The following is a 54,624-nucleotide window of genomic DNA, read 5'->3' as shown; positions in this document are numbered from 1 at the left end:
TATTGTCCTGAAGTAACCTGGCTTGGGATGTCCCCTCTTTTAACTTGCTATTACAAAAATTTCCAGGGCAGCCTGGGTGGCTCAGCGGTTTAGAACCTGCCTTTGGCCCAGGTGATGATCCTGGAGACCCGGGATCGAGTCCCACATCCGGCTCCCTGCATGGAGCCTGCTTCCCCTTCTGCCTGTGTCTCTGCCTCTCTCTCTGTTTCTCATGAGTAAATAAATAAAATCTTTTTAAAAAAATTCCAAATATACACAAAGCTAGAGAATGCAACAAATTTTTATCTTTTTCTTCATGTTTTTTGTTCATCTTCAATAACTATTAACATTTTGCCATACTTGTTTCATCTATTGCCCCAATTTTTTTTCTTGGAGCATCTTAAAGCAATTATAAGGTACATCATTTCACTCTTACATACTTCATTGTGCATACAAAATTATGAATGTTTTCTTCCATAGTGATGCTATAATCATCCTTAACAAATTTTGTAATTCTTGAATAATAACTAATATCCAGTCCATATTCAAATGCCTTTTTACAGTTGGTTAATTTGAATCAGGATCCAAACATGATTTGTTGATTGTATTTGAATGCTATGGTTTCATAACTCTGTCTCTCTTTAATTTTTCATTGTAAAATAAAACTTAGATACAGAAAACCACCTAAAACAAATGTATGGCTTAATAAATTATTATAAGATAAATACCTTGCAGCCACCACTACATCAAGAAATAAAACTCCAGAAATCTCTCATGTGCCCCATTTTAATCACAACTGTCTCTTCTTCTTCCCAAAATAACCACTATCCTGACATTTAGAGTAATATTTTCTTTGCATTTCTATGGTTTTATTACCCAAGCATACTTCCTTAATGATTGTGGTTTAGTCTTGCCTGTTAAAAGAATTGACATGTTCCTTAAATTTTCTCTTTTTAAATTTTTTTATTTTGGAAAGTTTTAGATTTATGGAAGAGTTGCAAAGATAGTATGGAGAGTCCCCTATACTCTCCACACAGCTTCCTCTTATGTTAACATATTATGTAACCATGGTATAGATACCACAGCTTAAGAAACCAATACTGGTACATCACTGTTAATGCCAGAGTTTATTCAAATTGCACCAAATTTTTCTACTAATGTCCATTTTCTGTCCCAGGAGTCCATCAAGGTCTCGCATTGCATTTAGTAATCATGTCTCCTTAGTCTCCTTCAATCTGTGATAGTTTCTTGATCTTTCCTTTTATGGCCTTGGCGTTTTAGAAGAGCTTAAGTTTGTTTTCATTTATATGTTCCCCCTCCATCCCTTTCTTTTCCTGACATTATTTATTTATCTCCACATTTGACCTGGAGAATTTTCCACAGCCTGGACTTTGTTTACTGCATGCTCATGGTATGCTTCAGTAGGTTCCTCTGTATTTCATGAAATGAGACATCTGGATTCAAGGAATGGATCAGACTCAGGTTTGAGCCCTTTGGCAAGATCTAAATTTGCTTTTAATACAGAACAATCCTCCTTCCTTCCCTTTTATTTCCCATGTCATTGGCCTGTTGAAGACTGTTCACCCTTAGAGTAAGCTAGCCTTCCAGGCCTCAGTACCAGCTCCACTAAACAGGAATGATGGTATGGAGCCTTGTTCCTAGTTGAGTTCCAAATACAGGCAAAATGGGAAGGAGGGGAAGCGAAGTCCTCATTCCTCTCTCTGACACCTGTTCTTGCCCTGTTGTAACTTCATGCCCAATGAAGCAAATTGAGTTGTAGGTTTGTTTTTATTTTTGTTCATTTTTTTGCTTTTTTTAATTTATGATAGTCACAGAGAGAGAGAGAGAGAGAGGCAGAGACACAGGCAGAGGGAGAAGCAGGCTCCATGCACCAGGAGCCCAACGTGGGATTTGATCCCGGGTCTCCAGGATCGTGCCCTGGGCCAAAGGCAGGCGCTAAACCGCTGCGCCACCTTTTGCTTTTCACACCTAAGGATTGTATGCTTCTAAAGGGGTAGGGGCTACATCTAAGTTGTCAGTGCCTCAGCCCCTAAGGCCCTTAGTATTGAATGAATAATGATCAGTGAGTGAATATCTTAGTTTGAGATCTTGATAATGATGGTTTCTTATGGGTAATGAAATCACTGGAGTCCTATAGAATAGTGTAACCTTGGAGATTTAAGAGGGGGCCAAGAAGGTGTGCAGAAAAAGAAGACAAGAGACACATTACAAAAGAGGAGAAGAAGAATGAGAGAAAGGAAAGGCAGTTGCTGACCTTTGAATTGGTTTGGCAAAAGATGTGGAGGGCACCACTCCAGGTCTTCTTGCTGATTGGATACCAGCCTGGCCCTTGAGCAAATGCTAGCACTCGGGTATTGCAGCATCTCAACCTACATAGATGTTGACATCCTTGTGGTTGAGGGTGAGAATTAGCCTCTGGCAATATAAGGGAGTTTTAGCATTCTGTCTTTCCATAATAGAATTTTCTGAGCCAACATCAACTCCCTCTCCACATTCTCTCAGCCTTCTAAATTACCTTCTTCTGGGACTTCTCCTGGATTAACTTTTAATAATTTGTACATTTTCATTTTTCCCCTCTAGTTCCTCCCATGGCTTCTGAGAAAAAGGTGGTAAGTTGTTGAGAAGACATTCATGCTACAGAACTGACCTATACATATATTCTTCCTTGTTGCAGCAGATCCTGTCCCTTGTTTTAGTATTTAAAATTTATGGACTTCAACATGATAATAGTTGTATTTTTTATATTCATTGATAGAGAAATATAGAATAAACTCAAACACTAAGAGTATACACAATGATGCAATAGGTCATTTGAAAAAAATCTGTGGAAACATGTTATTTATTCATTCTAGACAATGCTTGGGTCATGTGGGAATTTCTAGAACCCTTATAATAGTTAAGTTACTCCCCTCACTCCCCAGCAGTTTGGAAACTGGCTGTTCTCTTTTTCAAAATGAGAATTAATTTATCATTTTTCCTGATTATAGAAATAATCCATGTAAATCACAAATATTTCAGACTACTCGGGAAAGCATAAAGGGAACAAAAGTCACTCATAATCTCATCACATAGAAATAACTAGTCAATGTTAACATCCTGGTATTTCTCTGTCTTGACTTTTTTTCTGTACAAATATAGACATAGATATAGTGTCACTGTGAAGAGTTTAGGCTCCTGAGTCCAACATATCTAGGTCTATTTCTCAGCTCTGACACTCAAGTGAACTATGAATAATTACTTACCCTTTTCCTAACTAGTTTATCTGTAAAAATACAAGTATAATGCTTACTACCTACACCATAGTGTTGTTGTGAGGAAAAAATAATGTAAAGCACTTTGCTCAGTGCCTTGCTCATATATATGCTTATATTTAAAGCTCAGTAAATGTTAGTTATTATGCATAATTTATTAACCAAAAAGTAATCGTATTTTATGCACTGTTTTGTAAACTGCTTCTTCACCCAGCAGTATATTGTGGACATTATTCATGTCAACTTTCTTCTCTAACAACATACATAACATTTCATTGTATGGATATGCCATGATTCATTCAACTAACCTCCTATTATAGAGGAAGCACAAATTTTTAGGCATGCCTTTTCCATTATCTGGTCAGACTTCTAGATCTTCTACTGGTAGGCAATCAGAAACCTTCATGTACCCACAGATTTTCCAGTAACACTGATCAGTTTCCTTTCTCCCAATAGTTTTTAGGATTTACTGGTACAGAAAGTGTGATGCTTTCTCAAGCCTCTGTTAACCTGGGAGATGTTCAGGGACGAGGGAACCTGGTGAGCAGAATCAACCTCTCTCTCCAAGGAGATGACTGAACCTCAAGAGGGGATTTGATCCTTTTCTCCAAACAACTCAGGAAACAGGGTTTCAGACCCAGCGGTTGCTGCTTAGATTCACCTCAGCTCCACCTCAGGAAATGTTTGAATGGAAACCAAGTCCAGGGCTGTGATGGCATATGGAAAAATGGGACTTGTAAGCTATGGACCACTGAAATCAGCCTGTATCCAGGAAAAATGGATAAGAAATCTGTTTTATCGATATTTGGTTTCTATGCTTTCATATTGTTTTCTTTTATTTTTGAAAAAAAATTAATCCAGTCTCACCTGAACTAAGGGTGGAGTGATTGCAATTTCCTAGACCAGAGACTTTCTTGGTATGTGGGTGATCCTGGCCACCCTGAATTATATACAAGAAAATGGAATGATGACCAAAAGAAATTAGGAAACCTGGAAATGTGAGAACTGGTTGTTAGTAAACATACTGATCCTTTCCTTTCTTTTTCTCTCTCTTTTTTAAACATGACCCCACAGAATTAACATAAATACTTGGATAATGATACACTCTTATCATTGTTTTATGATGTCCCTCTTCTCTATCTGCCTATATTTATTGATTCATGTTTTTCCAGTAGGGATTTCCCTCTTGAGCACTGCATGCAAGAAGTACTGTCTTGTCCCTGGGTTACAACTCAGCAGCTAATTGTCTAATCTTGGCCTTCACTTCCTTTTCAGAAGCCTGAAGATATATTCTTAATGCCCAAGCTTTGGTAATAAAGTTCTTCTTTCTTTTATCTTACCAGTCCTGGCCTGGTAAAGATTTATCAGAGCAACATCAAATCCTCAAGTGAGTTCTGTCACTATAGGATATTAATAGCAAATAGCCAAAGCAGGTCATGGAGAAGGATAAACATGCATCAATATTCCCCCAAGCCAATGCCTGGTTATATGAAGATCTAGATATCAGAAACAAGTTGGAGTTTTAAGATCTGGGACATCAACAAGATATGGAGATCAAATCAAGAATAAACCAAAAAGCAAAAGTCATTCCAAAAAGTGACATGGCCAGTGGAAACCATTCAGTTCTGGTCCTAAGTCAAAGGTGAGTGGGGATCAGAGGAACAAGTGACATTGAGCTCTCTGTCCAGGTGATTAGAACAATCATAGAAGGGTCTTGCCATTTCCCCACCTTCTGTGGCAAGCCAGTCCACCTTGTCATACAGTGTCACTGGCCAACCTCAGCTTATCCACCAAGTGACACTGCCTGCCTCTGGCTATCTGCCTATTCCTTCTAATCCGGTTTTGCATCCTAAACAATTGGATGAATTCATGCTGTATGGTATGTGCAGAAATAGCCAAGTTGGGGGTGGCAAGGATCAAGGATTTGTTTAGTGCAGTATGATAGCTGCAGGAGTGAAAACCAGAGTTTGCAAAGAAAGAAACTGTCATATCACAGAATATGGCAAGACAAATGCTAACTGGGAAGCTGCTTCATGTTCTCTAATGTCATCGGACTCTGAGCAACTAAATCCGTCAATCTGAAGAGGAATGGTTCATTGACTACAAACTTTCTGGTGCCTACGCACCGTCAAGGGATTTTTTTCTAACTCACAAGTCCTGGCATAGGTAACAAAAGAGTACTTTATCTCAGACATTATACACCTGATATAGTAACTACCCCCACTGGTCCCTTGATGTCACTGGAAGATCTTACTTTCCCACCTTTTTCACCTTTGGTGCCAGAGAAACTACAGGAGTCACAAAGAATCATAAAATTCTTCATCTTGGGGGATCCCTGGGTGGCTCAGCGGTTTGGCGCCTGCCTTCGGGCCAGGGCGTGATCATGGAGACCGGGATCAAGGCCCACGTCAGGCTCCCTGCATGGAGCCTGCTTCTCCCTTTGCCTGTGTCTCTACCTCTGTGTGTGTGTGTGTCTCTCTCTCATGAATAAATAAATAAAATCTAAAATTTTTTTAAAAAATAAAATAAAATAAAATTCTTCATCTTATCTTCTGGGAGAAGCTCGCTGGTATGGCTTGACTTTTTCAAGGCCCTACCTATATCTTACAAGGTATAGTACAATTGCCAGTTACTGTAGTTGCTGGAGGGCTTCCCTCTCCACTGCAGGGTAGTGGTGAATTACATCAGCTTGTATTGTCCTTAACCTGTTATAAAAAACCAAAACCTCATGTATGGTTTATTCAGCTTATGAGAATGAGAGAAACACCTGTCCCAACACCTTGACCTATTTACATTTAGGAGGCAGGGAGATCTAGGAGGGACCAAGATCTACAAGCTGAACCACATGTTGCAAACTCAAATATCTCTAGGGAACAGAGATACTAGAAATGACAGGACAGGCTGAAAATTACAATAGGGAATGGTGGGGATTGTGGTGAACTAGAAAGGGCATGCTCCTTCTAAAGAACTTCAAGGTTGGGGCACCTGGGTGGCTCAGTTGGTTGGGTATCTACCTTTGGCTCAGGTCATGATCCTGGAGTCTCCAGATTGAGCCCAGCATTGAGGCCCACATTGAACTCACACTGAACCCCACATTGGGCTCCCCACTGAGTGGAGAGTTTGCTTCTCCCTCTGCCCCTGCCCTGCTCCTGCTCTCTCTCTCTCAAATAAATAAATAAAATCTTAAAAAGAAAAACTTCAAGGCTGGCTTTTCCAACTTTTTTGGTCAAAAATTTCAAACATACAAGAAAGTTGAAAGAATAGAATAGTACACGCTTGTATATTATCTATATCTTCAACAATTGCCAATACTTTGCATGTTTATGTTATCTCTATATATTTGAATGTATGTATATATGTATCAGTGCGTGTGTGTGTGTTTTCTATTTCTGAACCATTTCAAATTTTAAAAACAAAATATCTGTACTGTCTAAACAAAACACAACCGTGAACAGATTTGACACAAGGGCTGCTAACTTGTGACCACTGGGGAAGAACTTGTATGAAGGGCACACATCAATAAATCTGACATGAAACAAAGGGTGGACTGGCAGAAATAAGCATGGGCTTCCAGCTCTTCCTCAGCCTTCTTGTTCTAAAAAGAGTATATAATGCTTTTCAGATTGGCTAGGATTTCTTTTGTATTATTATGAATTATATCATATGTATAAAAGAGTTGAAAGAATGATCACGAGAACAAAGGTTTATTTATTTAATAGTATGCTCTCAGTAGCTTCGAAGGCCCTTACATGCCTTTCCATAATATTCCCCTCATCTCCTCCTCCACCATGAAAAACCACAATACTGATGAGTTTGTCTATTATTCACTTGCCTTTATTGGTAGTTTTATCACATATGTATGTTTGTGCCCATAAACAATAAAACATTGTTCAGCTTTGCCTATTTTTATATATATGCACATATATGTATACCTACACATATATAAGATGGTATTCTGCTGTGGCTTGATTGTTTTCACTCAACGGTAAGATTTTGAGATTCATCTTTGTTGATATACGTAGCTCTGCTTTCTGTATCCCATTGTATGAATGTGGATGGATGTAACATGATTTATTCATCCATGCTCTTATTGATGGATATTCGGGTTGTTTCCAGCTTGTTTTTGTTACTATTAACCATGCTTCATGGATATTCTTATTTATGTCTTCTGGTGCTTGTGTGTAAAAGTTTCTCTGAGATATATGCCTAGGAGTAGAACTGTTGAGTCATAGGTTCTGTGCATATTCAATTTTACTTTAACTCACTTTTTAATTTTTGCCAATCAGTTTAGAGTTGAATACTACCTTGTGGTTTTACCTTGTATTTCCCTAATTAGTAAAGAAATTGAGCATCAGTTCATGTATTTATGGCCCACATTTCTTCTGGAAAATGCTTGCTTATGTCTTCTAATCATTTTTCTGATGGTTGTTTTTCTTTACTACTTTGTAGAAGCTCTTTGATATAGTCCATATTCTAATTCTTTGTCATTTAGCTGCTGTAAATGTTAATATACCAATTTATAGTAAGGTATAGAGGACATAGTCTCTGGAGCCAGACTGCTTGGTTTCAAATCCCAGCTCCACCCTTCGCTAACTGTAATCTCAGGCAATTAACTTCTCTGTGCCTCAGTCTTCTTAACCTCTTTGAGCTTCATTTTTCTTATCTGTGGAGTACCTAATTCATGGAGTTATTGTGCCAATTAAATGAATTAATATATATAAAATACTTAGAATGGCACCTGGCCTGTAGCAAATAATATATATTTCAGTGGAATGCTCTTCAAGGACAGGGATTTTTTTTATGTTGCTTTGATTTGTTCATTGATTTATCCTCAGAACCATTATCAGTGCCTGGCACATAGTAGGTGCTCAGTAATAGTTGTTGAATGAATAGTCTTTCTCTTAGTTTGTAGATTGTCCTTTCACTTGCTTTAGAGATGTTTCAAAGTTATTAATTTTAATGTGGTTGAATTTGTCAATCCTTTCCTTTAAGGTTTGTTCTTTATGTGTGTTATTTAATAAAAATTATTCCCCACTTTGTTGGGTAGAAGCAAAGCCTGAAGTGGATTCCTATTATGGTCTCCTGGTCTCTGGTTTATCTTCCGTTCTCTATTACTACCCAGTTCACCTTTTGAAAATTCCTTTTGTACTGTCACTTTCAGGTGCTCTCTGTTGCTTGTAAGATAAAGGCCAAATTACGCAGTCTCTGAAACATCACCCATGCCCTTCCCTCCACCTGGAACATCTTCCTACCTCTTTTCTGTTCAAGATCACATGACCAATACAGTCAAGACAAGAAGTCAGTTCTCTTGACTCCCAGAGGTAATAATCAGAGCTTGTTAAAACTAGAATGATCTGTATTAGTTAGGATGTAGGTTTAGTGCATGTGACAGGGATCCAAAATAAAATGTAGCCTAAATAATGTAAAGATGCATTTGTCTCTCTTTCAAACACAATGAGGTTTCTGAGCTGTTTTATGAGTCTACTCAGTGAAGCTCTCAGGGGCTCAGGCCCTTCCAACCCTCAATTGAGTTCTATTTCTTGCAAGGCAGCTAGAGGAAGGCTTCTAAACTTCAAACCAGATTTTGCAAGATTTCCTCTGTCCAAAACCAATGATGGAGAAGATATTCCTCTAATGATGGAGATCTGGAGACATAGATATGGAGTGATTTCCAGGATATATCTAAGCAGAAAAAAGAAAGATACAGAATAGCATATACAATAATGCAACCTTCTGTCAAGAAGGAAGGGATAAAAATATATTCATACAACATACAAATATATACATACAAATGTTTCTAATTGTAAGAACTCTAGAAAAAACCTTCAAAATAACAAAAATACTTCCTGATAGAGAGACAGAAGGAACAGATCAGAGGGGGTGGAGTTGGAAGTGAGATTTATCAATATACTGCATTATGTGAGCTAGTAAGTGTGGATGGAATGATAATAGAAAAATGGAAATAGAAAAACACGATTGTACAACCTCTGATGAAATAACTGTGTCATGCAATGATCATCACTGACTGCTAAAATCACGGCATGAAAGGTTGATATGGAATGTTACAATGAAAAGATTAGTTTATTGGCACATATATCTTGGATCAATCTTAGAAGCACTATAAGGAAGATAACCCCAATGTGCAGTGTCTACCTATACCTAATTTTAAAGTATTCTCCCTGGGCTCCTGGGTGGCTTAGTAGGTTAAGTATCTGCCTTTAGCTGGGGTCATGATCTCGGGGTCCTGGGATGGAGCCCCAGGTCGGGCTCCCTGCTCATCATGGAGTCTGTTTCTCCCTTTCCCTCTATTCTCCCCCCTGGCTCATGCTCTCTCTCTCTCTCTCTCTCTCTCTCTCTCTCTCATAAAGAAATAAAATTTAAAGACCCATATTCTCCGCTCCAAAGGAGAACCTGAATCTAAAAAAGCCTCTGGCTAGCTTCCAGTTCCTAGGAAATAGGAGAAATAGAGAAACAAGTTAAAAAACATTATGAGGAAGCTAACAGACAAATCCACAATTTAGGACTTTATATAGAGCAGTGATCTAGTTTCTTCAAGAAGTCAATGGTATAAAAAATGGGGGAGGGGTGAGGGAATGCTGCTCTAAATTAAAAGGATTTATTTAAAATAATTTAAAACATTTATATCATAAACCAACTATAAAAAACATTTTGAAGGCAATGAGGGAAATTTGACTATGGATTATGTATTAGATGGTACTAGGGAATGGTTGATTTTTTAGGTATGATAATAACTTTATTGATATGTAAAAAAATGGTAATGTTTTTAGATGTGACATATGTTAAGGTGAGATTTACTTTAAGACACTTCAGCTAAAACAAAAAGAAGTTGGATACTGCAGCAGTATCTTTTTAAAATTAACTAATTTATTTTAAGTAATCTTTCCACCCAACGTGTGGTGGGGCTTAAACTCACGACCCTGAGATCGTGACCCCAGCTGAAGGGAGTCAGCCAGGAAGCAGCAGTATCTTGATAATTGGTGAATCCAAGTGATAGTTTATAAAGATTCATTATACTATTCAGATATATTTAAAATTTTTCATAACAAAAATAATTGTAACTCTTCCAGCAACATCTCATCTCACTTAGTAGAATATCCAAAACCATCACACTGGCCTATGGGCTCCTACTTGATCTAGCTCTTGTTGCCCTCCCTCATCTTATCTTCCATTCTCTTTCCCTATTCATTCCACTCCTTCCAGTTACTAGGAAAACTTGTTGTACCCTGAATATGCCAAGCAGATTTCCTCTCAGGCTTTTGTCTTTGTCAGTCTCTCTGCTAGGACTGTTCTTCCTCCAACATTAACATGACTGGCTGCCTCACTTTAGTCAGATCTCTATTCAAATATCACCTTTCCGGAAGGCCTCCCTCACCAGCTTCACTGAAATAGAACTCCCCATCACACGCTGATCCCTTATTGTCCTTATTTTTCTTCACAGCACTTATCACTATCTGATGGGGTTCCTTGCTTGCTTGTTTATCTGTCTCTCCCAGCTAGGATGTAAGCTCTGAGAGGGCAGGGTCTTTGTTTTATTCAGTGCTACAATCCCAGCATCTAGAACAGTGCCTGTCACATAGTAGGAACTCCATAAGCATTTGTTAAAATATTGAAAGAATGGTTATGATAGCTTGAAAGCACTAGCGATGTGGGATAAATAACAATTTAAGCTGACACATTTGCTGAATTGCTAATCCTCTATGAACAATGTGTGCTATAATGATCTATATATGTCATATGGTATGAGAGATCCTCGGGATGAAAAGTGAGGCAACTCCCAGACTCTGCTTGTCTTCAGGGAGGACTTGTTTGCACAGATGCTTTTGGACTGTGTCACCTGGCTTACCTCCAGGCAGTTGAGTTTGTCAAAGGGGTGGAGTCCCGCTCCAGCTATTTGTGTAACTGCTGTTTTCTGACTCACTCTTTCCTTGTCCTAGGCCATTCCTAAGCTGAGTTTTCTTCCAGTTACTGAGGAAGAGAGGAAAACTAGTTATTGAGAACCATCAGGTCCTGAGAGCCAGAGCCAGAGCCAGAGCCTCAGAGCCACCTTTAGAGCCTGGCTCTAAAAAGGTCTTAGTTTTCTCTCAGACATTATGCCTTCAGACTGTGGTGGTTTCTGCAGAGGAGGCCCAAGAAAGGTGGGTTCCCTGTGAAGTCTTGGACCTGGGGGGGCAACAGTGAGTCTGAAGGTCCTTTCCCTCCCCCTAACAGGGAACATTCTCCTTCACCTATTTCCTTCCAACCTCTCTCCACTGTCCTTCTTGATGTTCTCTTGTTAAGCAACCACTGAACAGTAAGTAGTGAGCTTGAATCTGTGGCACTTCAGGGAAGCCTGTTAAGGGATGCCTGTGCAGACATCCCATTCAATTCTTCAGCTCAACAAATTCTGAGGGACCTTGACTTTGCTGCACATTCAAACAGTAGTGTTGTGCCATTCGGTTGGGGTCTTGCTTTGTCCTAGAATCCACCAGGGCCAAGGAAAAATCTTTCAGCCCTCATACTTGAGTAACTTACTATTGCACCCTAGTACTATTCTATTTTACACCAGTACTATTCTATTTTAATGCTTGAATATTTATAACATGTTTAACATCTAGTTGTGCTAATTCCTCCATATTACTTTAGTTTTCAAAAATTGGTTATTTTTTTTAATTGACTCCACACTGGGCATGGAGCCCAACATGGAGCTTGAACTCTTGAACTTGAGATCAAGGCCTAAGCTGAGATCAAGAGTTGGATGCTTAACTGACTGAACCACTCACATGCCTCTGCCTGGTTATTTTCTGACTGTTTATTCTTTTGGATGATTTTTAGAATAGCTTTCTTAAGTGCCAAACAAAACTATTAGGATTTTAATCGGAAGTGCATTAAACATTCAACTTAATTTCTTTCTTTTTTAAAAATTTTTATTTATTTATTCATGAGAGAGACAGAGAGAGAGAGAGAGGCAGAGACACAGGCAGAGGGAGAAGCAGGCTCCATGCAGCGAGCCTGATGTAGGACTCGATCCTGGGACTGAAGGATCATACCTTGAGCCAAAGGCAGACACTCAACTGCTGAGCCACCCAGGCGTCTCAATTCTCTTGACTTTTTAAAATAAGCAATCATATTGTTTGCAAATAACTCATAGACTATGACCTTGACCAAAACTATGACTATGACCTTGATCAAGACTATGACCTTGACCACGTTCAGACATTAAGTTGTCATAAGGTAAACCCATATCCTATTGGTGCAATATAATACACTGTAATTGGTTCCCGAAAATTCATCTTACACTGTAAAAATATCAAAATTGGTAATGAAAATAATAAAAATAAAATTCAAGTATATTTTTTTTCTAATTTCTCAAATTTTAATTATGATTTATATTATTTCATTATTTAACTTGATTTTTTATATATTTTTTATTGGAGTTCGATTTGCCAACATATAGTATAACACCCAGTGCTCATCCTGTCAAATGCCCCCCTCAGTGCCCATCATCCAGTCACCCCCACCTCCCACCCACCTCCCCTTCTACTACCCTTTGTTCTTTTCCCAGAGTTAGGAGTCTCTCATGTTCTGTCACCCTGTCTGATTTTTCCCACTCATTTTCTCTCCTTTCCCCTATAATTCCTTTCACTATTTTTTATATTCCCCATATGAGTGAAACCATATAATGTTTGTCCTTCTCCGATTGACTTACTTCAGTCAGCATAATACCCTCCAGTTCCATCCACGTCAAAGCAAATGGTGGGTATTTGTCGTTTCTGATGGCTGAGTAATATTCCATTGTATACATAGACTACATCTTTATCCATTCATCTTTGGATGGACACTGAGGCTCCTTCCACAGTTTGGCTATTGTGGACATTGCTGCAATATCAAGTAGATGTTTTTATAAAACTCTCATTAACTGTATAAAACAAAACACTAAATAGAAACGTTACATCATAAATGTTTCTTTTGGGGTTATTTTTCCTCATGGGCTAGCCTAAGATGTACATTGTGAATATATGAAAAATCATTGAATTGTATATTTTAAATTTTTTTTTTTAATTTTTATTTATTTATGATAGTCACAGAGAGAGAGAGAGAGAGAGGCAGAGACATAGGCAGAGGGAGAAGCAGGCTCCATGCACCGGGAGCCCGATGTGGGATTCGATCCCGGGTCTCCAGGATCGCGCCCTGGGCCAAAGGCAAGCGCCAAACCACTGCGCCACCCAGGGATCCCTGAATTGTATATTTTAAAAGGTGAATTATATGGTATGTGAATTTTTGAAAAAAAACAAAAATACAAGTCCTCGAATTTCAGAATGAAGGTATCATATTTTTCTGCTAAATATTCCTTAAGTAAATAAACATAGGCATTCTTTATTATTCTTAAGACCTTTGAGTGCATTTTAAAATAGAGTCATCTTTCTGGAAAGTTTTTGTTATCAATAAGATATGTATTGACACATGACAAATATTTGGAGTAGGATAATTTCTCGAGCATCTCTAACAATGACCCTTTGCTCTCCTATTTAAGTGAAATCTTTATGGCTGAGTTCCTCTAAGAATCTAACAATTCAATACCTCTGATTTATAGCCAAGGCTTGATTTGTATGTCTTGACATTATAGATTTGTGACAGTGTAAGATTACAAAAAGGCCTGTTTCATTGATATTAGACACCTGTTTGGAAATAGTAGCCTTCCTCCTCAATGATTTCATTTAACTTTGCCAGGAATTCCATTAATGCTTCTACAGATAACCCCTTCCCCAGTTCTGATAGTATAACAAATGGGTTCTCTTTCTGTAGCTATTAAACCAGAAATATACTCTACTCAGGAAAAATATTTTCCTTTGATATCTCACTCTATCTTTATGTTATTAAGAGTTAATATTTTTGTCAAAATTGTTGCTTGGATTATTTTGTGTTATGGAGTCAAAAGTCAAAATACCATATTTTAGTCTTAAGTTATGGCTTTTCTTAATTTTAAAAATTGATTTGGCATTTTTCCTCATATATTATAGAGTGAGAAAGCCGCTATAATGTAATTTGTTCCAGTTACAATACTAAACTGATAGAGTTCATTAAAAAAATTTGATAAACTCAACTTCGTCAAAAGTAAAAATATTTTCTCTGTAAAAGACCCTGTTAAAAGGATAAAAAGACAAACTACAGACTAGGAGAAAGCATCTGCAAACCATATATCCAACAAAGGACTAGTATCTAGAATATATAAAGAACTTTCAACAGTCAAGATCTAAAATGGGCAAAAGTTGTGAAGAGATGTTTCACTAAAGAGGATATATGGCCAGCAAATAAGCAAATGAAAAAATGTTTAACATCTTCAGCCATTAGGGCAATTGTAGTGTAAGTGCCTGACAATTAGCTTTTGGATTGTAACATAAATGCCTGGCATTAAGTTTTTTATTGCCAAAACATCCATATCAAAGACATTCATCTCAAATAAATACATTACCAGCCACACAGTGAGATAAAGAGCCAGGTGACACTCAATCTTAAGGTTCCCCTTTTAGAAAGCCCTGGTGACCTGGATAACTGATTGCGTGACCTTCCTTTTCCCTTCCCAAGTTTTAATTCCCACTCTGATATATTAAATTCACCAATTAAGAATGAACCTGTGAAGCCCTAGGCTCCCCACTCTTGATCCCAGTAATGGCAGAACCCCAAGTCTGCATACTTTTTCTATTTTTACCTATGACCTCACTGTGTGGCACCTGGTGTGCTGTGTATTCTCCGGAACCTGAGTAATAAATCTTGTTTTTTCAAAGTTCTCTGATGGTTGTTGCTGAGGTGTGTCTTGCAATCATAATAAAAACCACAAAAACTGGGCCAGCCACGACATTGAATCCAGTGGGGAAATGTCTATGGGCTAGCCACAAGTAGTCAGGGTCCAGGTGAGTGCCCCCAGGCATTTCTAGCCGACAGAGATTGATCTAAATCAAAAATGCAAATTAAAACTACAAGGAGATATCACTACATCTGTATCAGAATGGCTAAAATTAAAAAAGAGAGTGACAATATGAAATACTGGCTAAGATGCAGAGAAGCTTAATCCTTCATATATTGCTGATGGGAATGTAAAGTGGTACAGCCACTCTAGAAAATAGTGTGACAGTTTCCTATAAAACTAAATATGCAATTTCCATATACCCCAGCAATTGCACTCCTAGGCATTTGTCCCAGAGAAGTCAAAACTTTCATTTATACAAAAACTTGTACATGGGTGTTAATAGCAGCTTTACTTGTAAAAGCCAAAAACTGGAAACAATACAGATGTCCTTCAATGCGTAAATGGTTAAACTACCTGGTGCATCCAGACCATGGAATCCTATTCTGCAACAAAAAGGAATGAACTATTGATACATGATGACTTGAATGGATCTTAAGGGTATTATGTTTAAGGAAAAAAACTAATCTCAAAGGACAGCATGCTGTATGATTTCACTTATATAATATCCTTGAAATGATAAAGCTATAGAGATGGAAGATGGATCAGTGATTGCCAGGGCACAGGGATGAAGGCAGAGGTGTGTGATTATACAGGTGAGGTTCTAGATAGTTACTCTATGGTGATGAAACAGTTCTATGTCATGATGGTCATGGGGATCATACAAATGTGTACATGACATCAAATTGTCAGTTTACACACACATACACAAATGAACGTGCATAAAAATGGTAAAAACTGAGTAAGGCCTCTAGTCTAATTAATAGTATTGTACCAGTGTCAATTTCCTGTTTTTATATTGTACTCAATTATGTAAGATGTCACCATCATGGGAAGCTGGGTAAAGGGTCCAATGGACCACATTCGCACCTTGCTGTGAATCTGCAATTATTTCAAAATAAAAAGTATTTTTTAAAAAAGTATTTTAAAAATATTGTGTATTTTTAAACTTTTATACAACTTTTAATACAACTCACATGTTTTTCCTTAAATTAAAAGGCTGATTTTTGGGGTACCTGGGTGGCTCAGTTGGTTAAGCGCCTGCCTTTGGCTCAGGTTATGATCCCAGGGTCCTGAGATGGAGCCCCATATCAGGCTTCCTGCTCAACAGGGAGCCTGCTTCCCCCTCTCCCTCTGCCACTCCCCCTGCTTGTGGTCTCTTGCTCTCTCTCTCTCTCTCTCTCAAATAAATAAACAAATAAAACCATTTTTTAAAGGCTGATTTTTCTTAAACATTACTTTTTCAAGATATAGTTGCATACTATAAAATTTTCCTATTTAAAGTGTACAATATGGTGGGTTTTAATTATTCACAAGGTTGCACAACCACCATCACTATCTAATTCCACAACATTTTCATCATCCCCTAAAGAAGCTTCATACCCATTAGCAGTCACTCCCATTTCCCCTCTCCCCCAGTCCCTGATAATCACTAATCTACTTTATGTCTCTCTATCTCTATATTTGCATATTCTGGACATTTAATAGAAATGGAATTATGTAATATACAGCCTGTGTTTCTGGCTTCTTTCAATTAGCATAATATTTGCAAGGTTTGCCCATGTTGTGGCATGTATCAGAAGGAATGAAATTCCTTCTATGGTTGAATAATATTCCATTGTATAGATATACCATATTTTGTTTATTCATTCATCAACTGATGGACTTTTGGGTTGTTTTCATTTTTTTGGTATTATAAATAGTTGTGCTATGATCATCCATGTACAAATCTTTGTGTGATCATGTATTTTCAATTTTGGGGGTCTATATGTAGGAGTGGGACTGCTAGGTCTTACATTAACTCCATATTTAACTTTTTGAGGAGCTACCAACTTGTATTACAAAGGGGCTGCACCATTTTACATTCCTAACAGCAATGCCTTAGGGTTCTAATTTCTCCATATCCCTTATTAATACTAATACTTGTAATTGCTTGCCTTTATTATAGTCATCCTAGGGAGTGTGAAATGGTATCTCATTATGGTTTTGATTGGCATTTCCCTAATGATTAAAAATTTTGAGAACTCTTTCATTTGTATATCTTATTTGGAAGGATTTCCATTCAAATTCTTCACTCATTTTTTAAGATTTACCTATTTATTTTTAGAGAGAGAAAGAGAGAGTGCGCATGCACCTGCATGCAAGTTAGGGGCGAGTGGCAGAGGAAGATAATCTCCAAGAAGACTCCCCACTGATTATGGTACTTGCCCTGAGCACCCTAGAGATCACAACCTCAGCAGAAACCTAGAGTCCAGTTGTGTACTTAACCAACATTGGGTGCCTGAGCCACCCAAGCACCCCCCTTTGCTCACTCTTAATTGTGCTTTTTGTCATTGTAAGAGTTCTTTATATATTCTGCATACTATGTTCTTATCAGACATGTGATTTGCAAATTTCTCCTGTGGGTTGTCTTTTCATTTTTATGATAGTGTTCTTTGAAGCACAAGTGTTTAATTTTAATGAAGTCCAACTTAGCTATTTTTTCATTTGTTGTTTGTGCTTTTGGTGTCTTATCTAAGAGTCCATTGCCAAATCCAAGGCCAGCAAACTTTACTCTTATGTTTTCTTCTAATAGTTTTATAGCTGCAGCTCTCATTTTAGGTCTTTGATCCATTTCAAGTTAAATTTTGTATGTGGTATGAGGTAGAGTTCCAACTTCATTCTTTTCCATGTGAATATCCAGTTGCCCTGAATCATAAATTGAAAAGACTATTCTTTCTTTCCATTGAATTGTCTTGGCACTCTTGGCAAAACTCAATTTGATCACACATGTATGAGTTTGTTTCTGGATTCCCAATTCCAATCTATTGATATAAAAGTTTTTTAATGAATAAATTACTTTCCCTGAGGTGTAACATGGGTCCACTCTGAATAAAATCCATATGACTTTGCCCACACTTATGAACTAATTTAAGTGGGGTATCATGGGTCCTTATTTAGGAAAATTAAGCTGATTAATAAATAGGTCTCTAGGAAATGAGGAATGGGAGGTGTGGTGGTTGATATTAGAAAGACCTTTGGATTAGAATTAGCAAGACTTGGGTTTGAATGCTAATTCTATACAAAGCAATGTAACTTTGGGCAAGTTACTTAACTGCTTTGAGTTTTAGCTACTGAGAAATGGAGATGACCTCAATCTCACAAGGCTGGTGTTGGCATTAAGAGACAAAGATTGTGAAAATGATGGCATAATCCATATTACACAGTAGGTACTTGACATAAAGTAGACTCACAGTGTGTGCCTGGTCTCATGGCTCCCTTCTTTTCTTTTCTTTTCTTTAAAGATTTTATTTATTTATTCATGAGAGACACAGAGAGAGATAAAGAGGCAGAGACACAGGCAGAAGGAGAAGCAGTCTCCATGCAGGGAGCCCGTTGTGGGACTCGATCCTGGGATTCCAGGATCATGTCCTGGGCCAAAGGAAGCACTAAACTGCTGAGCCACTCAGGCTGCCCTCATGGCTCCCTTCTTTCTGACCCAGAATTGTTACATGAGTCTAAGAGTACGTGAGTCTAGGAGAGATGGACTACTCAGTGCATATCTATGTCAATTTTCACAGTTTTGCTGTCTCCTACACTGTATTACAGTCCTTCTTCCTCACCTTTTTTGTCAGAGGAAGTATAAAGGATGGATGAAGAAGAGGAAAATGGCTCTCCACAGACCAGCTTCCTGGCAGGGTTTGAGGGAAGACCAGTAGTGAACTACAGTAATTAGAAACTAGTCATATGACGACATCAAGAAGGTGGTGAAGCAGGCATTGGAGGATCCCCTCAAGGGCATCCTGGACTACACTGAGGACCTGGTTGTCTCATGCGACTTCAACAGTGACACCCACTCTTCCACCTTCAATGCCGGGGCTGGCATTTCCCTCAATGACCACTTCGTCAAGCTCATTCATTTCCTGGTATGACAATGAATTCAGCTACAGCAATCGGGTGGTGGGCCTCATGGTCCAAGGCCTCCTGGACCATCAGCCCCAGCAAGAACAAGAGGAAGAGAGAGGCCCTCAGCTGCTGGGGAGTCCCTGCCCCGACTTAATCCCCCAACATACTGAGAATCTCCTGACCTCCAATTTACATCCAGAACCCCTGAGGAAAGGAAGGGGCTTGGGGAGCCCTACCTTGTCATGTACCATCAATAAAGTATAACGTATCCAGCCCCCCCCCAAAAGAAACTAGTCAAAGCCTGTTTTATGTATCTAGACCTTTATTATTTTTTTTTCAAAATTTTATTTATTTTAAATTTTATTTATTTGAGAGAGAGAGAGTGAGAGAGAAAGCACAAGCAGGGGGAGGTAGAGGGAGAAGCAGACTCCCTGCCAAGCAGAGAGCCTGACAAGGGGCTTGATCCCAGAATCCTGGGATCATGACCTGAGCCGAAGGCAGATGCTTAATCAACTGAGCCACCCAAATGCCCCAAAATTTTATTTAATTTATAGTTAGTTAACATATAGTGTAATACTGGTTTCAGGAGTAGACCTTTATATTTATAGAAGAGACAGCATAACTACATGTAAAAATTTTTGCCAGTGTATAACTGGGTCACAACTGAGGGAATCCTTTCTACTTGGATCAGGAACTACAGGTCAGGTCCCTGGTTTACCTTGTTGTATTTCCCAAATTGTAAGGAGGTGGAGGAAACAAATCATTCCTATTCCCAACAAGTCTTCTAAGCCTAAATCTACATACTGATGGTGCTGCTAAGGCTTGGGAGGAAGGAGCCCTGGTGCTCTTTGGCTTCTCATTCCTTTGATCAGGGAGCTGGTTGGAGTCAGGGGACAAAAAAAGACTTGTGGATTCACAAGACTCCGATTTCTTCTCCTTTTTAAAAAAGATTTTATTTATGAGAGATACAGGGAGAGAGAGGCAGAGACATAGGCAGAGGGAGAAGCAGGCTCCATGCAGGAAGCCCGATACGGGACCCGATCCCAGGATTCCAGGATCATACCCTGGGCCGAAGGCAGAAGCCCAACCGCTGAGCCACCCAGGCATCCCAAGACTCTGATTTCTAAAGTGGGGGATATATAGCTTCTGTTATATGATTGTCAGCTCCTGGGTCTCAGGAAGGCCATATTGAACTTTGTGCTGGTCAAACAGCTTGCGCAGGGCACTGATGTAGAGTGCATGGTACTTGTCCACTGTCTTCTTGTTTGGCCTCTTAATCTTGGGGATTGGCAGGGGCTCCCCAACTATGGGAAAAGAGAAGAGATAAGCATCAGAGCCTCCCCTCCCCAACTCAAATTACCCATCCTTCAGAGGGAGCCACATTACTCAATCAAACTCAGTATCTGTGTCCCCTCCCTTTCCTTTGTTTTTTCTTGCTGCTCTAGCTCCTTTCCATCCCACATTCTCCAAATACCTTATCTCATGCATGCTGATGAGAATGAGAAGAAGGCTCAGAAGAGTGATGAAGGAATGTTTGTGAATAAAACTGGTCTCATGGGAGCTATTAAATGGCCACAACTCTTACTGTTTAGTTGTCCTGCCCACCCTGCCCTCAGCCAATCCTACTGGAATTCCCATTGCCCATCCCAGCTGTTTGCTAGGCCTCCTGGACTGATGGATGACCTGGGTGGGGTGAATCAACAACGAGGGTGGTCCAAAGGTATTGGAAAGCTCACCAACAGTGGTAATGGGCCGATTGAAAGGAAGGAAGCCCCAGGAGTCTCGAGTGAGGCCCCGACCATGGAAGGTACAGAAATTTAATCCCAGGATTTTTTTGAATGTGGCCTGGAAGGTTTTTTGGAAGAACCTTATCCATGTGCCCTCAGGGAAGGTCTCTTGATTGTGAACCTCATTCTCTCCAAAGGAATAAGAAGGGACAAGGTATGCTCTGCAAAGAAAGGAGAAGTATTAACTCTTCCAGGGAGCTCCCCCCCAGCAAAATCCTCTCCAAGGTGTGAAACCTTTCCAATCTCCCTATCATAGGACAAGAACCCAAGTACCCAAACATCTTCAGCTTTTGTTTCATTCTTGCCATGCCCCACCCTTTTAACTGAACCTTTTGGGGGGCGGGGTGGGGCAGGGGAGCTGCTGCACCTTGTCTTATGATAGAAAGAAACTAATCTTAGGCAATCTAACTGTCGTCATTACACCCAGCATCCAGAGTGATCTTCCTTAACTGCATATCTGGACCTGTCATTCCTCTCTTTAAAACTCTTCCAGAGATCCTCACTTTATATCATGCTGCTTGCCATGGCTTTTGTGCTCTAGCTTTTGTGCTAGCTTCTCCTCTCCCCACCCCTTTCTTGCAATCTGCTTAGCCATACTAAGTGTGCCAAGTTGTTTCTTGTCTATGCTTCTTTGTACATTCTGCTCCCTCTGCCAGAAATGCCTTCCTTCTGTCTTCACATGGCTAATTCTATTTTGCCCTTCAATGCTTAGCTCCAATTTCAATCTCTTGAAGAAAACTTTTTTGACTACCTCCAATTCCCTCCCCCACAATGTGAATTAGGTACTCTTTATCTAGTGCTCATCTTTCTCCGCACTAACACTATTCTAATTCAGTTATTAGAGTCATCCCCTTACCTATATGACTTCCTAGTTGTCTGTCAAGCTGATCAAAGGTGGGAAATCTGTCATTCATCTTTGGATCTTTAGGGCCTCACATAGTGCCTGATACGTTGTAGGTTTCCTGAGTCCTTTCTCCCTTTTGGTCTGGCTGGCAACTCCTACTAATATTTTAGCTCACAATTCAAATGTCACTCACTCATGAAACTTCTACTTGGAGTGAAAGTTTTCCCATCAGTTGTTGTTCCCATAGCACTTTGTACATAACTCTATTATAGCACATCATTCATTCAACAAATGTTTATTGAGCTCTTTCTGTGCATCAGCACTGTATAAAGCCCTAGCCCTGTTCACTGTCACACATCCGTGAACAAAATAGATTTTAAAAATATCTTGCATCTTTTCTTGGGGGAAGACAGTAAATAATAATAACAAACAAAACATATATAAATAAAATCAATGATATATAAAAAGATGATGAATACAACAGGGAAAAAATAGAGCAAGATGGTCAGGATAGAACTTCCTGAGAAGAAACATTTGAGCAAATATCTGGAGTAAGTAAGGGAATGACCCAAACAGTTATTTGGAGGAATAGTGTTCCAGGCAGAGGGAACAGCTAGAGCACCCTAAGGCAGGAGCCTGTGGCTTGTTTGAGGGACAGTAAGATCACTGTAGCCCTAATAGAATGAGTAAGGGGGAGAGCAGTGGGTGATGAGGGGTTGCTAAGGACTAGATTATTCAGGGTTTTGCAGGCCCTTGTAAAGACTTTGGATTTTGCTCAGAGTGAAATTGGAGCCATTGGAGCATTTGGGGGTAGTGACACAATCTCACATTTAATGAAGTCATCCTGGCTACAGTTGAGAGTAGACTCTTGGATGTGGGGGAGGCAGGGAAAGAAGCAGGCAGAGCATTAGGAGACTGTAATAATGAGGGGAGAGATGATGCTAATTTAAACCAGGGGGGTTACAACTGAGATGTAAGTCGTTGGCTTCTAGATATATTTTGTAATTATATGTGTGCATATCTATTGTTCCCATGGGACTGTCAGTTTCTTAAAGGCAAGGATCAGGTTTCATTTATTTTTATATCCTCAATGCCTAGTACTATGCCTGACACACAGTAGTTGTTCACTAACTGCTGAACAAATGCATTCTATTTATCAAACCAGATTATATGCTGTTTGGGGACAATAACCATGTCTTATTTATTTTTGCAATCCCCCAGCCCCAGCACAATGCCTTCCTTGTCCTGGGTAGGTTCTCTGGACCTCTCAGTTAGTGAGTTGAAAACAAAGTTCCACTTCCCCTGACCCCTAGCCTACTAGACTAATGGGCAGAAGATAAAAGTCTTTTCCCATTGTTCTTTCTCCAACTTCAAGTAAAAAAAATGCCTACAAATGTTATCTGGAGGCTCAAACACCATTAAGACAGTGCAAAGGAGCAGAGGGAAGCAATCAGAGTAAAGAGAGAGCCCCCTCTAACAGGTTTCCAAAGGAGGGAGCCATTCTGGAGAGGTGCTACAGAGTACCTATGGCACTCTGACAATAGGGCACCAGAACCTGGGGACCCACCCTGTCTTCAGTGCCAACTTCACAAAACCTTTACGTTCTTTAAGGTAGATGGTAGAGACTCCCGGTCGGCACAAGAGGGCTTCAGCAGCTCCACCCACCACAATAACCACAGCATTGCCTGAGTCTTTCTGGGTCAGCAAATACTTCAAGGCCAAGCCACTCACTGGGCACACACCTGTGAAACCAAAGAGTCAAGTGGCATAACAAACTTGATGCCTGAGATTTGGGAAAGGGGTTCCTCTGGGCTCTTCATGCTGGAGACAGTTCTGTTCCCTGACTATTGTTTCCACTCTTCTGTCTTTGACCTCCACATCCTGGGTTAGCCCTAGCCTGAGGTTGGTCCTTAGGGTCAGCTGTTTGTCTTGTGGGGAATCTGTGATACTACATTGAATTCCTCTACCTGCTGCCTCTTAGATCAATACTATCCACTCTCCCCAGTCTTACAGCTTTAGAAACTGTCCAGAGTTCTCTCCCTCAGGAGTGATCAGGACTAGCCACTAGCCACCACCAACCTTCTGTTTTACACTTTGGCTTTGATCCTGAACTCGACCTCTGCTTCCTCCTCTGAAAGGATTCTTGGCAACTCTTATAAAGGCCTGTAACTTATCCTACTGTCTAACTAAACCCTGCCTCCCAGATCTTAGACAGAACCTGATGCATGGCCACATACCCTTGTTACTGGCTTTGTGTGTTCTGGACTCATTTTTTACTAAGTCTTCTTCCATCAAGATATGAGATGTGGACTGTCAGTGCTTACTGGGGTTGGAGGTCTGAGGTAGGCCAGAGAATGGGATGATTTCTTATACTCACCCATTGACATCACGTAGTCTCGCACAATGGGGATCCAGAAAATCCATTCCAAGGTCCCTATGGAAGGAGTGATGGCTGGAAAAATCCGAGCAAAGCCAGTGGCCTCAGTAGCAAAGTTGATGAACACACCATAAGAAACAATCCCATGGGGGTGATTGGCAATAATATAGTTGTGTTTGGGAGGGAGGTCATGAGTCTTCACCAGCTGTTAGAGAGAGATTGAGTCAGAGTGGTGGATAGGAAGAAGGAAGAGAGGACATGTGGACCCAGATACCAGCAGATAGCCTCTGTTTCCCTTGGGGAGCCCCAAATCTCTGTTCATTGGGATGTCATCACTGTCAGAGGATTGCCAGGGGTTATGATGCTCAGAGAGTTTGCCACTGTGAAGAAAGGCTGCTATCTATTCATCTCCCCACCTGCCCATCTATCTTATATGCCTACTCTGCATTATGCTTCTGGGACTTGACTTTCACTGCTGGCCACTAAAGCCTTTGAAAACATGGCGCTGAGTGGGGAGGGAAAGTCTGGGCAACAGGAACCAAGAGCACCAAAAGGAAGAGTGGTTACCTTTATTGGGAAATAATTTTGAAAATACTTCCAGAGGGTCCAATTACGTACCCAAGCTGAACGCCTACCACCTGTGGGTACAGAAGGGAAGGAAAGAGCAGATGAGCTACAATCTCTCAAACATCTCTCAGAGGTAGAAGGTTCTTCCTATAGTCCTCAGGTCACAGAAGAAGTCCCCTTTTCACATTTCCATATCTCTAGAACATAGTGCTGTAGGCTCTGTCCCTGAGTCCAACCCCCCAAAAAATATAGGAGACCCCTGCTTCCCTGGAGCCAGCCAGGAAAGTGATAGGTAAATGTCCCAAAACTGAGGGCACCTGCCCTGAAACCTCTTAATCCTTCCTCAGAAGCCTGGGAGAGATGAGATCTCTTTTTCTTGCTGATCTTTGCTCTCCTCTCTCTGTCTCCTTCCCTGTACACCTATTTGCTTCTTTCCATCTTTCCAGCCCTCCACCTTCCTAACTCTTTTCCTTTCCCTTTCCCCTCTTTCCCCTTCCTATCCTTTCTCCCTCTTCTTCTCCCACTCTCTCCCTCCATTTACCTCTCCCTTTGGTTCCATCCTTTGCACAGACAGGGACCATCACACTTCCCTTGTCTCATACCTTGACTGTGGGTATTCCAATCATAGGCAAGCCAGGCTAAGGTGAGCACAGACAAGATCCATAATTTAGTGAACACCAGAAAGTAGGGTATAAGCAAAACAGGAATCGCTCCTGAGGGGAAACAAAATCAGTTTCCTTTGGTTTCTTTCAAGTTTAATATAACTTTAACTGCCATATCCACTCTATACAGAAGGAGCAGGTCAAGGCTGATATGAGACCCTTCTCTCCCTTTCCCGTCACAACCTCTTCCAGCTCTGCTGTAGTTCAGGCTGTACTCTGAGTCCCTGGACCTGGGTCCCTTTTTGATGGCTGAGATCTTAACTGAGGAAACAACATATCCATGATATTCTCAGAGCAGGCCCTCAGCTGGGGTCAAATGACAGCACTGCTTGGCAAGAACAGCACCTTGAACCAGTGGCTGACATCCCATTTCTGAGACTTCAGGAATTCCTTTCTAAAAGCTTGACCCTCCTTTCTTTCTTTTTTTGGAGATTTTATTTATTCATTCATTCATTCATTCATTCATTCATAAGAGACACACAGAGAGAGGCAGAGATACAGGCAGAGGGAGAAGCAGGCTCCCTGTGGGGAGCCCGATAAGGGAATTGATCCCAGGACCCCGGGATCACAACCTGAGCCAAAGGCAGATGCTCAACCACTGAGCCACCCAGGTGTCCCTTGACCCTCCTTTCTTTGTGGAACTGCTTTCAGTACATACTAGTGAAGAGGGCTGCCTGTTGTATACAGGCTGATGCTGAGAAGAAAACACATATTTAGAAAGCACTTTCCTATGTTCAGTTTTGTCACATTCAGAATGTCTCAAAAATCTAGAAAGGGGAATATTATTTCTTTTAGCAAAGGGTCACAGTAGACTTTGAAATGTAAACATGATACATCTCACAGCAGTGGGAATTAAATCCCATTTAAAAATCTACATTCATGGGCTACCTGGGTGGCTCAGTGGTTAAGCATCTGCCTTTGGCTCAGGTCCTGATCCTGGGGTCCTTTGATGGAGTTCCACATTGGGCTCCCGCAGGAGGCCTACTTCTCCCTCTGTCTATGTCTTTGCCTTTCTTTCTGTGTCTCTCATAAATAAATAAATAAAATCTTAAAAAATAAAATAATCTGCACTAATGGGAAAGAGGGGCTAAGTACACATATTGTGAATGAAAAAAGACCCAGCTTAAGGAATGACTTATTTGGCCAGGTAACCACATTAGGTAGATGAAATTTCCAAAGAAGGGGAAGAAACTCAAGAGTTACTTAGCAGCAGGTTTGTTTCTTGCATTTTGGACATAGATGAAAAAAAAAAACAGGAAAAAGATGGAATGGGCCTTTCTTTAAAAAATCATGTTATGGAGTAGAAGAAACCTTAGTGATCGGCTGAATTCTCTCTGCAAGAACTAGCTAAGATGGTTGTTATAATCATGCTAATGAAATAGGAAATAGTGGTGGGAGGAATTTCACAGGAAGCTTTCCACTGATAAACGTCCTGCTACCTCTGACCCTCATAAAACATGAGAGTAAATTTGCCAGGTAAGCTTCAGAACAAAACTCAGCAAGAATCATTATTAATTAAAGGTAGTCTAAATGTATAATTTCTTTTATATCTTGCTCCAAATAAATTTAGTTTGTATCCCCAGTATTTAGAACAGTGCCTTGCACACAGTAGGTGTTTAGCAAACATCTACAGATTGACTGAAAAATAAATGTTTTCTCTTTTCAATAATGGGTTAACTTAAATGATTAGTATTTAGGCAGCATTTGTGTTATTTTTAAATAGATGCTATTTAAAAATCATAGATGGATTATGTACCTAATATCTGGTCTCTTTCAGTTATACACAAGTTCTAAGGGTAGTCTAGCCAAGAGCTGTACTTCCATAAACACCATCCCCCTTGTGGAATCTATTTGAACTGCAGGTGTGACACCTCAGGAGACCATTAATGTCCTTTGAGGACCAGCCTGCCAGATGCAGCCTGTTTGAGTGTCACTGGTGTCACTCACAGTGACAGAAGGGTGATTTAAAGAGATAAGGGAGGACAGCCCCTGTGGCGCAGCGCCGCTTGCAGCCCGGGGTGTGATCCTGGAGATCCGGGATTGAGTCTCACGGTCGGGCTCTCTGCGTGGAGCCTGCTTCTCCCTCTGCCTGTGTCTCTGCCTCTCTCTTGCTCTCTCTGAATAAATAAGTAAATAAATCTTTTTTAAAAAATAAAGAGATAAGGGAAACGGAGGCCAAAGGTGGAAGAGCTAAATCTCATGGAACAAGGAATTCTATGACAGAAAGCAAACTTATCTGAGGCAAGAATGATAAAGAACAACCTTTTGTGCATATGTATATGTGACCCTCCCTTAGATATTACGGCCTTGACACCAGGAGATGCTTCCAAAAATTTGTCTGTGTTCAAGTGAGAAATCTTAGTGTGGATTATCAAGGAAGAGGTTTACATAAGGCAGGCTCTTAATTTAATTTGTATTGAAGATGGCCAAGCCATTCTAATAGATGTGTAGTGTGGCATCTCAAATTTTAATTTTAATTTCCCAAATATCTAATGATGCTTAACAGCTTTCTATGTGCTTATCTGCCTTCTGTATCCTCTTTGGGGAGGTGTCTATTTCACTTTGGTTCATTTTTCAATTGGGTCGTTTGAGTTTTCTTACTGGTGAGTTTTAGGAGTTCTTTATACATTCTGGATACAAGTTCTTTGTTGGATATGTGATTTGCAAACATTTTCTCCCAGTCTGTATCTATCTTTTCATTCTCTTAACACGGTCTTTCTTAGAGCAAAAGCTTCTAATTTTGATGAAGTCAAATTTATTATTTTTTCCCTTTATATATTGTGCTTTTTTTAATTAAAGATTTTATTTATTTATTCATGAGAGATACACACACACACAGAGGCAGAGACACAGGCAGAGGGAGAAGCAGGTTCCATGCAAGGAGCCAAATGTGGGACTCAATCCCGGGTCTCCAGGATTAGGCCCTGGGCTGAAGGTGGCGCTAAACCGCTGAGCCACCCAGGCTGCCCTATATATTGTGCTTTTAATGTAAAAATCTAAGAACCTTTTACCTCACTTCAGGTCATGGAGGTTTTCTTCTAAGTTTTTTACTAAAAGTTTTACAGTTTGTGTTTTACATTTATGTCTGTGATTCATTTTGAGTTAATTATTTTAATAAGATGTGAGGTTTTGACCAAGGTTCATATACTACATATGGATATCTGGTTGTTCCAACATTTGTTTAAAAGACTACCCTTCAGCCGTGCCTGAAGTTGGTTAAGTGACTACCTTCAGCTCAGGTCATGATCTCAAGGTCTTGGGATTAAGCCCTGTATCTGGGCTCCCTGCTCAGTGGGGAGTCTGTTTCTTCTTCTCCTCTGCCCCTCCCTCTTGCCCCTCCCCCTGCTTGTGTGCATGTTCTCTTTCCTGAAATAAATAAACAAAATCTTTAAAAAAAATAAAAGACTGCCCTTCTTTCATTGAATTGCTTTTGCATCTTTCTCAAAGATCCATTGGCCATAGGAGGGTTCAGGATGTGGTATAGAAAGATCTTAAACTCATCTTCTCCCATGAACACAGCAACTCTACAGTTACACAAGGAACAATTTCCTCTGAAAAGGCCCTGAAAGATACCTGAGCAGAGCCTCCACAACAAAGGATAAAAAGCCACATTGATATAGTCTAGCAAGAAACTCTCACATTCAGGAACAGTAACCCACATTTGGGAGGGTGTCTCATAATCTGGAGCTCGTCCCTGAGGAGTGAGGAGTTTGTCCCTCCTTTCAGGCCTCCCAATCCTTGGGAACTGCACCAGAAGTGTCTGGTCTTGAAAACCAACAGGGTTTACTTCAAGGAGAACCATAGGACTAGGAAATAGAAAATTCACGCTTAAAAGGAGATCCACTTGCCCTAGGACCCAACACAAAAGCAATCATTTGAAAGTCACTTGGAAACTCATTTATTAATCTTAAAGCATCTGCTAGAGAAACAGAAACCTGTTTGGATGCTCTTCAAAGATGGAGGCACCTGTGGGTGTCATTTTTTAGTTCTTCTGCTCTGTTGGTATTGGCACTAGCAGGTGACTTTTTCACACCCTATCCCTAGCCTGCTAGCTCCAGTAGGACTGCCACCCTTGCCCCATGCACTGCAAGTGCAGACTATCCCACTGCAGCTGGGCTGGCCAAGTGCCCCACCCCCACGTGCTATAGTCGTGGCCCACCAAGCTATAGCCAACAAGCACATGCAGCCCATACAAAGGACACCTCTTGAGTACCTGACTCTGGTGGCCAGGGGGAATGTATTTATGGGTCCCATGAGTCCAAATAAATTGGGGAGATAGTCTTTGGCGGGCTACCACCCACAAGGCACTGCACAAACAGCAGACTGAAACAAACTCCTACTTTTCATGTGAAGAAGTCTTATTTCCTTGTTCTGAAGCTTCAGCCTGAGAGACAGGCTTTAGGTTTGCCATACATCCAGAGGCTACAGAGGCACCCCCCAGGGAATATGGACAGGGAGACACCATATTAGTGCCCTCCCTTGTCCTCCCCACAGCTGGCTAATACCACTCAGAAAGGAGCTTAAAGTCTAAAGCCACAATTTTTGCAACTATTGTCCAGGGGACACCTCCAGAGCTTCTTGTCTGGATGTCAGCAGGATTTATACTGTAGACTCACAAGACTGTATATATTTACCTACCTTAAAAACTGTTGCCTGAGGATCTGGCTTATAATTAGCCTGAAACTAAACTGTTTGAGATATCTCTCTCTTGAACACTAACAGGTGTTGCATACCCTCAACAAATGGAATCTATGGAGAATAACTCAGGCTACTTAAACAATTACAAAGGTCTGAGAAACAACCAAAAGGTAGAGAAAAGCTAAATGATAAATTTAATCTCCTACACAAGGCCACTCTTCAAGACTGGGAGAAATAGCTGTTACATAGTAACAATCATAGAGGGTCAAGCAAATTGAAGACAGAGGGATATGTTCCAACTGAAAGAACAAGAAAAAACCTCAGGAAAAGAAACCTTAAAAATGGAGATAATCTACCTGATAAAGAATTCAAAGTAATGGCCATAAAGATGTTCACTGAACTTGAGAAGTAAGAACAAGCACAGAGCTTCAACAATGAGATAGAAAACAATGAAGTACCAAATAGAAGTCATGCAGGTGGAGAATATAGTATCTAAACTGGAAAATACAGTAGAGGGGTTCAATAGCAGTCTAGGTAAAGCAGAATAAAGGATCAGTTAATTTCGCAGGGCAGAAAAACTAACATCAAGCAGCAAAGAGAAAAAAATGAAAATAAGTGAATATAGCTTAAGGGATTGATGGGACAATATCAAGCAGACTAACATTTGTATTAAATGGGTCCCAAAGGACAAGAGAAAGAGAAAGCAGTGGAAAACTTATTAGAGAAAACAATGGCTGAAATATTCCATAACCTAGGGAGGAAAACAGACAGCTTCAAGAAGCAGAGTTCCAAATAAGATGAACTCAAAGAGGTGTGTACCAAGACACATTATAATTAAATGACAAAAAGTAAAGAGAGAATATTAAAAGCAGACAGAATAGCCAAAGTAATCTTTAAAAGAAGAAAAAAAGCTGGAGATATCACAATCCCAGATACACTACAACACTGTGGTAATCAAAACAGTATCGTTCTGACACAAAAATAGACACATAGATCAATGGAATAGGATAGAGAGCCCAGAAATAAATCTATGTCTATTTGGTCAGTTAATCTATGACACAGGGGGCAAGAATATATAAGGAGGAAAAGTGTCTCATCAACAAATGGTTCTGGGAAAACTGGACAGCTACATGCAAAAGAATGAAACTGGACCACTTTCTTACACCATACACAAAAATAAACTCAAAATGGATTAAAGACCTAAATGTGAGACATGACCATCAAAGTCCTAGAAGAGAACAGGCAACAATGTCTCTAACATGAGTCACAGAAACATTTTTCTAGATCTGTCTTCTTCTGCATGTCATACATGCTGAGGATACAGAGGCACTCCCCAGGGAACATGGACATGGATACACCATATTAGGGAAACAAAAGCCAGGGAAACAAAAGCAAAAATAAACTATTGGAACTACATCAAAATAAAAAACTTTTTCACAGCAAAGGAAACCATCAATAAAACTAAAAGACAACCTACTGAATGAGAGGTTTGCAAATGATGTATCTGATAAGTTAATATCCAAAATATATTAAAAAAACTCACATAGTACCAAAAAATAACCCAAATAAAAAAATGAGCAGAGGACATGAACAGACATCTTTCTGAAGACATACAGATGGCCAATAGACACATGAACAGATGCTCAACATCACTAATAATCAGGGAAATGCAAATCAAAACCGCAATGAGATATCACCCTATACCAGTCAGAATGGCTTGAATCCAGAAGACAAGAATTAGAAAGTGCTGGCAAAGATGTAGAGAAAAAGGAACCTTTGTGCCCTGTTGGTGGGAATGCAAATTAGTTCAGCCACTGTGGAAAACAGCATGGAGGTTTCTTAGAAAATTAAAAATAGGGGCTCCTGGGTGGTTCACTTGGCTAAGTGGCTGTCTTCAGCTCAGGTCATGATCCCAGGGTCCTGGGATTGAGCCCTGCATCAGGATCCCTGCTCAGTGGGGAGTCTGATTCTCCCTCTCCCTCTGTCCTGCCATACTCCCCCCAGCGTTTGTGTTCTCTCTCTAGCTCTGCTCACTCTCAATTAAATAAATAAAATCTTTTTTAAAAAGAAAATTAAAAATAAAATTACCATATGATCAGTAATTCCACCACTAGGCATTTACCCCACCCCCCAAAAAATGAGAAACACTAATTTGAAAAGATATATACACTCCTATGTTTACCACAGCATTATTTACAATAGGCAAGATAATAGAAGTAACCCAAGTGTCTATCCATAGATGAATGGATAAAGAAGATGTTATATGTAAATGTGTATATATACATGATCTTGCCATTTGTAACATAGCTGGACCTGGAAGGTATAGTGCTAAGAGAAATAAGTTAGTCAGAGAAAGACAAATATATAATCTCACTCATATGTGGAATTTAAGAAACAAAACAAATGAACAAACAAAAAGATACCAATAAAAAAGAGACTCTTAAATACAGAGAAAAAATGGTGGTTGCCAGAGGGGAGATGGGCAGGGAGTGGGGTGAAATAGATAAAAAGGATCAAGAATATTTTTTAAAAAAGGATCAAGAATACATTTATCTTGATGATGATGTATAGAATTGTTGAATCATTCTATTGTACACCTGAAACTAATGTAACACTGAATGTTAATTATTCTTCAGTGAAAAGAGAAAAGTAAATAAAAGAAACCAAAGTGCTGAAAGGAAGAAACATCCAACCAAGAAAACTCTACCTGGCAAGGTTGTCATTCAGATTTAAAGGAGCGATAGAGAGTTTTTTACACAAGCAAAATTAAAAGATTTGATCACTACTAAACTGGCCTTACAAGAAATGTTAAAGGGATTTCTTTAAGCTGAAAAGAAAGGCACTAACTAGGAACATGAAGACATACAAACATAAAAATCTACTGATAAGTGCAAATGTATAATAAAGGTAGCAGATTAACCTCTTAAAAAGCTAATATGAAGTTAAAATATTTTTTTTCTGTTAAGAGCAAATATATGAGAAGTACTTCAGCTGCTCAGCACACTGCATGGAGTATTTTTTAAAGTATTGCAAAAGATCAAAGCCCAGCAACGGGGGCCTGGAACAGCTGGAGCTTGACTTGAGATGCATACAAGTGTATTCTGCCACCACAACCACTGTCTTTGTTACCTTTTTTTGAATAAGAATATATCCATTCTGCCTAACCCTGGGTTTTTGGATCACCATAGTTGTCCTGGGAATTAATTGCATTTCATAGGTCATCTGAATTCCCATTTCTAAAATGGGGGTCCTGGCCCTGCTGAATACTACAGGTAGGTAGGTCTTTAAAAGGCCACTAGTAGAGAATGTCATGACACCTGATTGATATGCAGAGTGGGGAGCTCTGGAATGTGGCCTGATTTTGATGGCCCAGTAAGGACAGCCCTGAATTGTCTGTGACCAACCTCTGCTGCAGGAGTGGCCCACAGTACCAGTGAGATCTGCCAGCTGTGGCTGCAGGTTCCTGAGAGGGCATTCCAGAATATAGCAGCACATGTTGTCTGCAGCTCTTAGTGATTGAAAATTATTTAAAATATTTTTTAAATATTTAAATTAAGAATCTATTGATAAAGAAATATTTATAAGGGTGCTTGGGTGGCTCAGTCGGTTAAATGGGGCTCAATCTCATGACCCTGAAATCACACCCAGAGCTGAAACCAAGAGTCAGTCACCTAACCAACTAACCAACCTAACCAACCAGATGCCCCAGTAGGGGACTTTAATACCTCGCTTACATCATGGGTAGACCATCCTGACAGAAAAGCAATAAAGAGACAGCCTTAAATGACACACGAGACCAGATGGACTTAATAGATATATACAGAACTTCCCAAAGCAGCAGAATACACATTCTCCTCAAGTTCACATTCTCCAGGATAGATCATGTTAGGCCACAAAACAGGTCTCAATAAATTTACAGATTGAAATCATATCAAGCATTTTTCCCAGTCACAACGGTATGAAACTAGAAGTCAATTACAGAAAGACAACTAGGATCAGATGGCTTTGCTGGTGAATTCTACCAAACATTCACAGGACATTTAATACCTATCTTTCTCAAAGTCTTCCAAAAATTTAAAGAAGAGAGAATACTTCAAACTCATTTTGTGAGACTAGAATTAACCTGACACTCAAACCAGACAAGAACACTACAAAAAGAATAAACAAATGAACAAAAGAAAGAAAGAAGAAAGGTAGAAAGAAAGAAGAAAGAAGAAAGAAAGAAAGAAAGAAAGAAAGAAGAAAAGGAAAGAAAAGAAAAGAAAAGAAAAGAAAAGAAAAGAAAAGAAAAGAAAAGAAGGAAAAGGAAAAAATTACAGGCCAATTTCCCTAATGAACAAGACACAAAAATCCTCAACAAAATATTAGCAGACCAAATTCAACAATACATTAAAGGATCAGATACCATGATCAAGTGGGATTTATTTCAGAGATGCAAGGATGGTTTAGTTTAGCATCCACTAATCAAACAACATGATATATCACACTAACAAAATGGATAAAGATCACACAATCATCTCAATAGATCCAGAAAAATGACTTGACAAAATTCAACATTCATTTATAATTAAAACTCTCAACAAAGTGAGTATGGAGGGAATGTACCTCAATATAATAAAGGCCATATATGACTAACCCACAGCTAACATAATATTCAACAGTGAAAAGCTGAAAGCTGCTAAGATCAAGAAAAAGACAGAGATGCCCATTCTCACCACTTTTATTCAACATAATATTGGAAGTCCTAGCTACAGCACTTAGACAAGAAAAAGAAATAAAAGGGAAGGGATCCAAATCAGAAAGAAAGAAGTAGGTATGCCTGGGTGGCTCAATGGTTGAGCATCTGCCTTTGGTCCTGGGATCGAGTCCCACTTCGGTCTCCCCGAGGGGATCCTGCCTCTCCCTCTGCCTATGTCTCTCCCCCTCTCTCTGTGTCTCTCTCGAATAAATAAATAAATATTCTTTTTTTTAAAAGAAAGGAGAATGTAAAACTCTATTTGCAGCTCACATGATACTATACATAGAAAACCCTAAAGACCACGAAAAGCTGTTAGAACCAATAAATGAATTCACTAAAGTTGCAGGAAACAAAATCAATATACAGAAATTTGTTGCATTTTTATACACCAAGAACAAACCATCACAAAGAGAAAGTAAGAAAACAATCCCATTTACAACTGCTTCAAAAAAAAATTCCTAGGAATAAATTTATCCAAGGAAGTGAAAGACATGTACACTAAAAACTATGAGACACTGATAAAGGAAATTGAAGAAGACACAAATAAGTGGAAAGATAGTCTGTGCTCATAGATTGGAAGAATTAACATTGTTAAAATGTTAATTCATACTACCCAAAGCAATCTGCAAATTCAACTCAATCTTTATCAAAATCCCAATGGCATTTTTCACAAAATTAGAACACATAATTCTAAAATTTGTATGGAACTGCAAAAAATCTTAAATAGTCAAAGCAATCCTGAGAAAGTAGAATAAAGCTGGAGGTATCGAGCTCCTGATTTCAGACTATACTACAAAGTTATAGTAACCAAGACAGTATTATATTGGCATAAAAACATATAGATCAATGGAAGAGGATAGAGAGCCCAGAAATAAACCCACACATAATATGATCAATTAATTTATGACAGAAGAGTCAAGAATATATAATGAGAAAGGGGAAGTCTTTTCAATAAATAATGTAAGGAAAACTGGGCAGCCACATGCAAAAGAATGAAACTAGACCTTACGCCATACCCAAAACTTAACTCAAAATGGATTAGGGACTTGAATGTAAGATCTGAAGCCATAAAATTCCTAGAAGAAAAAAAACGTAGGTAGTAAGCTCCTTGACATTGTTCTTAGCAATTTTTTTATCTGACTCTGAAAACAAGGGAAATAAAAGCAGAAATAAACAAACGGGACTAGATTAAGTTAAAAATCTTCTGCACAGTTAAGAAAACCATCCATAAAACAAAAAGGTAACCTGCTGAATGGGAGAAGATATTTACAAATCATAAATCTGATATAAGGGGTTAATATTCAAAATATGTAAAGAAGTCATACAACTTAACAAAAAACCAACAACCTGATATAAATAGGAGCAGGGGATATGAAAAGACATTTTTCCAAAGAAAACATACAGATGGCCAATAGATACATGAAAAGATGCTCAGCATCACCAATCATCAGGGAAATGCAAATCAAAACCACGATGAGAAACCACCTCATACATGTTAAAATGGCTATTATCAAAAAGACAAGAAATAACAAATGTTGGAGAAGATGTGGAGAAAAGGAAACACTTGTACATTGTTGGTGAGAATGTAAGTTTGTGGATCCACTATAGCAAACAGTATGAGGATTCTTCATATTAACAATAAAACTACCATATGATCCAGCTATTCCACTCCTGGGTATTTATTTGAAGAATACGAAACAGTAATTAAAAAAGATATATGCACCCCCCAATGTTTGTTGCAGCAATATTCACAATAGCCAAGATATGGGAACAACCTAAGTGTCTATGGAAAGATGAATGGATAATGATGCAGCATATATATATGATGGAATTCTACTCAGCCATAGAAAGAAGGAAATCTTGCTAGTTGCATCAACATGGCTGGACCTAGAGGGTATTATGCTAAGTGAAATAAGTCCAACAGTGAAAGACAAATACCATATGATTTCATTTACGTGTAGAATCTAAAAACCAAAACAAAGAAACACAGCAAAAATAAACTCATAAAGATTGGTGGTTACCAGAGGGGAATGGGGTTGGGAGGTGGGCAAAGTGGGTGAAAGGGCTCAATTGTATGGTGATAGATGGTAACTAGACTTAGGATGGTAATCATTTTATAGTGAATACAAATGGTGAATTATAATGTTATACCTTGAAACTTATACAATGTTATACACTGATTTTATGTCAATATAAAAAAATCAATTGGTCATATTTGTGTAGGTCTATTTCTGGACTCTTTTTTCTGTTCCATTGATCTATCCCTTGCTAATACATCACTGTCTTGATTACTGTAGTTTATGCCAATTCTTAAGGTCAGATAGTGTGATTCCTCCAATTTTGTTCTTTTTCAAAACTGTTTTAGTTATTGTAATTCCTTTGTTTTTCTATATAAGTTTTAGAATCAACTTGCCTATGTCTACATAACCTCCTGGTGAGAGTTTTAAAAATTTTTTATTTTGAAAAAAACTTTAGATTGATAGAAAATTTGCAAGAATGTTTTAATAAAATCCCATATAACCTTCACCTATATCTTCCTATTGAAAATATTCTACGTTTAATTTATCTTTAAATATGTCTATACATCTGTGTTTGTATTTGAAAGTACATTGCAGAGATCATAACCCTTTGCCCCTAAATACCTAAGCACATATTTTCTAAAAACAAAGACATTCTCTTCCTATATCACATCCACAGTGCTATTATCAAGTTTGGGGAATTTAATATTTATGCAAAAGTGTTATCTTATATACCTGCTGGGATTTTTATTTGAATTATGTTACATTTATAGATAAATTTAGGGAGAAATGACATCTTTATTATATTGAATTTTCCAATCCATGAACACAGTATGTCTCTAACTATTTAGGTCTTTAATTTTATGCATTAGTACTTTAGTTTTCAGCCTACAGATGCTGTACAGGTTTTTGTTAAACTTATTCATAAATCTTTCATTTCTGGAGAGGGCATTTAAATAGCATTGTCTTAAAATTTCTATTTTCTTATTTTTTTTCTTTTTAGAAGGGAGGGAAGGGCTCAGAGAGAGGGAGAAAGAGAATCTTAAGCAGGCTTCATGCCCAAGGCAGAGCCTGATATGGGGCTCGATCCCAGTGCCCTGAGATCATGACCTAAATCAAAATCAAGAGCCAACTGAGCCATCGAGGTGCCCCTTAAATTTCTATTTTCAACTGATTTCTACTAGTATATAGAAATTTTTTATCTTGTATCCTGTAGCTTGGCTAAACTCCTTTGCTAGTTCTTGAAGGTTTTTTTTTTTCTTTTTTAATAGGTTTCCTGGGGCACCTGGGTGGCTCAGTGGTTGAGCATCTGCCTTTGGCTTGGGTCATGATCCCTGGTCCTGAGATTGAGCCCCGTGTCAGGCTCCCCGTGGGGACCCTGCTTCTCCCTCTGCCTATGTCTCTGCCTCTCTCTCTGTAGCTCTCATGAATAAATAAATAAATAAAACCTTTTATAAAAAAAGATTTCCTTGGAATTTTCTACAGCCAATCATGTCATCTGTAAATTGGGCAGGTTATTTCCTTATTTTTCAATCTTTTTTTCTTCTTCTTCTCCCTGTCTTATTGCACTTGCTATGACTTTTAGTACAATGTTAAATACAAATGGTGAGAGTGGACATCCTTGTTTTGCTGCCATCTTAGGGAGAAAGCTTTCAGGCTTTCATAAAATATGATGTTAGCTGCAGTGTTTTTTATAGGTGCTCTGTATCAGGTTGAGGAAGTTTCCTTCTATTCCTAGTTTACTGAGAGGTTTTATCATGATTGAAATGGAAGTTTGTCAAATGCTTTCTCTACATCAGTTGATATGATCATGTGTTTTCCTTTGTTAACGTGGTAGTTTACATTGATTTTCAAATATTTTCACTTGCATTCCTGGGATAAAGCCCACTTGGCCATGATATATTATGCTTTGTATTGCTGGATTCAATTTGCTAGTATTTTATTGAGGATTTTTGCATTTATATTCATGAGGAATATTGGTCTATAGTTTTCTTTCTTGTACTGTCTTTGTCTAGTTTTGGTATCAAGGTCTGGCTTCATAAATGAATTGACAAGTGTTCCTTCCTCTTTTTTGTAAAAAGATTTTATATATTTATTCATGAGACACACACACACACACACACACACATACACACACACAGGTAGAGGGAGAAGCAGGCTCCACTCCAGGAGCTCAACACAGGATTCGATCCTGGGACTCCAGGATCACGCCCTGGACTGAAGGCAGATGCTCAACTGCTGAACCACTCAAGCATCCCTGTTATTTTCTCTTTTATTTTCTGGGAAAGATTGTGTAGAATCTGTGATATATCTTCTTTAAAATGTTTGGTAGAATTTGCCGTTGAAACCATCTGGGCCTGCAGTTTGCTGTTTTGGAAGGTCTCTAATTATACAAAATTAAATATTTAATTTAATTAATGGTTATGGATTATCTATTTTATCTTGTATGAGTTTTGGCTGTTTGTGGTTTTTGAGGAAGTCCCCAAACATCATTGTTAATTTGTCTATTTTTCTTTTCAGTTCTGTCTCCTTTGGCTTCATATATATTGAAGCTCTATTGTTAGGTGCATCTATATTTGCATAGTTATGTCTCCTTGGTAAACTGTCCCTTTTAACCCTGTTCCTGACTTAAAAACATAAATGTAAACTTGTACAGCCTCAAATTACTAATGAATACTAGCTTAAGCTAAAGATGGCCCAATATGAATCTAAGTGGGTCCTTTCTTCAAAACATCTTTGGTTCATCTTACTTGCTCACTTTCCCATATAGTAATAGCCAATATTTACTGTATACTCATTACGGAAAACTAAGTGCTTTACATGCGTATTTTATTTATCTTCATAAAGACTCCATTAAGACAGCAATTAATCTTATTTTGTAGATGAGGAGCCCAGGTTTAAAGAGGTTAAATAACTATCCGAGACCACAAAGCAAGCTTGTGGTGAGCAAGGGTTGAGAACTCAGATTGTTTTACTCCAGAGACTGCACCTTTAACCTAATTATTTTTCCCTTTAGTCAGTTATCAATTCCTGGCAGTTCTGTCTTCCAAACACCTTTCAAATTATTCTATTCCCCATGTCCATGCTACCACCCAGTCCAAGCCACCATTATCTCTCTCCTAGATGACCCTCAATGTCTTCTAAGTAGGCTCCCCACTTCTATTTAAGCCCTGATGCAGCTAGCATGCTAAATGCAAATCTGACTCTGTCACTGTACAACATATAACCAAGAACATAGCTGGCTTGTCAAAGAAGCATTTCTGTGGCTTTGTATTTACTTATTGGGTCTAAATTATCTGTAAATATGAGAACGTGTGGGAGTAAATGGTAATTTAATAATTCAGCATCTAATGTGGCTTCCTATGACTCTTAGGTGAAGACTCCTAAGGTCAGGTCTTGTAATCTTGGTTTCGAAGGCACTCTGTGGTGGAGGCTCCGGCCACCCCCTTGTTTTCTGCATTCCACCATACTGTTCTGTCAGTTCCTTCAACTCATTCTGCGCTCTAGCCTCTGGGCTTCTGTGCATGCTGTCCCTTTTACTTGGAAGAATCTTTCCTCAGCTCTTTCCTGGCTAGCTTCTATTCATCTTTTAGGCCTCAAAATAAATGTCACATGTTTTCAATATTTTGGAGTTCTCTTTGACTTCTTTCCCTTTCCAAAAGATCTCTCTCCCATTCATTCTCTTGTTCTATCTCCATTGCTCCTGTTATGGATTAAGGCTCGATCTCCCCTGGTCTGGACTGCAGTCTTTGTCTACTCTTTTTGCCTGCTGGTGTCTTTCCTTCTGGTCCATTTCCCATGCTACTGCAAGATTTTTTTTTTTTGAAAGCACGGTCATAATGATGTTTGCCTCTGAAACCTTCAGTATCTTCCCACTGCTGACAGGAAAAAGTGTACACATGCTATCCTGATGTGTAAGGCCCCCATGGACTATCCACATACAGCTTCCTAGCCTCATCTCTCACTATCTGCAGTGACATTGCTTATGCTCTAGCCCAGGATTTCTCAAAGTGTTGTCCCCATACCACTGTAGGTATGCTAGATGGTCTTGGGTGGTGTTTGGATGGAAAATTATCTTAATGTACAATGAATAAAATTGAATTTATGGTAGTAATATAAAATTTCTGTTAAAATACATTAATTTGGGGATGCCTGGGTAGCTCAGTCCGTTAAGCGTCCAACTCTTGGTTTTGGCTCAGATCATGATCTCCGGGTCCAGGGATGGAGCCCTGCCCCAGGCTCCATGCTGAGTGCAGATTCTGCTTGAGATTCTCTCTCCCCATCCCTCTGACCCTCCCACTTATGCTCCTCTCTTTGTCTCTCAAATAAATAGATGGATCTTTTCAAAAAATAAAATGTATTAATTTAGGTAACAACAATGAGTCAATTTGGAAAAAAATGTTAAGTCATAATAGCACAAGCAGTTCTCAGCTATGGAAAAAAAATAGAGGATGGGATGTGAATGGCTGAAATATAGGAAACAGAAGCCCAACTACCTTAGTCTACTTCCCATTCCCTTAACTCACCATGCAATTTCATATCTCTATACCTCTGGTGATGCTGTTCCTTTATTCTGAATACCCTCTTTCAACTTTCTGCCTATCAAAATTCTTTCAGCCTTCAAGGATTAGCTGAAATGATACCCTCTTGATGATATTTTTGGTGATTCTCTGCTCAGAATTAAGGATTCTCTTCTCCACACATGGCACATTACTTATGCTTCTATCTAGGCCTGTTTTCATTCTGCTGCTTGTGTACTTAGTACCTCATATGTCTGGCCCTCTCCCTATTAGACAGTAAGCTTCTTGAAAACAGCCTTTATCACAGTGCCAAGCACAGGGAGATGACTCCTGATAAATATTTGTTACATGAAATTATAACACATAGGGAAGTTTTGATTTCAAAATTCACCAAGCAGCAGATGAAAGCTAACAGGGACAAAAACCACTAATGCTCTTATTCCAACAAGGAAAGGCCTTCTGGGGATCCAAGGTGTACATGTGTGTATAAGGCTATAGGCAAGCAGTTCTTTTATTTTATTATATTTTTAGATTTTACTTAATTATTCATGAGAGACACACACACAGAGAGGCAGAGACATAGGCAAAGGGAGAAGTAGGTTCCATGCAGGAAGCCCGATGTGGGACTCATCCTGGGAATCTAGGATCATGCCCTGAGCTGAAGGCAGATGCTCAACCACTGAGCCACCCAGGCATCCTGGTAGATAATTTTATTATCCTCATTTTACATATGAAAAAAAGTTAGGCTCAGACTGGTCAAGCTTTAGGGAAAAAAAACTCCAAGCTTTAGGAAAAAAGTAGGTAGTGTTTGTTGAGTCTTTACTATGTGCCAGGAGCTGTATTAGGCACTTTCTGTGTGTTAACTCATATTAATACATGTAGAAAGGATAATTTCTTCATTCCAGGAACTCATATTCTATTGGGAAGATTGATACCATAAATACTAAATACATTCCACAGGGTGAAAACTATATACTCCGGGTTCAAGACTCATTTTATACCTAAGGACACCTCCAGCCTAAAAATGAAAGGTTGGAGAACCATTTACCATTCAAATGGTCCTCAAAAGAAAGCTGGGGTAGCAATCCTCATATCAGATAAATTAAAGTTGGGATCCCTGGGTGGCGCAGCGGTTTGGCGCCTGCCTTTGGCCCAGGGCGCGATCCTGGGGACCCGGGATCGAATCCCACGTCAGGCTCCCGGTGCATGGAGCCTGCTTCTCCCTCTGCCTGTGTCTCTGCCTCTCTCTCTCTCTCTCTCTGTATGACTATCATAAATAAATAATAAAAAAAAATTTAAGATAAATTAAAGTTTATCCCAAAGACTGTAGTTAGAGATGAAGAGGAACAATATATCATACTTAAAGGGTCTATCCAGCAAGAAGACCTAACAATCATGAATATTTATGCCCATAATGTGGGAGCTGCTAAGTATATCAATCAATTATTAACCAAAGTAAAGACATACTTAGATAATAATGCACTAATAGTAAGAGACTTCAACACGGCACGGTCTGCAAATGACAGATCTTCTAAGCACAGCATCACCAACGAAATAAGAGCTATAAATAATACACTGGACCAGATGGGTTTCACAGTTATATACAGAACTATGCATCCAAATGCAACTGAATACACATTCTTCTCAAGTGCACATGGAACTTTCTCCAGAATAGACCACTTACTGGGTCACAAATCAGGTCTCAACAGATACCAAAAGATTGGGATTGTCCCCTGCATATTTTCAGACCACAATCCTATGAAACTAGAACAAAAAGGAATTTGGAAGAAGCTAAAACACATGGAGATTAAAGAGCATCTTGCTAAAAGATAAATGGGTCAACAAGTAAATTAGAGAAAAATTAAAAAGATTCATGGAAACTAATAAAAATGAAGATACTCCATTCAAAAAATCTTTGGGATACAGCAAAAGTGGTCCTAAGATGGAAATATATTGCAATATAAACATCCCTGAAAAAATTGGAAAAAACTCAAATGCACAAGCTAACCTCACACCTAAAGGAACTGGAGAAAGAAAAGAAAAAAAAAACCTACACCAAGCAGAAGAAGAGAGATAATAAAGATTAGAGCAGAACTCAATGAAAAGAGACCAGAAGAACTGTAGAACATATCAAGAAAACCAGGAGTTGGTTCTTTGAAAGAATTAATAAGATAGGGGCAGCATGGGTGGCTCAGTGGTTTAGTGCTGCCTTCAGCCCAGGGCCTGATCCTGGAGACCTGGAATAAAGTTCCATGTCAGGCTCCCTGCATGGAGCCTGCTTCTCCCTCTGCTTGTGTCTCTGCCTCTCTCTCTCTCTCTCTCTCTCTCTCTGTGTGTGTGTGTCTCATGAATAAATAAATAAAATCTTTAAAAAAGGAATTAATAATATAGATAAACCATTAGACAGCCTTATTAAAAAGAAAAAAGACTAATAAAATCATGAATGAAAGAGGAGAGATCACAACCAATACCATGGAAATACAAATGATTTTAAAAACTTATTATGAGCAGCTATACACCAATAAATTAGACAATCTACAAGAAATGGACACATTTCTGGAAAACAAATTACCAAAACTGGAACAGGAAGAACTAGAAAACCTGAATAGGCCAATAACCAGGGAGGAAATTAAAGCAGTAATCAAAAACCTCCCAAGACACAAAAGTCCAGGGCCAGATGGCTTCCCAGGGGAATTCTATCAAATGTTTAAAGAAGAAACAATACCTATTCCACTAAAGCTGTTCCACTAAAGATATAAAGGGATGGAATACTTCCAAACTTAATCAATGAGGCTAGCATCACCTTAATTCCAAAACCAGACAAAGACCCCACCAAAAAGGAGAATTATAGACCAATATCCCTGATGAACACAGATGCAACAATTCTCAACAAGATACTAGCCAATAGGATCCAACAATACATTAAGATTATTCACCATGACCAAGTGGGATTTATCCCTGGGATGCAAGGCTGGTTCAATACATGTAAAGCAATCAACGTGTTAGATCATATCAACAAGAGAAAAACAAGAACCATATGACCCTCTCAATAGATGCAGAGAAAGCATTTGACAAAACACAGCATCCATTCCTGATCAAAACTCTTCAGAGTGTAGGGATAGAGGGAACTTTCCCCCGGCATCTTAAAAGCCATCTATTAAAAGCCCACAGCAAATATCATTCTCAATGGAGAAACACTGGGAGCCTTTCCCCTAAGATCAGTAACACGACAGGGATGTCCACTCTCACCACTGATATTCAACATAGGACTAGAAGTCCTAGACTCAGCAATCAGGCAACAAAAAGAAATAAAAGGTATTCAAATTGGCAAAGAAGAAGTCAAACTCTCCCTCTTCGCAGATGACATGATACTGTCCATAGAAAACCCAAAAGACTCCACCCCAAGATTGCTAGGACTCATACAGCAATTCGGCAGTGTGGCAGGATACAAACTCAATGGCCAGAAGTCAGTAGCATTTGTACACACTAACAATGAGACTGAAGAAAGAGAAATTAAGGAGTCAGTCCCATTTACAATGGCACCCAAAAGCATAAGATACCTAGGAATAAACCTAACCAAAGAGGTAAAGGATCTATACCCTAAAAACTAGAGAACACTTCTGAAAGAAATTGAGGAAGACACAAAGAGATGGAAAAATATTCCATGCTCATGGATTAGAAGAATTAATAGTGTGAAAATGTCAATGCTACTCAGGGCAATTTAAATGTTCAATGCAATCCCTATGAAAATACCAAGGGCGGGGGCGGGGGTGGCAGCCGGAGTGGCTCAGTGGTTTAGCGCCGCCTTCAGTCCAGGGCCTGATCCTGGAGACCTGGGATCAAGTCCCGCCAGGCTCCCTGCATAGAGCCTGCTTCTCCCTCTGGCTGTGTCTCTGCCTCTCTCTCTCTCTCTCTCTCTCTCTCTCTCTCTCTCTCTCTGTCTCTCATGAAAAAATAAATAAAATATTTAAAAAAGAAAATACCATGGACTTTCTTCAGAGAGTTGGAACAAATCATCTTAAGTTTTGTGTGGAATCAGAAAAGACCCTGAATAGCCAGGGGAATATTGAAAAAGAAAACCAGAGCTGGGGGGATCACAATGCCAGTTATCAGGTTGTAGTTCAAAGCTGTGATCATCAAGACAGTGTGGTACTGGCACAAAAACAGACACTAAGATCAATGGAACAGAACAGAGAACCCAGAAATGGGCCTTCAACTCTATGGTCAACTAATATTCAACAGAGCAGAAAACACTATCCACTGGAAAAAAAAGACAGTCTCTTCTATAAATGGTGCTGGGAAAATTGGACAGCCATGTGCAGAAGAATGAAACTGGACCATTCTCTTACACCATACACAAAGATAAACTCAAAATGGATGAAAGATCTCAATGTGAGACATGAATCCATCAAAATCCTAGAGGAGAAACACCCGCAACACCCTTTTTGAACTTGGCCACAGCAACTTCTTGCAAGATACATCTATGAAGGCAAGGGAAACAAAAGCAAAAATGAACTATTGGGACTTCATCAAGATAAAAAGCTTCTGCACAACAAAAGAAACAGTCAACAAAACTCAAAGACAACCTACTGAATGGGAGAAGACATTTACAAATGACATATCAGAAAAAAGGCTAGTATCCAAGATCTATAAAGAACTTCTTAAACTCCACACCCAAGAAACAAGCAATCCAATCATGAAATGGGCAAAAGACATGAACAGAAATTTCACCAAAGAAGACATAGACATGGCCAACATGCACATGAGGAAATGCTCTGCATCACTTGCCATCAGGGAAATACAAATCCAAACCACAAGGAGATACCACCTCACACCAGTCAGAATGGTGAAATTAACAAGACAGGACACAACAAATGTTGGAGAGGATGTGGAGAAAAGGGAATCCTCTTGCACTATTAGTGGGAATGTGAACTGGTACAGCCACTCTGGAAAACTGTGTGGAGGTTCCTCAAGGAGTTAAAAATAGAGCTACCCTACGACCCAGCAATTGCACTACTGGGGATTTACCCCAAAGATACAGATGCAGTGAAAAACCAAGACATCTGCACCCCGATGTTTCTAGCAGCAATGTCCACAATAGCCAAACTGTGGAAAGAGCCTCAGTGTCCACTGAAAGATGAATGAGTAAAGAAGATGTGGTCTCTATATACAATGGAATATTACTCAGCCATTAGAAACGACAAATACCCATCATTTGATTCTATCCAGAACTGGAGGGCATTATGCTGAGTGAAGTAAGTCAATTGGAGAAAGACAAACATTATATGGTTTCATTCATTCAGGGAATATAAAAAAAATAGTGAAGGAGATTAAAGGGGAAAGGAGAGAAAATGAGTGGGAAATATCAGAGAGGGTGACAAAACATGAGAGACTCCTAACTCTGAAAAACAAACAAGGGGAGGTGCGCAGGGGGATGGGGTGACTGGGTGATGGGCACTGAGGGGGTAACTTGATGGGATGAGCACTGGGTATTATACTATATGTTGGCAAATTGAACTCCAATAAAAAATACACAAAAAATACCGAGACACCTGCACCCTGATGTTTATAGGAGCAATGTCCACAATAGCCAAACTGTGGAAGGAGCCTCTATGTCCATCAACAGATAAATGGATAAAGAAGATGTGGTCTATGTATACAATGGAATATTACTCAGACATTAGAAGTGACAAATACCCACCATTTGCTTTGACGTGGATGGAACTGGAGGGTATTATGCTGAGTGAAGGACAAACAATATATGGTCTCATTCATTTGGGGAATACAAAAAATAGTGAAAGAGATTATAGGGGAAAGGAGAGAAAATGTGTGGGAAATATCAGAGAGGGTGACAGAACATGAAAGACTCCTAACTCTGGCAAACGAACAAGAGCTAGTGGAAGGGGAGGTGGGCAGGGAGATGGGGTGACTGGGTGATGGGCACTGAGGGGGGCACTTCACGGGATGAGCACTGGGGTGTTATGCTATATTTTGGCAAATCAAACTCCAATAAAAAATGAACAAAAAATATAGTCAGGGTTCAAATGTCATTCTGGGACCCCATGGGAACCCAGGCAAAAGACCATTCCTTATTACTGGGGAATCTAGAAAGGATTCTTCTAGAAGGTAAGATATAAGTTAAATTTTGGAAAGAGAGTAGGATTTTGACAGAAGGATTAGTGGAGAAAGGATCTTTCATGCATGAGGAAGAACTCAAAGACCTGTCGATGGAGTCCAAGGCCCATAACACCATAACAGGGAGGATAAAAAGCCATGGAGTAGGAGTGGAACTGGGAAGGAAGCTGGGGAGATTAGGCATGATACTAGAGGGAAGATAAAGCCAGTGAAAGTTCTTAAGCAGAGGAGCAGCATGACCATATCTGTGTATCAGGAAGATAATTTGCAATAACTGTGGTAGCAAGAGAAATTGTTGGCAGGGAATCAGCTAAGAGTTCCAGTAATTTAGATGAGATGAGAGGCAATGGGAACCTGAAGCAGGTTACTATTTCTCAACCGAATTTGAAAGATACTATGGAGGGAGAATTTTCAGAGTTTGGCAGTTGATTGGATGTAAGGGGTGAATGAATGATGCTTTAAAGGAGCCGGTGGGAATGCTAGGAATGTGTCATTGTCTCTTTTTGCCTAATAATCTAGGATCTAGTTACTTGTTATTCTTACTGAAGGTGCAATGAAATCAGAACCTAGGGTGCCTGTCTCAGAAGTGGTTGTCAGTCCTCTGTTGGCCAAACGGCAAGATTTGGCAGTGTCTTACAAGGTGGGGGGCTGGGCTCCAAGTAATGTCAATTTCTATAACAGAAAGGAAGAAAATGAACATCTGTTGAGGATATTTTTTGCTCTTTGGTCTTCAGTATGGTCTTTAGAGGGAGATACTATGCTCTGTTTCTACAATGGTGAGAGTGAATGACTTACTCATGAAGGTCACATAAAAAATAAAAGTGACTTACTTGCACAAGGTCACATAGCAAGCAAATGGCAGACCTGGCCCTTCTGACCCCCAAGACTATTTTCCATTTCATGTAGTATCAGAAGCCAGAGAAAGAAGGAAGGCTTACAAAAAAACAAAAAACAAAACAAACAAACAAACAAACAAAGAATGACCAGGAGAGAGGAAAAAGAACACGAGAGTTCTTAAGGTCTCTACTGAGGAAGAAGAAATCTAGAAGAATCATCAATTTAGTGTCAAGCCTGGTCTTGTGAGAACTATAATAACCATGACAAGACATGACTCCTGTTCTCATGGGGTTTATTGGATGGGGGCAAAGGATATAAGGGCTGCTACCTAACCTATTTTTACAAAGTGCTTTAGACTTTCAGAGGTGATGTAGTCGTGATGTAGTCTTGGGTTGTCTAGGAAATGTTGCAGGGAAGCCATGACTGAGCAATATCTCAAAGGAGGGTTTGTCCATGATTAGTTCAGCAAGAGTGATCAAAGCATCTTTCTAGTGGAGGGAATAGTCAGAGTAGAGATGAAGAAGTGGGAGAGTACCCTTTACATTTGTCTGTGAATAGACTGCCTAGAACACAAGCTTCATATAGAGGAAGTATAGGGGGATGAGCTGGTAAAAAGATTAGAGCCAGAGAGTAGAGGGGGGCCTTGAATGCCCAAGCTAATACATTTGTACTTCACTAAGTAGGCAGTGGGAAAACACTGACTATATTTGAGCAGGAGAAGGCTGTAATCAAAGATGTTTTCAGGGACGCCTGGGTGGCTCAGCAGTTGAGTGCCTGCCTTCAGCTCAGGGCGTGATCCTGGAGTCCTGGGATTGAGTCCCACATCGGGCTCCCTGCATGGAGCCTGCTTCTCTGTCTGCCTGTGTCTCTGCCTCTCTCTCTGTGTCTCTCATGAATAACTAAGACTCTACTGGGAGCAAGCAGTGGAATGGCTTGGAGAGGGTGGAGAGTAGAAGGTAGAGGACCATGAAAGAGGATATTGCAACAATTTAGGTAGATAGTGATACAAGCACAGAAAAGAAGAGACTGATGGAAAGCCATCCTCTAATGGAAGCTGGCCCTCAGGAGGACTGTCAGGGACATTGCGTAATTCTAAGGCTCATGAGTATTTGTATTTCACATCTCCCTCAAACTGTCTTTCCATTCCTCTCTTCTCATTTTTTTCCTCCTTCTTGTCCCTGTGCCTTTTTTAAATCTCCCCTTTTCCCTTATTTTGTCTCCCATTATTTTCAGTGATCCTCAGTAATCAGCCATGATTCTGAACATCATTTGAGAAGGAGAGGCATTGAGGGAGGCTCTGAGCAGGAAATGAAGGAAGGTGGGTGAGAAAGAGAAGAAGGAAGGAAATTAAGAAGAGAGGAAGAGGGCAGCCCCGGTGGTGCAGCAGTTTAGCGCCACCTGCAGCCCAGGGTGTGATCCTGGAGACCTGGGATCGAGTTCCGCGTCGGGCTCCCTGCGTGGAGCCTGCTTCTTCTCCCTCTGCCTGTGTCTCTGCCTCTGCCTCTCTCTCTCTCTCTCTGAATAAATAAATAAATCTTTAAAAAAAAGAGAAGGGAAGAAAGGGGGAGAGAGAGAGAGAGGAACACTTTTCTGTATGGAGCATTCACTGTAGGCCAAGCTGAGAGGATGGAGATACTGAGACTTAGAGGGGTCACAATACTTGCTGGAAGTCACACAGCTACTTATTAAAGTTTGACAAATTCCAGAATCCACGTCCTATTCACCATGTTTCACTATTTCTCTTCTCTGCCTTCCCCAATTCCCTCAACTTAGTGTAATATTTTTTCCCCTGACGCCTGAATATCACTTCACTGTGACTCTTTCTTTCACTTACTACACTGTTTTTTACATTGTAGTGACTTGTGTATGTGTCCAGCATGATGCATAAACTGTATACAATGGTGGAATTAATGGTTGCTTTGTCTTTGTAGCTAGATAGTTAGGAGTTGGTACTTGACTCATTGTAGTCTTTTTTAAAAAATATTATTTATTTATTTATTCATGGGAGACAGAGAGAGAGAGAGAGAGAGAGAAAGAGAGAGAGAGAGAGAGAGAAGCAGGCTCCACACAGGGAGCCCGATGTGGGACTCAATCCCGGGATTGATCCCGGGACTCCATCTCCAGGACTACGCCCTGGGCCAAAGGCAGGCACTAAACCGCTGAGCCATCCAGGGATCCCCCTGACTCATTGTAGTCTTGACAAGGACAGTCATTGTCTTGTAACTAGTATCTGCTCTACAACAATTGAACAGATTTGAATATTTTAGGCACCTCTGTGGGCATCTCACACTGTTAGATGCTACAGCTACCTTAGTAAACTCCAAGACCCAGGATTCATGTTTTAACTTCTAGTATAATCACTAAAATAATAGAAACAGGATGTATAACATCTAAACTAGTAGAGGAAGCCAAAAGGAATGATAAAGGTAATCAATTTAAAAAGTCAAGACAGGGCAGTACTGGTGGCACAGTAGTTTAGCGCCGCCTGCAGCCAGGGGTGTGATCCTGGAGATCTGGGATCGAGTCCCACGTCAGGCTCCCTGAATGGAGCCTGCTTCTCCCTCTGCCTGTGTCTCTGCCTCTGTGTCTCTCATGAATAAATAAAATAAAATCTTTTAAAAAAATAAAAAGTCAAGACAAATAGCCAACAAGTAAACAAGCATACGAAAAGATGCTCAACTCCACTAATCATTAGGAAAACACAAATCAAAATCACAAAGAGACATCATCACATTCATTAGGATGGTTCTTGTTTAAAGAACCCCAGAAAATAAAAAAAGTGTTGGAGGGAATGTGGAGAAATCGGACCCCTCATGCATTGTTGGTGGTAATGTAAAATGGCACAGCTGCTTGGAGAACAGTATAGCAGTTCCTCAAAAAAATTTAAAATGGAATTTCCATATGATCTAGCAATCCCCCTTCTGGGAATATATCCAAAAGGATTGAAAACAGGGGCAGCCCGGGTGGCTCAGCGGTTTAGCGCCACCTTCAGCCCAGGGTCTGATCTTGGAGACCCGGGATGGAGTCCCGTGTCGGGGCTCCCTGCATGGAGCCTGCTTCTCTCTCTCTCTCTCTCTCTCTCTCATGAATAAATAAATAAAATCTTTAAAAAAAAAGGAATTGAAAACAGGACCTCAAAGATATATTTGAACATCCATGTTTATAGAAGCATTATTTGCAATGAAGCATTATTTGCAATATCCACACAGTGGAATATTGTTCATCCTTAACAAGGAAGGAAATCCTGTCACATGATACAACACAGGTGAAACCTAAAGACATGGTAAATGAAATAAGTCAGTTGCAAAAGGACAAATAGTGCATAATTCTTCATATACTTCTAATACTTCATATACTTCTTCTAATACTTCATAATATGAAGTACCCAGAGTAGTCCAATTCAGAGATGGAAAGTAGAATGGTGTTTTCCAGGGGCTGGGGGAAGGGGAAATGGTGAGTTCTTATTTAATGGGTAGAGAGTTTCAGTTTTACAAGATGAAAAGAGTTCTGGAGGTGGATGATGGTGATGGTTGTACAACACTGGATGTATTTAATGCTGCTAGAACATACACTTAAAAATAGTTGATGTTATGTGTATTTTACCACAATGAAAAAAACGCAAAAATACAGGAGAAAGAAAACATTCACATTTATTATTAGTGTTTTCACTGAAGACACGTAAGTGACATCATTTGTCCCTAACATCCCTACTCCACACCTCCAGCTCTTCCAGGACGACTGGAAACTAGTAAAATGGGGGGCTGGGGTGGGCATTACTAGGAGACTAACCCTCACCTCTGAGCCCTTACATATTCAGTGATGGATATGCTCTTAATCCCCATCCCTGTCTAGAGACAGCATCCTTTGAGATGGGGAAAAGAAGAGAGAAAAAAATACTTTAAAACAAATAATTTTCTGGTTGAAAAATGAAAACATTTCATTGAAGAGAGCTCCCAGAAGAGCCAGAACATTTTGGGCACTTGTGTTTAAATACCACACAAAGGCTGGCATTTAAAAAAATAGTCAAAGTGTGGCAGACCCCACACTTAAAGGGATCAGCTTAAATAGTTCTTCTCTTGACCTCTTTACTCTCCTCTCTAAAACCTATCTTTTCCCACTCTCTCTGGGATCCAGACTTGAAATGGTGGCTGTCACCACAATGCCAACCAAGTCTTTTAGGACATTCCCCTGTCCCTCACTTTCTGAACTAAGGGCTGGAAGTTGTCAAAGGGGTCTGTTTGAGGAAGTTAAGATAAAGGCAAAGAGTGACAAGAAGAAAATATGAAAGACTAAAAACAAGTTTATAGAAAAATAGCTTTTTTCCCCCTTAATACAACTAGAGTCAGGCCACTTATAGACTAAGAGCTCAGCATGATTTGATTTCAATGAGGCTTAATACGTCATCATCTTTTGGGGGTCATGGACCCCACTGGCAATCTGGTGAAGCCCAGGGACCCCTTCTCTGAATAATATTTTAAATACACAAAATAAAATATACAGACTTACAAAGGAAATGAATCATATTATAACACAATTCTCAAAACATTACAAAAAATGTGATATAGTAACATGGGCTTCTTGGTTTATGCTTTAAATAACTAGACCTAATGGTAGTTCCAATAACTACTGGAATTTTGAGGTAGTCACAAGCATAAATGAAATTTCAAGATGCCTGCAACAACTGGCATATGAAATACAAACCTGTGATGTCTATTATTGACAAATTCACTGGTACTGCTAACGCTTCTGTGGTTTGTTGTCTACGTTCATTACTTCAATTCAAGGTTAGTGAAAATTAAGGTGACTTTTTCTATCCAAATTCAAAGCTGTCCCCCCACCCCACCTCAAGTTCTAGGTCTATAGGCCTTTGGTTAAGACCCTCTGTTCTAAGAGGTCATATAGCCTCCCATAGATTGGCATTGACTGCCTTCAGGATGACGTTTCTTCCCATACAGTTCTCAAGCTTGGTCCTGTAATTGGCTGCGCATGAAGTCCTAGTTTCTGGCTGGGAGAAGCTTAGAGCTCTCAACCCATTTGCCCAGCACTGATGATTGCCATGCCTTGAATCCACTGCACAATTGGCACTTTATTAAAATTCTATCTAATGAATCACTCAGGCAGCTCTCAGACTTTCCAGAATTTTCTCACCATAGTTTTATACTGGAAAATCACATTCTACCTATCTAGTAACACCAACTCTGCAAGTCATCACCACCTTTGCCCCCATCCCTGAATATGACTTTTCAGCTTAGTTCAGAGGAGGGTGGTCAGAGAGATGGGCTAAATGGGTGATGGGTATCAAGGAGAGCATTTGTTGCCATGAGTACTGGTGTTACATGTAAGTGATGAATCACTAAATTCTACTCCTGAAACTAATATTACACTATATGCTAACTAATGGGAATTTAAATAAAGACTTGAAAAGAAAAAAAGAGGGGGCAGTCCTGAGAAGACTGTGATGATCTTTAAACCAGAACAACCACAGACTCACTCATGGCCTTCATACCCCTCAGTTGGAAAGAGAGAAATCTAATGAACTCAATGGTAGCCCTCTCCCTAGGTGGGGAGGCATAGTCCTTTCCAGGGGAAGGGGACTGACCAGATAATCTCTTTAGAGCCTTCCTCATCTGGGGATCCCTGGCCTCTTTCTTGGTGTGTTCCCATGTACTCTCCAGCCCCTGGGATTCACTCACCCAAAAATATGTAGACTGGGATCCATTGCAAAACAGCCAGAGTTTGGAGGCATTCCTGAAGATCTAGTCTGAAGAGGAAGGCCATGGCTGTGGTGCCCTTCTATTGCAGCAAGAAGCCCAAACAGAAGGCCAGCACTTCTAAAGCTGAGCTGATTATAGGTGCTTTGCTCTAATCTCTTATCACTGAGTCCTTTTTGCTGCTGAAGGTTTCAGGTTTGACCGAACCTTTACTCCAGTCTTCCCTGTCGTCAGCCTTGGCCCTGCCCCAGCTTCCTACACACATCAGGTTTCAGATCATCCTATCTAATCTCTCTAACATATATCTTTTCTCCAGGTGTGCTCAATTGCAATGAGGCAGATATAGCCGTGGGGTGATTCTTGCTGTGTGTGGGGATGTCCCCGATAAATGAGTACTGAAAAAGAGAATGATTAAGGTCTCCGATAGGACCTCTGAAAAGCAACGTACTTCCCTGCTTAAGAAAGGAGACCTGGTGACTATATTTGGTTCTGCCTTAAGTGGCTGCTCTATGGCTCCTCTTGTCTTCTACTGAGAACTACCTAGTCAACTTGGGCCTTTTTCTACACTGCTTTCTAGACTTCCTGGATCTGTCCTGGTGCCTCTATTCCCAGAGGCTCTGTATCAGCAGCCAGATATCATATGATAGAGTGGGAGAAGCATTATAGAGAGAGCACACCTGGCTTCCAGGCCT

At 39.7% G+C, this 54,624-nt stretch overlaps 1 protein-coding gene across 1 annotated transcript; it reads right to left on the bottom strand.

The window, feature by feature from the left end:
* Positions 1-20,247: 20,247 nt before the first annotated feature.
* DGAT2L6 (diacylglycerol O-acyltransferase 2 like 6) lies at positions 20,248-53,999 on the bottom strand. Its single transcript, XM_025982836.1, has 7 exons — positions 53,915-53,999; positions 25,276-25,386; positions 24,674-24,744; positions 24,107-24,311; positions 23,297-23,471; positions 20,835-21,046; positions 20,248-20,402 (listed from the first exon to the last, which is right to left on the bottom strand). The coding sequence occupies exons 1-7, from the start codon at positions 53,997-53,999 to the stop codon at positions 20,248-20,250; spliced, it is 1,014 nt and encodes a 337-aa protein (XP_025838621.1).
* Between the last annotated feature and the right edge of the window lie 625 nt (positions 54,000-54,624).

Source organism: Vulpes vulpes, chromosome X (assembly GCF_048418805.1).
Source record: "Vulpes vulpes isolate BD-2025 chromosome X, VulVul3, whole genome shotgun sequence".
Lineage (NCBI taxonomy): Eukaryota > Metazoa > Chordata > Mammalia > Carnivora > Canidae > Vulpes > Vulpes vulpes.
Note: the sequence above shows the minus strand (reverse complement) of the source record. Positions and strands in the feature narration are given on the sequence as shown.

Bases quoted from the DNA above. Each gene is read 5' to 3' on its own strand.
- DGAT2L6 (XM_025982836.1), bottom strand. From the start codon at position 53,999: ATGGCCTTCCTCTTCAGACTAGATCTTCAGGAATGCCTCCAAACTCTG. The intron at 23,472-24,106 runs GTGAGTATAAGA...TTGGTTTCACAG, and splicing joins AGACTACGTGATGTCAATGG to GTGTGTGCCCAGTGAGTGGC. The intron at 20,403-20,834 runs GTGAGCTTTCCA...CTTTTCCCATAG, and splicing joins TCGGCCCATTACCACTGTTG to TTGGGGAGCCCCTGCCAATC.